Source organism: Capricornis sumatraensis, chromosome 22, assembly GCF_032405125.1.
Source record: "Capricornis sumatraensis isolate serow.1 chromosome 22, serow.2, whole genome shotgun sequence".
Lineage (NCBI taxonomy): Eukaryota > Metazoa > Chordata > Mammalia > Artiodactyla > Bovidae > Capricornis > Capricornis sumatraensis.
In genome coordinates this window covers 51,816,267-51,887,605 of record NC_091090.1, presented here as the reverse complement: position 1 = coordinate 51,887,605, position 71,339 = coordinate 51,816,267, and the positions used below count along the sequence as shown (strand labels likewise).

Genomic DNA, 71,339 nt, shown 5'->3' with positions numbered 1-71,339 from the left:
AGAGTCGGACACAACTTCCGACTCTTCTTGAAGCATATACTTCAATTATTGAAGCATATACTCCAATCATTTTTTAAAAAAAGTCTCCCTCTGAAGCTATTCCTCAAAAAAATAAACAAACAAATAAAATAAAACTGAAAACTCTTTATTGCATGAATGAAACTCAGTAGATGTTTTCCCAAATTTGACGACAGCCCTAAAACTTAACCAATAACAAAATGAGAAGCCACACAATCATTTTTCGCAAACTAGCAATAGTTCAGAAAAACCTGACCAACATCAATCAACAATGCTGGAGGAAAGACTATATTATCTTTCTAGTCTCTTTGTAGAAAAATATGACAAAGTTGCCATCTGAAGAGAGCGAAAGTCACAAAAATCTAGGAGGGACAAGCACTTGTGGAGGAAAAGCAGGTATTAAGAGTTGATTAAAATGTTATTTTTACAAATTTTGCAACGTCTTGCTATTTGTTGACATTTAAAATTTAATGATTTTATTATTTTAATTTAGTGATTTTAAATTTAATGATATATCATTTCTTCTGTCACTTGAATATTCAATGTAAAGATTCATTTTTATGTACAATTTTACTAATTTTTTCTTAAAGAAGACCTGGAACTTGTGAGTTTCATGCTCCACAAAGCCTGGATATATTCCTGTCCTTCTCCAAGTATTTATGAAGTGAGTTGGAAAAGACCTCTAAGCAAATGGACCTGGGAAAGATTTTCTCTACTTGTGCACCCCCAGCGCCCAGCACGCGTTGCTGCTGTGGCTTGGTCACTTGGTTGTGTCAGACTCTTTGTGACCCCAGGGACCGTAGGCCGCCAGGCTCCCCTGTCCATGGGATTCTCCAGGCAAGAATACTGGAGTGGGTTGCCATTTCCTTCTCCGGGGATCTTCCCGACCCAGAGATTGAACCCACGTCTCCTGTGTCTCCTGCATTGGCAGGCAGGTTCTTTACCACTGAGCCACCAAGGAAGCCCCCCCTAGCACATAGTAGGCATTTAATAAAAACGTGTTAAAGGACAAATGAAGAGTGAAGCTATGAGCAAAAACGGTAAGTAATTATCCTAGCCAGAGCGATAGCATCAGGAGGGGAGATGGAACCCACAGAAGGCAGAGCACACCCTGACGCTTGTCACTGGGATGGGGAAGCCACAGGATGGATGTCAGAGGAGAGAGATGACCAGGGCAATGAAACTGGGACAAGTTTATGGAAACGCGGCTCCGAAGCAGAGGGAAGGAGAGAAGGCGGCTGGGGAAGGATGGGTCGGACCAGGGATGCAGGTGGGAACCCACGTGACCTGCTTGAAAGGGGCAAACCAGTTGGTGAGAGCAGGAAGGCTGGACAGGAGAGTCTGAAGGGCAAGCTTGGAGCTGCTTTGGGATAATTAGCCAGGAAAGCCACCCAACCAGAGCTTGGTTCCATCTTGAGGAGAGAAAAGACAGCACACTGGGTCTGTCCTTGGGGAGACATGTGTGCGTGGGGTTCAGAATGCCTCGTCCCCACAGTGGGAGGAGGTCTGGGAAAGAGAGGCCCCCAGCAAGGAGACCAGACCAGAGATGATTCCACCAGCTCAGGAAGCTGGGCGCAGAGTCCAGGGCTGGGGAGACAGGGTGAAAACAGGAAAGGAGGTGCAGGACCGAGACACAGCACAAAAAATAAGGGCTAGTTGGGGGGCAGCGATTTGTCTGTTAACATTTATTGAACGCCTACTATATAGCAGAGGCTTTTTCACGGGCCACTTCATTGACTCCTCAAACTCTCCTGCGATAAGAGAGACTGTCGTGCCCCAGACACAGGTTAGGGAAGCAGGGCTCAGGAAGAGACGACCCTCTGTGCCAGGCAGGCAGGATCCAGGGTGGGCATCTCCGAATCTGTCCTCCTCAGGCTCGTGATCCTTGCAGACCCCAGTGGCCACAGGGAACGGGGAGAGGGCAAGTCAAGAACAGCTTCTGACTTTGCCCCCTGGAGGCTGAAGGCCGTCTGTCAGAGAGCCGGGTGGTGGGGGGCGGGAAGATCCAGGCAGAACCTTCTGGAGGCATGTTTCTACTTGAACAGCTGGAGGACAGCTTCTTTGTCCTTGTTCTCCCAGCCTGACAAGTATTTTGAGCCCTGAGACTTTGAGAGAATCACTCTGCAGCTGTCCCTGACATTTTAAAATCTGTTTCCAGTTTGAATGAAGTGGAATCTTCAATCTTGGATGTGAAAGTTGTTGCAAAAATAATAATAATAATAATAATTGCAGAAAGCAGTTTATTTCAGCTTTTCTTACTTGTTGCAACTGACCTTCTAAATAAAATATGTGATACAGGCAGGCTTCCCTGCCCCCCGTGAGGAAAGTCTGGGGGTCAGATCTAGAGCCAGCCAGGGCTGGGGGGCCCTGTATCTGCCTCCCAGAAATGGCTGTGCTCTGCCTTTCTACCCGTGGCTGGGTCATGGACACAAAGGAGGTTAAGCTGATAAGATGTGAGTACTTGCATGTATGTGTTTTCCAGTTTCTCCAACGGTCTGAAGCTTCATCCTTGGGGAAATTTTCAAAACTGGTGTATTCTCAAGAGAGATTATTTCTGCTGTTTGGGAAAGGAGAAACTATTTATGTATTTCCACAATTTACATTGCAACAAAGACATGTGGATTTATTTGAATATTTCCTGGCAGGGCAGCTTTGACATGCTATACTAATCTGCAAAGACAGCTCATTACAGCTGCATAAAAACATCCCCTGCTTACCCGCGGGGTGGGGGGGGGGGGTGGTGGAAAAAAAACACATTTACAAAAATCAAAAAGGCTGGTCACTTTAAAAGTTGCTCTTGCCATGGAAAATGCAAAAATTAAAGAAACCCAAAATGGTTACATCAGAACAGGAAGTTGACTTAAGACCCTATAGATCTTCTTCATGGTTTGAGGAAATGATATTAAAAGTGAAAGTAATGATCTCCGCTTGCACCAACGAGTTGAACATTACCTTTACATTTTCTTTTTAAATTAATCGAGTGCTATGCAGTTGCTGTGAAAGACACAAATGCAATGGAAACACACTTCTAGCATCTCCTTCCTTCGCTGCCTGTCACAGATTATTGGACCGCCGTGATGTTTGCATATGTAACTTTCAGCATAAGATTCATAGTATATATTCCAAGGATACAGTGTTCACTTCTTGCTCAAACAATGCGAGCTTCTTGACCCTGTCTCCCTAGCTACATCATAAACCTCCTCCGCGTGGAGCGTCCATCGGGGCTATCACATCGTCCTCTTGGGCCTTGGGGCACGAGGAATCAAGGCCAGCACACTGACGCTTATCCTGCTCATTACACTGTGAGTGACCAAGGCCTTTGTCTCTGACCCCAAGTTTCGCATCTTGTGCCCACACCCATGAAGCAGTAACAGGTAAGCCCCTCAGCTTCCAGGGAAGGTAAAATCTGTGACTCTCCACAGTTCTTAACAATTGTTTAAGAAAAAGTCAGTGCATTACAAAGTTTATAACATATGTAGAAGTTAAATGAGTATGATAGAATAAGCCATGAGAGAGATTAAATGGAAATGTATTTACTGCAAATTTTTATGGATGCGTGCTATAACAGAGCAACGCTGTTCTAACAAACATATACCATAAACCAGAAATGCAGGCCATATATGTAACCTTAAATTCTCTAGCTGCCACATTGGAGACATAAAAAAGAGGAAGTTAATGGTAGTGTTTTATTTAACTCAGCATCTTCAAAATACGATCATTTCAACATTCAATCAACATAAAAAAATTCAGTTATGTATTTTACATTCTTTTCTTATACTAATTCTTTGAAAATGAGTGTATATTTAAACCACCAGCATCATCTGTTCATTTTAGCCCCATTTCAGATGCTAACATAGCTACAGACTGACCTATGGGACAGCACAGCTCTAAAACCACCACTGACAACATAAAACAAGGATGGACGGCTGGAAAGTGGATAGAGATAACATGGAATACTAAAGAAATACTGTCTTAACCCAGAAGAAGTCAGGAAAGAAAAAAACAGGCTGAGAGGCGATGGCACAAATGACCCATTTGGATATGGCACACCAATTCTTCACCTCCAGAATGCAGGTAAGGTGAGCACGGACAGGTCGTGTGAAGAATTTTGGTCCTAAATATGCCATTGACAATCTTTGGGGATTTCGACGAGAGACCTCATCCTTCTCAATTTGCATATACTTCTTTATCATGCAGTGTGTCTGTTTATGGCAGCAATAAACGTTACATTTCAGAAAGTGGATTTGGATGTTAGCCCCAGATTTGAGTCTGGACTCTGCCCTCATGTGACTTTGGGCAAATTGCTTAATGGTCCTAAAGTTCAGTTTTTTCTTCTCCATAATGGGTATTAACATATACTATATTATATTATATTATAATATATATTCTATTATATAATGCCTACCTTAAATCCACGTAATACACAGTGTCCATCATTTTAGAAGCCTTCGAGAATATTAAGTTGTTTTATTATTATTATTAAGTCAACTAGGACTGTGAACTATGGGTTAGACACCATTCAAGGCAGCGATGACTCAAGGGTGAATGGCAAAGCCTCCTTCTTCAATAGAGAAGCCAGACATCTACCTGACTGCCTACTAACATGCCTATTATGAGGCTAAAGTAGGAGCCAAGAGAGAAGCATTAAGGTAAAAACACGTGCTCCTTAGTCAGTGTTCATAGTGTGATGTGCAATCTTTTTCTTTGAAAAAATACAGTATCCAGGGAGCCTGGAATAATCATGAATAAAGTTCTGTTCTGGTCATTATTTCAAAAAATTAGCAGACTTTATTCTACAAGTGAATGAGGAGCAAATTATTCTCCTTTAAGACTTCCCTGGTGGCTCAGATGGTAAAGAATCTGCCTGCAAACCAGGAGAACTGGGTTCGATCCCTGGGTCAGGAAGATCCCCTGGAGAAGGAAACGGCAGCCCACTCCAGTATTCTTGCCTGGAGAATTCCATGGACAGAGGAGCCTGGGGGCTACAGTCCATGGGGTCGCAGAGTCAATTACAAATGAGTGACTACCACTTTCACTTAACTTAAAAGAGCAGTTTCTATTTGTTCACTAAGAAGCTCCAATCTTTTGAATCTTACTGTTGGGACCTGGTATTTTATTGCTATTTTTCTTCTCTAGCATCCTTTTACAAAAGTATTGTGGTCACTCATGTATCTGACCTAGCCCCTAGTTTATAAAGTGAGAGTTATTCCGTAGAGAAGATTACCAGGTTTTTGATGCCAAATATACGGAGAAGGCAATGGCACCCCACTCCAGTACTCTTGCCTGGAAAATCCCATGGACGGAGGAGCCTGGAAGGGGTTGCTGAGGGTTGGACACAACTGAACAACTTCACTTTCTCTTTTCACTTTCATGCATTGGAGAAGGAAATGGCAACCCACTCCAGTGTTCTTGCCTGGAGAATCCAAGGGACGGGGGAGCCTGGTGGGCTGCCGTCTATGGGTTCGCACAGAGTCGGACACGACTGAAGCGACTTAGCAGCAGCAGCAGCATATAACAAGCACTTTTTCATACCAACTCAATTTAGTTTTGTTTTCAAGCCTGAAACATGGATTTAGCAAGATTCCTTGAATAGATGAGAGTCTGGGACTTTCAAGGGTCATACAGTGGTTGGTGGTGCGGCCAGAATGTGGATGAAAGCCAGCCTGATTGCACCCACCCCTCGTACATCTTCCTCTCCTGGTGGGTGCTTCGGAGAAGCTGCACAATAGTATTTCCCATTTGTTCAGAGTATGAGGGGTCGGTCACACATCTTCAGTTGCTCTTACCAAATATTCGGAGACTCTCCAAGCGGATCATATGCTCCAAGCTGCAGTAGCAACGGGTGGCAGCAATGGTCTGGGGTCACGAGTTCACTGACAACAGTGGCAGCCAGAACGATACCCGTGAAGCATTCTCCTTTTCCTACGTGACTTTTAAGTTGCGTGTGTGGGTTCTAAGTCGCTTCAGTTGTGTCTGACTCTTTGCAACCTTATGGGCTATAGCCCGCCAGGCTGCTCTGTCCATGGGATTCTGCAGGCAAGAATGCTGGAGTGGGTTGCCATGCCCTCCTCCAGGGATCTTCCCAACCCAGGGATCAAACCCACATCTCTTACGTCTCCTGCATTGCATTGGGTGCAGGTTCTTTGCCACTAGCACCACATGGGAAACCTGATTTCTAGTCTAATCATCTACAATTACAACAAAATTATTCAGGTTAATATAATATCTTATATCAAGAATTCGTATTTGTTTTTCTATATTACAAGCACTAAATATTTCTATGTTTTCTTAACAGTCTGTGTTGTCCTCTGGGTAAACCTAAGTCTTGAACAAATCTCACAGCAGGGTCTTCCTTACCTGCACCAGCTCGTACAACCATTTACCCCAAAGATAAAGAGCACTGGGCAAAAAAGGATGTAGCAGTAAATGTTTGTTGATTGGATTTTCAGGAAGATCTAAGTTCAGTAGCCCCTTACCTTCTGTTTCTCTTGTGCAAATCTGACATCATCATAGAAAAAGAGGCACTAGACACACAGGAGAATTTACAGAGGAATAAACGCACTGACCGATAATAATCGCATCACAAGTGCTTCACTGTTCTAGTGCTGAAATTAATGCAAATAAATTAAAGGTGAAACCAATACTTACCTGCTAAGTCAACGAAAACCATTTAAAAATAATAATGTCTGGTTGTTGAGGGGACTGTTATACTGTTTCTGGAAAACTGTGTGATAGGGTGTATCAAAAGCCTTAAAATCTGGTGATTCTTCACCCTTGCCGTGCCCCTGAAATACTATAAGTCAACCATAATCCAATAGAAAATATACATATTAAGAAAAAAATCTGGTGATTCTTTTCACGAAGCATTTCACTTTTAGGCATTTACCCTGAGGAAATAATCATGGCAGCACAAAAATATAGAAAGAAGAACATTCACTATAGCAGCATCTCCCATTATTTTGCTGTTAACAATAGTCGAAATGTCTAAAATATAAACTGATTAAGTAAATCATGATCAGTCCACGCGGCAGAATACTATACAGTTACTGAAACTCATGTCATGGAAGGGATTGTAAATGATCAGTGTAAATACTGTAGTATGTTACAGCATGTGCAGTTTGTATAGTGTGATTGTGTGTGTGAGTACCAAAAGAACATTTCACAAAATGTCAGTAGTGCTTATCTCTGGATGTTGAGATTATGGGTGATGATTTTTCTTCTTTGTCCAGCAGCTTCCCTGCCCCATCTCCCTGCAGGGGAGGGTTATCTCCAAAGTCTTTCAATTAGGATGTATTAATTTAAGAATGAGAAGAGAAAAAGAAACTGTGATGCATTTTTGAGAAACACTGACATCACACTTTAACTTCTTGGGGAGCCCAGACTCTCAGGCAAGGGCGAGCTCTTGCTTTGCCCTACCTAGGAGATGACTCAACAAATCCAGAAGTGCAGTCTCCAAGGCCAAAAAGATGAGCTTATTGGGTCACACCCATCCTCTGTATTTCATCCATTCAGTCTAAAGTGTTTTACTGAGTACCTGCTCTGTGCTAGGCACTAGGGGTACAACAGTCAGGAGGAGAAGAGGGAAAGAGAAAGGAGAAAGGATGCAAAGGAGGGAGGGAAGAAGAAAGCCTTCTAATGCACTATGAGGGACTCTGACCTCAACGACGTGGTGCCCAGGAGCAGCGCTGTGAGCCAGCCCTCAGGTACACAAGCTTGTTCTGGAGGGAGTTGCCAGGGTTGGCACAGCTTCCTTCAGCGCTCAGGCACTAAGGTGAGAAAGAAGTACAAGCATCCAGTGCAAGTAACAGGACGGGCTGGAGATGCTGGCTCAGGAGGGAGCAGGGTTGCTATAGAGACAGAGAGAGGGCTGGGCCAGCAGGGGTCGGAGCAGAAGAGACCAGACCACAGTTGAATCTTGTGGCCACATTCTGGGGCCCACTGAAGGGCTCTGGATCTGAGAGCATCTGGGGGATCCTAGGAGACACCAAGGAGCCCCATCCTGGGTGGCAGCAGGCAGACTTGAGCAGAAAGAGACCCTCATGCAGTCACAAGGAAATCACCCAGTGATGCACAGACTATTTTTAAGTGACTTCATCTTTGACTCCCTGCCAGGGAGTCTCCGATCTTAAGGTTCAAAAGCTCGAACAAAGGAAAGACCATCTTTTTGAGCATGAAGTGACAACGTGGGGCGGTGGCTTTCCAACACAATTAAATTCTAGGTGAGTAGAGGCCACAGCTGTGAAAAGCACGGTTTTGCCTGGAAAGTACAAAGTGCCTTTTCCCCGCTTTATTCATCAATAACCCTACAATTGGAGCTGACACATCCAAGCTTCAAAGCGAAAACAAAGAGCTCAGTTTGTGAATATTAAGCGGCTTGCTGAGAGATGGTCTGACCCTTAGGTTTCAGCAGCGTCCAGTGGTGACAGAAAAGGGGCCTACCGTTCATTAGACCCCTTCAGGGCTGGGCGGCTCACTGGCCAGCTGAGGGCTCTCTCTTCCGAATTCTCAAGGGCCTGTTTTCCATTTCTAGTGGGGAAGAGACTTCTTCTAATGAGAAGGTATTTATGTCCATCCATTTAGTCACCTGCCATGGGATGCAGGGCCTGGCTTTGGCTGAAAAGAAACGTCTGCAAACCAGATTACTGAGAAACTCTTGAACCTGGCACACAGCACTTCTCCCCGACTCTGCTTTCCTCTAAAAATGTAAAGTATTAATTTTTTAAAATAAAAGGTGGAGTCTCCTGGGGGTGGATCTCTCAGAGGCCCAAGAGGCTGTGGGAAGACTACTGAAGACCCTCGCTGGGTGGCACCAACCCTATGAGACTCACATGTTACCCACACTACAAACAGTAGATGTGAAAATAGTTAAGGAGCAAAACCTCACCGCTCAGCCCTGGAGTGGCGGAGGGTTGGGGCAGGGGGGGGGCACTAAATGGGGTCACTCAGGAGGTAGCACGGCTTCCTGCCATCTGCACGGGCAAGGAGCTGTTGTTCCGGTTGTGCTCAATCCGGAATACGAGAGTGAGAGGAGATCACACCTGTCCCCTCCCTCCGCAGGGTGGCAGAGACCAGGGTCAGCCCACAGAGGAAGGGAGCAAAGTGGCAGCACTCTAGGAGGGGAACTGTCGCCTAGTATCACAAATATCGGAGAGCAGCCACCGTCGAGTGCAGTGGACCATTCCGGAATGCAGAAGACACACTGGCGTGGGAGACAGAGTCCTGAGTAGTCAGAGCTGTTGGCCCGCTGTCGGCACGTGAAGTATATTGATGGCTCACGCTGGCCTGAAGCCCCATCCACGCACCGCAGAAGGGCTGCGTGCGCCCGGGCGTGAACCCCTGTCCTGTCCGCAGTGCGCACACATGCACAGACACACATACACACACGCGCGCACACACACATATGCATTGCTGGAGTGTTTAAGTCTCCACGAAACCTGTGAGGGTCACGGGGTGGCGAGGAAGCCCCTTAGAATCCAGTCCCCGCAGCAAGAACTCCAGCATCCAATCCGTCCTGAGACGACCCTTAGCTCGCCCCGCCTGCCGCCGGCCGCTTGCTCCGCCCCCAGCGGCTCGCCCCGCCTGCCGCCGGCGGCTTGCTCCGCCCCCAGCGGCTCGCCCCGCCTGCCGCCGGCCGCTTGCTCCGCCCCCAGCGGCTCGCCCCGCCTGCTGCTGGCCGCTTGCTCCGCCCCCAGCGGCGGCGTGTCAGCGGCTCCCGCCTGGCTCTCTGCCCCCACTCCCTTCTCTCTCCCTTCCCTCACGCTCTGCAGCAGAGCCTGGCCACCTGCTGTCATCTTACCTTCTCCTGTGGGGCGGTGTCGCCCTCCTCCACTTCCGTCTTTGGACTCCTGCCCTCAGGCTCCCGCTCATCCTTACAGTCTCTCCTGAAACACGAGAGTTTTCTTAAGAGCGCGCACCGACCACCACCCTGATGAGAACATTCTTACCGGGCAAGAAAAGAAAGCCGCCATCGCCAAGCGAGCCTCTGTGGAAAGAAAGCAGCTGGCGACAGGAAGGAAGACGGTTATTTAAAAGAAGAAGGGAAATCTGAACGCTACAGAACAGTGCGGTGACTTCAGCAGGGCGTGGTCAGGGCCTCGAAGTCAACACCAGAGCTTGAGGGTATATTCAGTCACTATTTACATACACATACTATTTATATGCACGTAACTATTTACATGCACATAACAATACATACATGTAACATAGTTGCATACACATAAGGACAGAAGATGAGATGCTTGGATGGCATCACCAACATGATGGACATGAGTTTGAGTAAGCTCCAGGAGCTGGTGATGGACAAGGAGGCCTGGTGTGCTGCAGTCCATGGCGTCGCAAAGAGTCGGACATGACTGAGCAACTGAATCGAACTGAACTGAACCATCTTTCAGGGCTTCCCAGGAGGTGATAGTGGAAAAGAACCCACACCCAGTACAGGAGACATAAGAGACATGGGTTGGATCCCTGGGTTGGAAAGATCCCCTGGAGAAAGAAATGGCAGCCCACTCCAGTATTGCGGCCTGGAGAATCCCATGGACAGAGGAGCCTGGCGGGCTACAGCCTATAGAGTCGCAAAGAGTCGGACGGGATTGAAGCGACTTAGCACACAGGCCCACGATCGTCTTTCAAATAAGGACACAAACTGACCCTAATTTTATTTTATAATTAATATATAATTATTTTAATATACTGAGGAGCAGGACCTTCTCAGTGAATTTTTTGGCTGCCTTCATGAAGCTTCTGGTTAAAGGACTCAACACGCTCTGCTTTGACTGGACCAGGCAAGCAGTAGCTGATGATTTCAGGCAAGCCCTAGTTCTTGGGGAGCAGGACTCCTTAGAGCAAGTGGCTGGCTACTCCTCATCCTTTTACAGATGTGCTCCGTTTTACACAAAGTGTTGCCTGTCATTTAGCACAGAACATTTTGTTAAGAACTTAGATGAGTTTTTAAACAAATTGTACACTCTGCAACAGACCAAGTCCTCTGGTCTAGAGCAGAGCTTCTCACACTGTGGTCCCCAGACCAGCAGCAATGACCTCCCCTGGGCTTGTTAGAAACACAAGCCCTCAGCCCCACTGCAGACCTCTAGGACTGGGAACTTGGTGTGAAGGAGCCCTCCAAGTGAGGCTGACCCCCTCCTAAGTCCAAGAACCACTGTTTCAGACCCACCCCACCTCCAGAGCCTCTCAATAGTCCATGCTGGATATTTCTAGATGCCAAGGTGTGTGCTTAGTCTCTCAGTCGTGTCCAACTCTTTGCAACCCCGTGGACGGTAGCCCATCAGGCTCCTCTGTCCATGGGATTTCCCAGGCAAGAATATTGGAGCGGGTTGCCTTGTCCTTCTCCAGGGGATCTTCCCGACCCAGGGATTGAATCTGCGTTTCCTGCATTGGCAGGCCGATTCTCTACCACTGCGCCACCTGGAAAGCCCCTAGATGTCAAAACAGCCTCTGAATGATGACTCTTTTCATGGCAAGGTCCTTTGATTTACGAAAGTCTGCAGCCCAGTCCTCAGATGAGCTGGCCTCCCTCTTGGGGCTGCTCATGGGGTATCTCTCCTGCCGGCCTCTCCTGGTCCTCCACCTGGTGGGTGGGGCTGCCCTCAGGGGTGGAGGGGCGTGGCCTCAGCTGCTGTTTTCCCTGATTGTTCAGAGCCCTCTCAAAGAGGAGCCCTCAGCGGTCCCTAGAGAAAGGCTCCACATCCCTGTCCTGGAGTCACTGCTGGTCGCAGGCTCCCAGGGCCCACAGCTCTCGCCTTATGCTCTCACCTCAACTCCGTTCACAGCGCGCCGCCCTCCTGCCCACTCAGACCCTGCAGAGCGTAGAAGTTTACCTGCCTCTCCTCTCCTCTGGGGCTCAGATTTCCCCTTGGGTTTCACAAAAAGCCAGTGGTTCTTCAATTTGAACGGGTGTCAGACCCGCCTGATGGGCTTATTAAGACACAGTGCCGGCCCCGCCCAGGAGTTTCCGATTCAGCGGGTTCTCAGCCTGCAGTGGAAGAAATTACATTTCTAACAAGCTCTTGGTGCAAGTTGATGCTGTGGTCTAGGAATCCTACTTTGAACATCTCTGTTGAAAACCAACATCATTGAACCTAGAAAACAAACAACAACAAAAAAAACAGTCCCCAAATGACCACACCCTTTCATATCCCAAGAAATCCAAAGTATCTTTCAATTAAGTCAACTTATTTCACTGGTAATTAAGTTGCACTTACTGTGAAAAAAGAAGTTTTGAAGTTAGTTTAATTCTTCTTTAAGCCAACAGGAGAAATAGTCAATTTACTCAATGTGCTCAGAAAAAAGCTTTTCTTCCCAGGGGAAATAGTGTTCTCTGCAGCTTCTACAATCTGCTGGCCCCAGCCCTGACTCTGGTTCCTTTAAGCTAAGGAGGAGCTGGGGTTGGGCTGGGGACCAGGGGTGAGAAGCTTCACTGTCACAATGCAGGACAACGGAGGATGGGGGACAGGGAGAGAGACTCTCGGCTTTGAATAAGAATCGGGAGGTGACATCCGTAACCCTGCCGCTGACCTGAACCATCAGGCCCCCGGCTTCCTAGGGAAGCCCTGACTTCACCTTTCCCCATCCTTCCCACTAAGCTGAGCCCAGAAACAGAACCCAGCTCACTTCTCAGGGCTCTTGCCTGCATCTCCTCTCCAGAGACCACAGCAGCTGCCCCCAAGGACACAGCCCTGCTCCCCCAGCTGAAGTCTGAATCCCGGAGTGGAAGCCAGAGCGAAGTGCCAACAGGGCAAGAGCCTCATTCCAGACCTCAGAGGTCCTTCTGCAGCCCTCCAAAGGCTAGACCCCACGGGCTGGCCCCAGCCAGACCCCCAGTCCATAACCCACATCAGAGCCCCCTTGGGACAGTATGCCAGTGATGGAAAACACGTAGAGGCCTGTGGTTTTGCTCTCCTGAGTTCACTGTTCTACCTGGGGGTGGGCTTCCAGGGAGGGTGGGTCTGTACTCTGGGCAAGGCTGCACAGAGGGGCCACTTATAAGGAAGGGAGGGCTGTGGGGAGGGCGGGGCTACAAGGAGGGCAGGGTTACAAGGAGGGCGGTTTGCTGCTGCTGCTGCTGCTGCTGCTGCTGCTAAGTCACTTCAGTCGTGTCCAACTCTGTGCAACCCCATAGACGGCAGCCTGGTACAGGCCCAGCCAAAAGGTCACGTGTTACTTGCTGCCCTTTCTCTTTGAGAACAGAAAGTCAAACATCACCCACCCCAGACCTAGACTAGCCTCGCCTGTTGATTCAAGCTCCAAAGGTTCAGGGAACCGCATTCAAAGGCCACTGCTAGCTGCCTTTGGACTTCCCTGGTGGCTCAGTAAAGAATCCGGACACTGCCTGCAATGCAGGAGACCGAGGTTCGATCCCTAGGTGGGGAGGATCCCCTGGAGAAGGAAATGGCAACCCACTCCAGTATTCTTGCCTGGAGAATCCCATGGACAGAGGAACCTGGTGGGTTATCCAAGTCCCTGGGGTCTCAACGAGTTGGACACCGCTTAGAGACTAAATTACTGCCAACTGCCTTTTGCTTCTCACAGTGGTTCCCCAGGAGCATAAAACAGAAGAAGTGAAACTGATCATGTCACCGCTTGATAAGGGAGGAGGAAGCACATGGACGGTGCTGTTTATTGGGCCCTGTTATCGTGCAGGTCACACACAGGGTCTCCGCGCCATGAAAGGGTTCGCAGCTGCCCTTCTCATCTGGACTCTGCTGTCTCCCCGGAGAGCTGGCGGGGAGGCCTGGCCCACGCACACGGCCTGCAGGAACGGGAATCTGCAAGTGCTCTACCAGAGCTGCGGTAAGTGCTTTCTGAACGTCAGTTTCTGTTTACAGGGAAGGCAAGGCCCACACATTGAGATGCTCTTCACTTTATGGGAGTGGAGGAAGGGCAGGGAGACAGGGAATGAATGGGTAGGTGTGGACCACGGGAAGCCCTGGGCAGGAGAAGCGGTCTGGCGGGAGAGAGCTGGAGAGCATGACCAGAGGGCTGGAAAACCACAGTGACTCTAGATCAGAAGGGAAAGAAGATCTGCCTGCAATGCGGAAGACCTGGGTTCGATCCCCGGGTCAGAGAAGAGAGGTGGCTGCCCACTCCAGTCTTTTTGCCTGGAGAATTCCGTGGACAGAGCGTCCTTGCGGGCTACCATGCATAAGATCACTAACCTCACAGAGCCCAAAATAGAGCAGACTGTCCAGTGAGTCTACCAAGTCATGAAACCTCGCCAGTTCAGGATCAGGAAGAGAAGCTTCCATCAGTTCAGTTCAGTCGCTCAGCCGTGTCCAACTCTGCGGCCCCATGGACAGAAGCACACTAGGCTTTCCTGTCCATCACCAACTCCCGGAGCTTTCTCAAACTCATGTCCACCGAGTCGGTGATGCCATCATGGTGAAGCTTCCATGACCTCCCCCGATTGCTCACCCGGGGCACCTCTCCAGATTACGTTGTTTGCGAGTTGAGTGAAAAGATCGTTTATGACAAAGGAGAAGATTCATATCCTTCTGAAGATGCTGCCAGAACTCCTCTCACAGCAGCAGCATCATTTATTCATTCAACAAACACTTATCAGGCTGCTGCCAATGCCATGGTTTTCTCTAGCTCTGGACATGATAAGAGGGAATGAGCCAAGGCGGTTACCCCACCAGGCAAGCGTGGACACCAACCAGTGCTGCAGCCTAGTGAACAGAGTGCAGGGAGCTGCTGTGGTCGGATCTGAGCGGAGTCTTGGGGGTATGTTTGTTTTCTGGGGCCATCAAAACACCACGGACTGAGGGGCTTTGACAGTAGAGGCTGCAAGTCTTGCAAGACCAGGGTGCCAGCAGGACTCATTTCTCCTGGGCCTGCAGGTGGCCTCCTTCTCCTCCTGTCTTCACCTGCTCTTTGTTCTGTGCCCACATGTTGCTTGTGTGTCTGTGTCCATTCTCACGAGGACATCAGTCATATCGGATTACAGCCCACCCATTCAGGAAGATCCCCTGGAGGAGGAAGTGGCAACCCACTCCAGGAGTCTTGCCTGGGAAATCCCATGGACAGGGGAGCCTGGCAGGCTACAGTCCATGGGGTTGCAAGGAACTGGACAGGACTGGGTGGCTAAGCACATATACACACGTTCAGTTCATAAAGGGGGCCTGAGCAGGGAGAAATGAGCCCAGTCTCAGGATCGCATGTTGAATGATGAGAGGGACTGGCTCACGACGTCATGACCTTGTGAAACATGACATCTTGGTGGTAGACAGGGGGCAAAATGCTGCTCAGACTACAGGGGGTGGAAAGCAGATGCCCTTTAAGTATCCAAGCTGGCCCCACAATATGCCAAGGAGGGGCATCAATGTTACACTGAGCAGAAGCTGGGCCCTATGACTGGCACCCAAGGAGCTGCCTCACAGATGTCCAGACTTGACTCTTTTAAAAAGAGGGAACATAGAAGATTGAAATACACACACACACACACACACACACACGCACACAAATTTTGTTTACTGTAGAAGAGAAGGAAAGGCTGGGTGCTGGAAGTGTTCATCGCCTTCCTCTTGCTCTTCCCTTGGGGATGGGATGCTTTCTGCTGGCATCTGTTCATTTTCAGGGCAGGATGCGAAGCAAAAGTTGAGATGAATGCACCACTCGGGATTTGTTTTTCCAGTTCACCCTCCCATAAACGGTTGCCATGGCTGGTCCACCCCTCAGACCAGCCTGCAGCCTGCATCCAAGCCTGGCAACCACCTTTCCCACCGCTGCCAGGAGCAGATGCTCCAGGGAAACGGATCGTGTCGCCACTGCCTGGGGAGCACCCCTCCCTCTGAAGGGGCGGGTGCTCTGTGAAATCAGTGAGTGCTGGTCACAGCCTTGCTCTAAGCACTCAGTGGAAGGAACGGGGGAGACACAGTTCTAGTCCAAGAGCGGCGGGAGGAGGAGCCAAGCAACAGGGTAAATGCCCCGTGGGAAGGGCTGGACTAGAGACGGTGTCCTGCACCGGGGATGTGCTGATGGCTGGAGAGGGTGAGGCTGAGTCTAAGCCACCAGGGAACCTGTCCTCAAGCTTGAGTTCAACCATGTAGGATGATGAGAATAGTGATTACAGCATCTCATGTTCATAAGGGGTACATGTGTTAGGTGTCACACTAAGTACTTTCTAAGCGTTATTTTTATTTACAGATGTGTAAACTGAGGGTGCATGCTAAGTCACTTCAGTTGTGTCTGACTCTTTGCCACCCCATGGACTGTAGCCCGCCAGGCTCCTATGTCCATGGGATTCTGCAGGCAAGAATACAGGAGGGGGTTGCCATGCCCTCCTCCGGGGGATCTTCCAACCCAGGGATCGAACCCAGGTCTCCCGCATTGCAGGCAGATTCTTTACCATCTGAGCCACCAGGGAAGCCTGAGAATACTGCAGTGGGCTGCCATCCCCTCCTCTGGGGGATCTCCCAGGACCAGGGATGAAACCCTGCGTCAGATATGATGAGCAGTGAAACAACAACAAACTGAGGGTGAGTGACATCAGATAACTTTTCTGAGGCCACCAGGCATTACGTAAATACCTGTGGAGTTAAAATGCATTGATTCCAGGCCCACTCTGAATCAACTGGCATCTAGAATGTTGTCAGAAGGCAAATGGCATAGGGGTGGGAGCGGGAAGGAGCATTTAGGCTGAGGACCGTGTGAGTGAAGGCTGGGGAGCAGGTCCAGCCTCGGGGGCTGGGGAAGGGCTGGGACACAGCGAAGGGTGAGCGATTAGGTGGGAAGGGTGGGCAGAGTCCAGGGGTGATGGGTGCCTTTAATGTGTCAGTGTGACCAGGGCCTGCGATGCCCAGATGGCTGGTTAAACATCATGTCCGGGGTGTCTCTAAGATGTTTCCAGAGGAGATGAGCGCTGGCGCGGTGGACTGAGGAAAGCAGATGGTCCTCCCGGTGCGGGCGGGCAGCTCCCAACCTGTGAGGCCAGACGTCCGCACAAAGGCGGGGGCAGGGAGCACTCACTCTCTGCCTGACTGTGAGGCTGGGGTGCCCATCGCCCACTTGCAGTGCCCCCACCCCGGGTCTCAGGCCTTCGGGCCACACCACCGGCCTTCCTGGGGCTCCCGCTCACAGACGGCAGACTCTGAACGTCTCAGGCTCCACCATCGCACGAGCCTACACCGTGTAACAAGTCTCTTTCTAGGACAGATACAGGCATGTGTCGTGATCACCAACAGGTCATGACCTGTGTGGGGGATGGAAAAGAATCTCCAGGCAGGATGAAAGGAGAATAAAGTTTATTAGAGTGGGAGACACTCTTAGAACAGCGGGCTGGCTCCAGGGAGAGCCAACCCTTTCAAGAGCTAGTAGCCAATGTTTATAGCCTCTAAAAGAGAAAAAATTCCTACTGGGAGGGTGGCATTAGGTGATGGGTTACGATGCTATAAGGTGGCTAACAGGGTAGAAATTTTACCTAATATGGAGTCAGGGAACTGGCCACTGGCCTGAGGCTCATGGTAGCAGTTGCTATGGGTTTGGTCAGTTCCAGAGATGTTTGTCTTGTGACCTTGGTGCAGGATTCCACACAGAGGGCATAGGTTCAATCCCTGGTCTGGGAACTAAGATCCTCTATAATGCATGGTGCAGCAAAAGAAAAAAAAATCAATAATCCAGGAAGGAATTGCTGGGAGCCTACATTAGCATCATTTCAACATCCTTAATGTCAGAGGGAGGCTTTGGTGTACGCCGGGGTCAGCAGAGAGGAAAGTGGTGTCCTGGGAGCTCCTCCAGAGATGGGTCTCCCTCCCATCTTGCCAGCCATTGAGCTGTGGGGGACCAAATGGCTGCACGCCCTCCCTGATGGAGATGCCCCCTCAGCTGCTGCATTCGCTGCAGGACAGCCTCTCAAGGCGCCCCACCAGTGAGGCACGTAAAGACTGTGTGCTGTGATGCTGTGTCCAGGTCTGGGCTTTAGACGGCCTTGGGCACAGGGGGCTCCTGGAATCCCAGTACAGGTGTGCTCACATCACGATCATCCATGGATGTGGCAGAATCAGCAGTCCAGGATTCGCTGTCTTCCGGGTTTAGCGCTTCCTTTCCCCCTTCTCTGCCCGTTTTATAATCTCAGGGGGAAGGGGAGATCATAGGCTAGAAACTGTTCTGAACAATATAAAAATCCTCAAGGTGAAAGAAGGAACTTCACAAGCAGTTACTGGGCGCCGGGCTTAGACCAGGAAGTGAGCAGAAATGTCTGAAAAAGCAGAAGTCCTGCTCCATCCAAATGGTGGTGCTGCCACAGAGAAGGGAGTGACAGTCTTTACAAAAGCGAAAGGGGGGATTAAAGCAGTCGGGGGCCTTTCTTCTGTTAAATCCTAGGGCAGTTTCCAGGGCTAGAAAAAACCCAGGGGCCCCACCTCGCATACCTGCCCAAACATCCACCAGTGCGGTTATATCTGCTTCTGTCACAGAAAGACGGAGGTGGGTCACGAGAGTGCAGGTGATGAGAAGATGAACTAGAGATTGGGGGAAGCAGAGCCGGGAGGGGAATCATGAAGCCAGCACGTGGGGGCAGGGAGGTCAGGAAACTTACAACAGGGGAGGCCGCGTGAGGCCTAAGAGCTTGGGGTCTGGGGTCTGCAAACCTCACTCCAGCCCCTGGGCAATCCTGTTTCCTCTCGGTGATAGTCGAGGGTATGTGAGTTTCTTGCGGTGGTGGTAACAAGGTACCACTTGACGGTTAGCGGCTTTAAAGGATTCTTAAATCCTGAAGCATTTTGGAGGCCAGGAGTCCAAATTCAGTTTTGCTGGGTCCAAGGAGACCCTCCCTCGAACTCCCCAGGGGAGGAGACTTTCCTCGCCTCTTCCAGCGTCTGCGTCCCTGGCTCACAGCCCCTTCCTGCATTTCCAAAGCCAGCAGCACAGCGCCTGGCCTCTGCGGTCACATCCCTTCCTTCTTCCGTGTCCTGTCCCCCTCAGCCTCCCTCTTGGGAGGCCCCCTGAGATTAGGATGATCTCAGTCTCGGGATCCTTAGCTTCGTCACTTCTGCACAGTCCTCTGTGCCACCTGAGGGGACACTCACAGATCCTGGGGACGGAGACATGGATCTTTGGGAACCATTCTCCAGCCCACTGCACTGGGGATAAGAATCTTATCAGCATCTCAGGGCTGTGTGAGAATCAAGTGAAATGTGTTGAGCATATACTAAGCGCTCAGTAAATCTTTGCTGCTGGCAACTTGTGAGATACTTCACAGCTACTAGGGATATATTTGACTACAAGCTTCCTAGAAGTTGGGACTTCCCTGGTGGTTCAGACAGTCAAGAATCTGCCTGCAATATGGGAGACCTGGGTTCAATCCCTAGGTCAGAAAGATCCCCAGGATAATGGAATGGCAACCCACTTCAGTATTCTTGCCTGGGAAATCCCATGGACAGAAGATTCTGGAAGGCTACAGTCCATGGGGTTGCAAGGAGCTGGACACACTGAGCAACTAACATTACACCGTTTACAAAATCAAATCAGTTTTTAAGGAGATGTCCAGCTTTTCCTGACCCTGGGATAAGCCGTGAGGAACTTCTCCCGAGTGTAGATGTTACCCTGGACAGCATTTCCACAGGCAAAGCCACAGTGACTCACGCCTGGTGCCCCTCAGTGTGGACCAAGGGCTCATCACCAAAATGCAGCTGGGAATGATTTTGCAAAGGGCTGCAGTGGAACCTTCTCTGAGTGTGCACTTGCAGGTCTGGGGTGCTCAAGGGGAAGTTGGGTGCCCATAGGAATGAGTGAGTTGCATGTGGTCCAGGACTCATTCCATCCAAAAAAGTCACTGTGGCCATTGCTGCTGTTACTGCTGTGATGGGGTTTTGGTAAGAGTTGGAGAGCAGTTGTATTTTCTGACAACAGCCTTGAGTGTAGATCCTAGTGTTGTCACTTAACATGCCTTGACATCAACCAAGCAAAGAGGAGGATCAGAAAAAGTAAGAGACGTGCACACTGGTGGGGAACAGGTGCTCCCCTCCAAACCTCAACCCCAAACAACGGTTCTGGAGAGGAGGTTAGCTGAAAGAAAAGGGCCACCCACCCAGGAACTGTGTGCCATCTGGCTGGGTGTTGGTTCCTTCTCTGGGAAGCCTCGTGATGCTCCAGGACTTCCCTCTAGGATGTAGAGCAGCCGAGTGAGCATCTCGGGAGCCCTCTGCAGCCTTCCAGGGACCAAGCGCGTCCATCTGGGATCTGGGTGCAGCCACGAGGGGCATTCCTGAGCAGCAGGCAAAGGGCAAGCTGGCATTGTGAGGGACATGCCTCCCTGCAAGGGACCCAACAAGACTAAACTGTGCCTTGGCGTCTTCTTGAGAGTCTGTGCCAGTTTCCTCCACCAAGCCTCTCCACCTCTGGAACAGAACGAGGCCGGGGGGTTGGGGGGGCGGTGGCGGCGGTAACCAGCCAATGGCCGGGAGGAGGAAGAAAAAGATCCGGGGCCCATAAGGCACTGCTTCCAAGACTCCAGTTCAGTTTCAGTTCAGTCGCTCAGTCGAGTCTGACTCTTTGTGACCCCATGAATTGCAGCACGCCAGGCCTCCCTGTCCATCACCAACTCCTGGAGTTCACTGAAACTCACATCCACCGAGTTGGTGATGCCATCCAGCCATCTCATCCTCTGTCATCCCCTTCTCCTCCTGCTCCCAGTCCCTCCCAGTGTCAGAATCTTTTCCAATGAGTCAACTCTTCGCATGAGGTGGCCAAAGTACTGGCGTTTCAGCTTTAGCATCATTCCTTCCAAAGAACACCCAGGACGGATCTCCTTTAGAATGGACTGGTTGCATCTCCTTGCAGTCCAAGGGACTCTCAAGAGTCTTCTCCAACACCACAGCTCAAAAGCATCAATTCTTCCGCACTCAACTTTCTTCATAGTCCAACTCTCACATCCATACATGACCACTGGAAAAACCATAGCCTTGACTAGACAGACCTTTGTTGGCAAAGTAATGTCTCTGCTTTTCAATATGCTATCTAGGTTGGTCATAACTTTCCTTCCAAAGAGTAAGCATCTTTTAATTTCATGGTTGCAATCACTATCTGCAGTGATTTTGAAGCCCAGAAAAATAATGTCTGACACTGATTCCACTGTTTCCACTGGTCCCCATGAAGTGATGGGACTGGATGCCATGATCTTCATTTTCTGAATGTTGAGCGTTCAGCCAACTTTTTCACTCTCCACTTTCACTTTCATCAAGAGGCTTCTTAGTTCCTCTTCACTTTCTGCCGTAAGGGTGGTGTCATCTGCATATCTGAGGTTATTGATATTTCTCCCGGCAATCTTGATTCTAGCTTGTGCTTCTTCCAGCCCAGCATTTCTCATGATGTACTCTGCATCTAAGTTCAATAAGCAGGGTGACAATATACAAGGTGACAATTGACGTACTCCTTTTCATATTTGGAACCAGTCTGTTGTTCCATGTCTAGTTCTAACTCTTGCTTCCTGACCAAGCCTCCAGGGGGGGGTTAACCCTGCTGCCGGGAGCACAATGCGGTCAGTTCGGGTTCACCCGGCTGCCGGGGGGCCACAGTGAGGTCAGCCGACTCCCCTGAGTGAGGCCTGGCGTCGCTCCTCTGGCCGGATGGGCGTTGTGTGAGCCCCAGGAGAAATCTGGAGGAGCACGATCAGGTTCACCCTTAGCATCCTTTCCCGTAGCTGGGGCCTTTCTATTCGGGGGGCCTCTGTGTCTTTCAGTGTTCAATTCTATTAAGAGGTTTTCCTGGTGGCTCAGTCAATAAAGAATCCACCTGCAGTGAAAGAGATGAGGGTTTGATCCCTGGGTCAGGAAGATCCCCTAGAGAAGAAAATGGCAAACCACTCCAGTATTCTTGCCTGGAGAATTCCATGGAGAGAGGAGCCTGGCCACAGTGTTTGAGGTCACAAGAGTTCCACACAGTTGTAGCAACTAAGCCGCCACCATGTTCTATTAAAATATCCCTTTAAACAATTAAACTTTATTTGCATAATTAATAAACCAAAGCTTTGTAAATTTAAAAAATTGGTTTTCTCACAGGGATGCATCCATGGGTTGCAAACTTACTAGTAGAATTGTTTTAAGCAGGTAAACAAATACAACAGATTTCCTTAAATGCTTTAAAATCTTCAAAATCAGACAAACGCAGGTTATCACAGTGATTGTTCACTTACTAGGACCCTTTTCTTAAACTAGTGTCAAGCTATTCGTTGTTCAGTCGCTCAGTCATGTCCAGCTCTTTGCAACCCTGTGGACTGCAGCACACCCAGCTTCCCTGTCCTTCACCATCTCCCAGAGCTTCCTCAAACTCATGTCTATTGAGTCTGTGATGCCATCCAACCATCTCTACTGTGCATTTTACTTAATCATCTCTACACTGATATTTATTCTTCCTTGTATTCTTACTTTTTTTGGAGTTATAGCAATAAAAGTGTAAAAGTGTTAGTTACTCAGTTATGTCCAACTCTTTGCGACCCCATGGACTGTAAGCCCGCTAGGCTCCCCATCCATGGAATTCTCCAGGCTTGAATACTGGAACGGGTAGCCAATCTTTTCTCCAGGGGATCTTCACCACCCAGGGATCGAACCCAGGTCTCCCACATTGCAGGTAGATTCTTTACCATCTGAGCCACGAGGGAAGCCCAATTATAGCAATACCTAGGTCAGTATTTTCCTAGGGTATGTTCCAGACCAAACATAAAGCCTATCATTCAGACTAGCCAGGACAAAGGTTTTAAGTTACCAATTAATTGATTCTGGGCCTGGTGGCTGGCCAGCAAGTTGACGTCTCTGCACTTGAACTTGACCTATTACATCCTGAAGACCTTTCAGCCCCTTCCTGTCTCAGGGTTCCCTGTGTCCTGCTGCTTTTCAGCCGCTGATGTATATTTCTCTGGGTCATTGTGAAGTCACCATAGCATCATTATGCATCGACCTGGCCTGTCAGCATTGCTGGAAACATACACCCACCACCCTAATGTCAGAAAACACAGTGAGGGGATCATTTAGCAGCCACGATGGATTTTATCTTCTGCACAGCTGAGGCTCACCTTAACATATTTAGCAAACTTATTCTCTTAGAACATAGCACTGGGTTATCTTTTTACCTTGTGTTTGCTGATGCTGGTTTGACTCTCGTCCAGCTTTCAATCCAGTTTTTATATAAGACCACTTAAACTGATCAATCCTTCTGTTCTAATTTTTTCCAAGCCCTTGTGTTCATATATATATTTATACACGTTATATTTTTTTTCATGTATTTTTTTCCTGGCTTATTCATGATGCTTTGTCTTCACTCCTACCTACTTACAAAGATAGAAACAAACCCCGCGGTTCTCTCTAGCCTATCCAAACTGGTGGAAACGTTCTGGATCCCCAAAGAACTAAGAACAAGGCTTCATGCCCATCCAGTGTGTGTGATGTGATACAGCTTCCTTCTCGTCCTTGCTCAGGCTGCCTCGCCCAGACAGGCCTGCGAAGTGACTCTGAAAGACAGAATCCCCAGAGATGTCGTCTTCAGGAGCCCCACACAGCGGGCACTGCCTTTCTTCCTGGTCCCAGAATCAGCCTGGTGTCACCCCAGTCCGCAGAAGGGAGCAAGTCCCTGGTGGCCCCCTCCCACCTGCCCCCTCCCGGTCAGAGATGGCATTACAGTCACCCACCCGCCTCATCGGCGAGCAGTGTTTTTGCAGCTCCAAGGCCAGCACAGAGGACTTGTTCTCGGCGACTGCGGTCTGCAGAGGCTGTGTAGCTGCAGGCGGAGTGGAAGGAGGCTCGCTCCAGCCTGGGCGGGGTTCCTAGAGCAGCTGCCAGGTTCAGCTGAGGCATCCGTCCATGATGGGGGCTTGTGGCCATCTACTGTGGTCCTGGATGTTACTTGGCCTTGAAAGGAGCCTGGCAGCCAGGGTCTGTTGACAACCTATTTCTCCACAAGCCTGGTGCTCTGCAGGCAGTTGGGGAGGAGTCAGCATCCTTCCACCCCCACCTCCACGCCCCCAGCAGGCGATGGGACAGACAGGAAACCTTTTAGAGAACTGGGAAATGTTCTGGCCAGACAGAACCCCAGGGCTTCATTCCAAGTGTCTCCTCATCCAGAAGAGGAAACTCGGAACTAGGGAAGCAGCGAGTCCTGACCACAAGCCGCGGCTGCCGCTCCGTCCCTGGGCTCTTCCGGGCAGCCCTGCCTCCTGTCTCCTGCGTGAATGCCACGGTGTGAACGAACCCGATCTCAGATCAAGGATGCCACCTACACTGCGACCAGACCCTCTCCTTCCTACTCACACCCCCGATCCTCTTTCTAGGCAGGCCTTCTCTGAAAGTGATGTGCCCACATCCCTTCCTGCCAGGCCCGGGGAAAACAAGACCCTCTGTGTCTGCAAGACCTAAGTGGGCTCATTTTACAATACTGAGAGGACTGTTTAGTTCCATAAAGGTTCTAGCATGGCCAACTGTACATAGAAGTGACATGGTTCCACAGAACAGTGGAAAGCTTGTTTAGGCGGAAAGCTGCCGCCTTCTGTGGTATGAGCCCCATCAAGGGTTCTAGCAGTACTTAGGAAACAGATGACCATCGCAGAGGACAATGATGAAACTAGGACAGGTGACTCGGACCCCTGAAGCCCCACAGCTTGATGCCAGCAGCCGGCTTCCTCTGGTCCTTTCTCCATGTGTACAAAAGCTTGCTGAGAGCAGCCAGCTTCTGCCATCAAGGAAAATGCCCAAGTCCCACCTGCCTCCCCCCGGATCCTCAGGCTCAGGCCTAGATCCTGGATGGTGCCTATTCTGGAAGCACAGCACTGGAGCTCTGGTTCTCTGGCATCTAAATTCCAGTCTGACTGGCACAGAGCTTCTGGAATCCAAGCCTGATGGAGAGTGGACAGGAAGATCTTCTTCCAGGGTGCACAGCTTTTCTGCCTCACAGTTAGCTTCAGTTTTAACTAAACGAAAGAGCAATTCTTGTGAAGGTGAATATGCACATTTCAAAAAAATCCCCGAGGAGGACAGAGCACTGCCAGTGACTCCTGGTTTATTTGAAGCAGCGGCTGAGCAGCAAGTATCGTGTCCAGTGGTGTCTGAGGTTTTAGAGCCAGTTGCCAAAACAAGGAGCAGGAGGCGCCTGTGCAAATGCTGCTGATTCCCAGGGTCTCAGGGACGCCGCCTTCCTGGGAGAGCAGACCTTCAGGAAGGCAGTGAGGGAGAAGCCAGAGAGCGGAGACCACTGTTCCCTTCCTCCCTGACTCGTCATCGCCTTACCTCTCACCCGCTCCAGAGCCCGAGTCAGATGCTCAAACACCTTCATGGAAAAGGCAGGTTGTGAAGGAAGGGAGTCAGTTGTAACACACAATAAAAGTTGCAAGGACTAGAGCTTCTCATCTCAAGAAGGAAACTACTGTTCCTCTCCATTTGATTGCCAGGAGGGATTTGGAGACCTAAGACATCCAACCTTCTCCTTTTTTGAAAGAAAATCTCCTAATCTAGAAGCACCGCCTCCTGATTTATGAACATGGCAACTAGCCTAAGTGTTCTTTAACATTGTGAAGGGCAACGAAACAGTTCTGAAAGCTAGGGGTAAATCAGGCTCTAGCAATTTACAGCCTCTGCTGTAGAGAGAGGAGATGTTAGTCTGGTCACACCATTTTTTTTTTTTTTTTTTTGATACCTAGTCCTGAAGGCCTCCCCTTCCTGGATGCAGAACATCTCAAAAAAAAAAAGCATCTTACTGTCCAGTTTTACCATCACTATCCTCTATGTCTAAGTGATATCACCACGGGAATCCCCAAGAATTACAAATATGTAAGTTACAAATATGTATGTGTGTGCTCAGGCATGTCCGACTCTTTCGCAACTCTGTAGACTATAGCCCGCCAGGCTCATCTGTCTGTGGGGTTTCCCAGGCAAGAATATGGAAGTGGGTTGTCATTTCCTTCTCTGGGGGATCTTCCCAACCCAGGGATTAGACCCGCGTTTCTTGCGTCTCCTGCATTGGCAGGCAGATCCTTTACCCCTAGTGCAAAGCCCCCAAGGTAAGAAATCCACTTACTGAATTTGGAGTGTTCTTGCTAGCCCAAGAATTGAGTGTTCAAGCATGTCCAGGTCATGCTATTTCCATTAGCACCCCAACACCTGACATTGCTAGTTAGATTTTGATTCAAATCTGTTGAACTGTTTCTTGCTACCTACAGTCATCACTAAAATGTGTATTTCTATTAAAAAAGGCAAGAAAGCAGGAGGCCTGAATCTGAAGGACTCTGAAGATAAAACTGTTTCTTTGCTTTTATCTTTGAGTCCACATTTAACACCATATATGGTGTCAATAGTCTTTACAAATCAGAGGAGTAGGTTTAAGTTATAGGGTTTCCTGAGAAATGACCAGTGACACAAGGAATCAAGTGCAAATTTATTTGAGAAATGATTCTTGGGAGAACCAAAAGAGAGTGAAGAAGTGAGTCAGGGAAGAAAAGGAAGCCGATGCAGGTGGCCACTGTGGGCAGCTAAAGCCCAGTCCTTCTGGGGCTCCGGGGAGACCCGTGAGACGTGCCTCGGGGTGGTCAGATCTGAAGGGAGAGGGAGCTGGAGTGTTGGTCTGCCAGCTGCTGTGTGCTGTGGTGGCTCAGGGCACGTCGCTTCTCCAGCGCGTCTGGCTTGACTGTGTACGGAACAAACTCCCTCCCACACCCAGAGAAAGCCCTCAGGCAGAGCCATGGAATTTTCAGGAAGACTTTGGAGAGAATAAATGCTCTGCTACAGTGTCCTTGCGCACTGAAACCCCTCCCATACACAAAAGCATCCGTAAATGGGACACTGGTGAGAGAGGCCAAGACAGCCCATAAAAAATGACCAGCGCATCCTGGAACGGGCACGCTGCGGCCTCCACAGGATGGAAAACTGTCTTGCTATAAAATCTGTGGGTAAAATGTGACACATATCTTTCTACATACACAGCTGAGCTTGCCTGAAAGAACGGGAGCTCTCTGGGAGCCAAAACGGAGAGAAAGCACAGACACAGAGTGGAAAGAGGGCGCCAAGGTTGTGTCTGGCTCAGGCCCTGTGTCGGTCTCCATGAGCCAGAACACGGCTTCAGCAGCTGTGTGTGCGTCTGGTAACCACGGCCTGTGCTGTGCAAAGTGGGAATTGATCCCATCGTGAAGCCAAGACCTGCCAAGAGTGATAGCCCCAATAAACAGTGATGAGAAACAAAGAACGTTTTCGGTCTCTGTGTGGCCTCTGGAGGAAATAACTCTTCTTCGAGAACCAGGAGCTCCAGACCTGATATCAACACAGTTTTGAGGCTCAAGTGTATAGTCCCTTCATGATCCAGGAAATCCCAAATCTAGAAATCACATTAAAGCGGGCCTTACCTGGGAATACCTGAGACATGTTGGCAGAAGAAAACGTCCGTTTTCTCCAGAGGAACACCTACTCTCAATTTAACTTTCACACGATTTCTGAAGATTCGGCTTACAATCCAAAATTTAAAACCACAGAGAAATAAACCACCATAAGGGAAAGGCAGCAGAAAAACAAAACGCAGAATTCTACCCCTGAATACATCAGATTTGGAAAATGTGAGATACAGACTGTAAAAGAGAGAACACGTGATTTGTTTGAAGAAGTGAAAGAGAATCTAAAACATGAGAGAGGAAAAAACAAAACGTCCAAAAAAATCTGAAATATTTTAAAAAGAATCAAACAGAAGCCCTTGAAATATTTAATTGTTGAAATAAAAAGCCTCATGGCTAGGTTAGAACACAGATTTAAAAATAGCTTGGAGAGAGGGATCTTCCCTGGTGGTCCCGTGGCTAAGATTCTGTGATGCCAGCGCAGGTTTGATCTCTGGTCAGGGAACTAGGTCCTGAAGGCCACAGCTATGAGTCACCTGCCGCAACTTAAAAAAAAAAGAGAGAGAGAGAGAATCCTGCTTGTCGAAACAAAGACCCCGTGTGTTGCTAACTTAGAACTAATGAACTGGACAAAAGAGCTGGAGATATTATTCAAAATGCATCACAGAGAAATAAAGAGATAGCAGCTTCAGCTACCAAACAAAATAGAAAAAACAGGAAAAAGGCAATTTCTGAAGAAAAATACTGGAATTTTCTAGAATTAATGAAAGACCTAGACCGCCAAATTCACTGCACGCAAATTCCATGTGGGATTCATAAAAAGAATACCACAAGTAGACCCACTGGAATACAATCACAAGTTAACAAAGGGAAAACAATTATTGGTGTAAGGAGAAAGAAAAATCACATAGCAAGAAATTTTTATTTAGAGTGATAGCAGATTTTAATATAGCAACATCAGTATACTCAGAAGAGAAAACAGCAATCAACCTTGACTTCTGTATTTAGGTAACTACCATGCCAAAACTAGAGGGAATTAGAGACTTTTTGAACAAACAAAATCTAGAGTCTGCCACTAAAAAACTCTCAGTAATGAAACTTTCAGTAATGAAACTTTCTAAACTTTACTTCAGAAAGAAGTAAAATGATCCCAGAAATGAGTTCTGAATTGCAAGATGGACTGGGGCTAAAGAACTGATCAATTTAAATAAGCAATGAATGTAAGGATGATCAAAATATCTAATTTGAAATAAGAATGCATTTGTTTCCTGTTGTTGCATAATAAATTACCCTAAAATATAGCAGCTTAAAACAACAAACATTATCTCACAGTTTTTAATGGCTGATTACATACATATATATAATCACAACTTGTTTATCCCTCCATCCACCAGTGGACATTTAAGATGTCTCCATGTCTGGACTATTGTAAGTGATGCTGCAATGAACAGGGTGGAACAGATCGCTTTTCCAAGTTAGCGTTTGTGTTTCCTTCGGATGTACTCCCAGAAGCAGAATTGCTAAATCGTATGGTAGTTCTATTTTTAATTTTTTGAGGGTCTGCCAGCTTGCATTATGAAAATCAGCTCCCTGTTCTTTAAAGAAATGCACCTAAAATACTGATCGACAGTGAGCATCCCATTGAAGGGTGAAACGTTGGAAGCACTCTCTTTAAAACCAAGAATCGGGCAAACGAGAGTGCCCACCACCACCGCTTCTGTTCACTGTGGTGCTGAAGGCCGTCACCAGCACAGCAAATACAGCGTCTAAGGGTCTGAAGAGAGGATACCAAATAGTATTGCAGGCATGCTGCAAGACAGCATCGAAACGTCTAACCTAAAATGTATGGAATTAATGACAGTTGAAGCAGCAGTTTATTTTGAAATCAATGTATTGCATTATTCCAAGAGGTAGCCAGTATGTGCAGCTGTGGTGAATTCACTTTCACGGCTGTAGAACATATCATGTGTGCATAGACCACAATTACACACGTTCTCCTTCCAATAGATATTTAGGTTGCTTCCAGGTTTTCACAGTTACAAACTATTGTGAGCATCTATTATTTATGTCTCCTTATCTCAGAAAAAAACTTTTTAGCCCAGGACTTTTCTTTCCATTTTTCCGAGCCTTAAGGCTGGGCAAAGGTAGCAGCATTTCTCTAGTTTCACCAGTTTTGTCTGGTAATGTTTCCATACAGTAACGGTTTTTAAATGCTATGTTCTGAAAACACACGAGCAGATGGCAAGAAAAGGCTGAACGATATCCAAATGGTTCCAGCGATGGCGTGAAGGAGACGGGTAAGGTGTTGAGTCAGGCCTGCCTGAAACTTTACTTTCATCAGCTCACAGGCGGCCCTGAACTTGTGTGCATCCCAGTGGGAGTAAGGAGGCTGTGGTTATTCAGCAGGTGCACGGCTCTCATTTATCAGTCTGAAGTCAGCTTTCCCATCTTATTTTTCATTTCAATTTGCCATCTTCCAACAGAATTCTTTTCATATTTTTAGCAAAAGTATTTTTAATCCTCTAAACAGGAAGAAAATATAATAGCATTGTGTTGGTCCAGGAAGCAGAGAAATGATTCCTCTTCTCAATTAAGAATTTATTTTGCTGGCAGAGGGTCCAAACCAAAGGCAGCTGGTTCTTCTCTCCTCTGGCATCTGGCAGTGAGTGCTTGCAGACCTGGGTCATTCATGCCGCAAGATCCTACTCCTGGGTGGTCCATGCCCTGCAGACGAGAAACTTCTCCCTCTCTCCCGTCAGGGAGAGCTCTAGTGCAGGGTTGAAATGTCCAGCAGACTCCTTCTGGCTTCATCGCATAAAGTGAGAGGTGCAGCGGGGGAAAGTGGTTTACAGTTCTAAGAATGAGGAATTCTGTTTCCCTGATCAGTACAAGACATCCTGGTAGAAACTCCTGTTAGGTAACCTCTCCACCTTGTCAGGAGAAGATTCTTGAGAGTCCTTTGGGCAGCAAGGAGGTCAAATCAATCAATCCTAAGGGAAATCAACCCTGAATGATTGGAAGGACTGATGCTGAAGTTGAAGCTCCAATACTTTGGCCACCTGATGTGAAGAACTGACTCTTTAGAAGACCCTGATGCTGGGAAAGACTGAAGGCAGGAGAAGGGGATGGCAGAGGATGAGATGTTTAGATAGCATCACTGACTCAAATGGGCATGAATCTGAGCAAACTCAGGGAGATAGTGAAGGACAGGGAAGCCTGGCGTGCAGCAGTCCATGGGGTCGCCGAGAGCAGGACACGACTGAGCAACTGAACAACATCAGACACCTCCTCAGGGAAGCTCCGTGGTCTCTTTAGGAAGAGTCAGCTGCATGTCCTGGAGATGCTGGAGATACTGTGTCTCTAATTCTCGGATAAAGGATGAGCCTGTGGTCCCCCTTGAACACTTCCTTCCTCACTCCAGGGCCGTCGTGGGACACTCATGCTCATTCTAAATCAGGGTGGCCGGGCTCAGAAACAGCGTCACTCTCCGTCCCCTTTGCTGAATGCTAACCGTGAAGACGAAGGTCTCTACACGAGTTATGCACTGAATGTGTCTCCTCCGAAGTCATATGCTGAGGCTCTAAACCCCGATGTGACGGGGGGTGGGGGGGGGATGTGTGTTCTCAGTCGTGTCTGCCTCTCTGCAACCCCATGGACTGTAGCCTGCCAGGCTCGTCTGTCCGTGGGATTTTCCCAGGCAAGAATACTGGAGCGGGCTGCCATTTCTTCCTCCAGAGGATCTGCCCCACCCATGTCTTCTGCACTGGCAGGTGGATTCTTTATCACTGTGTGACTGAGGGAGCCCGTAAGGTGATGGTATTTGGCGGTAACTCGGGTTAGATGAGGTCAGGAGAGTGGGGACCCATGATGGGATTAGTGTCCTTCTAAGAGGAAGAGAGCAGAGTGGATGCCCTCTCTGCCTCTGCTGGGTGAGGACACACGGAGAAGTCTGCAAACCTGGAAGAGGGCTCCCACCAGGCACCAAATCAGCTGGCGTCCTGACCTTGGACTCCCAGCCCCCAGAACTTTGAGAAATAAGCATTTGTTTGCCATTTCAGCCACGCAGCCTGTGGGATTTTGTTATGACAGCCCGTCAGACTGAGACAGACCATCAGCTCCGTCAGCAGTCTTGCTTCTCAGGGAAAGTGTAAATTGATGTTTCGTCGTGTGGCTCGGCTGGGGGATTGGAGGGAGCGGTGGACAATTTCTTACCAAGTGGGGGAGAGCAGTATTCGAGGGAGAAGAAATATTTAATAAATTGATCTCATGCTAGAAGCACAGGAGAAATGAGTCTTAAGAATTCTGCCGGCCTCCGTGTGACAGAGTGTGGCCAAAGCCGCCTTAGGGGTCTTGAAGACAGCGATGGGAAGGAGACAGGCGAGGCTGAGCAAGGAAACCCCCATCGCGGCCGGCCACCCAAGCCACCCTCCCCGACACCCGTTAACAGCAATGAGCCACTGCTGCACGCCCAACTCACGGCTTCCAGGATTCGACCTTCCTGGGAACAGTCATCTCATGTCAGGGGGGGAGTTTGGCCTGAACCTGGAAGGTTGAGGGGGCATAGAAGTTGTCGACCCCATATTGACCACAAGCCCCTCTCCTGATTTCTCCCAGGGAACAAGCTTCTCCCAGGAGAACCTGCCTACCATGCTGGAGGGAATGTAAAATGCACAGCCACTCTGGGAAACAGGCTGTTTCTTGTAAAACTGGACATATGCTTTCCATAGAACCCAGGAACCTCAGTCCTGGGTATGTATCCCAGAGAAATGCAGACTATGTTCACACAAAAACCTGTGTGTGAAAGATCACGACAGCTTTCTTCGTAACGGCCCCAAACTGGACAGACGTCCTTCCACATGAAGGACAGGTACGAAGCTAGGCTGTGAAATATCCACACTGCAGAAAAACAGCTCCTGAGATACACAGCCACCTGAATGGGTCTTCAGGGCCACTTGGAGAAAGAAAAAATCCAACCTTAAAAGGTTGCATATGTGTTGATCATTTTATAATGTCTAAAAATATTGAATCACTATGATGTATGCAGAAAACTAATATAATACAATATTGTAAGTCCACTATACTCGACTGAAAATAAATGTGTACATATTTTTATATCTTAATATATCTATGACAAGTTAAGAAGAACACTTACATACTGCATGGTTCCACATATGTAACTTTCTCAAGATGACAGAATTATGTTGCTGAAGCAGTGATTTGTGGTTGCTGGGGTGGGAAAGGGGAGCTGGAGTCAGGAGTGATTGTCAAGGTGCAGAATGAGGAAGGTTCTTCATGTCTGTGTCTTGACTGTAGTGGTGGAAGTTGAAGCTATGAATAGCAACCCCACCACTAAGACTGACTTTAACTTGCAAAGGGATCAGGCCAGATAATGTGGGGCGAGTGTATGGCAGACATGGCTTGCACGCAAAAGACCGTGTGACTCTATGTTGACTATAAAATAAGAGATTCAGAGTACACGTGTATCTTTTATTGAGTTTACGTTTTGGCCGTGTAATGTCATAACTAGGTGATGGAAGCATTATACTCCAGGTGAAAGCGGAAGCCTTTTCGGGTTCGCCTGTGTGTCCCCAAGGCCGTGTATCAGGTCCTCAGTAAAATGAAGGCGGAGTTGAGCTGCATTCCTCAGCTGCTAATGTGCACTGTCCGTGGTGAGACAAGTTCACTTTGCTTGTACTCTCATGGTGAGATTTTATGTGGCACCGTGATACCCCCAGGTCTTCCCAGGTGGCACTAATCGTAAAGAATCCGCCTGCCAATGCAGGAGACACAAGAGATGCGGGTTCGGTCCCTGAAGTGGGAGGATCCCCTGGAGGAGGAAATGGCAACCCACTTCAGTATTCTTACCTGGGAAATCCCATGGACAGAGGAGCCTGGTGGGCCCCAGTCCATTGGGCCACAGAGTTGGACACGACTGAGTAGCTGAGCTCAATGTACGTGATACGCCCAAGGTAACACACAATAAAACTGCGTTTAGCGTTTGTCGTCCACCTGCTCTTGGGATGCAAAAGATCAATCATAAGAGCTTCAAATGGGTCGTTACTTCCCTTGAGACATTTGGCAAGGTGTTTTCGATGAAAGTTCATCTTCATTGCTTTTTAATCTCTTTTTGGCCTCAAGTGTTTATAACATAAAAAAACACCTCCTCCTAAGCTCTTGGAAGTCAGACTCCGGTTATCCCTGGGGAATGGAATTCAGAGGCCAAAAGAGAGTGCAGATTCACACCCTTTATCTGTCAGTAATGAGTTCCAAAGAATCTCGTTTCTTTTGCAGTTAGAAGTAAACAAGATAAAGGATATGGAATTTTGAACTTGGCAGCCAAAACCTACCTTCACACTCAAAAATTCGTTCGCCCAGCTTCCAGGTGGGCTGCGGGACGGAGGCGTCCTTGCCCTCAGTGTTACAAGCGGCAGCTGCTCCGCTTGTAACTGTGACGGTGTTCATTGCGTTTCATTGTGTCTGTGATTAGGAACCATGTTTAAGCATTTTTGAACACCCAGTCTATGTATCCAGGCTTCCCTGGTGGCTCAGATGGTTAAGAGTCTTCCTGCAACGTGGAAGACCCGGGTTCAGTCCCTGGATCAAGAAGATCTCCTGGAGAAGGGAATGGCTACCCACTCTAGTATTCTTGCCTAGAGGATTATATGGACAGAGGATCCTGGCAGGCTACGCAGACCATGGGGTCATAAAGAGTCGGACATGACTGAGTGACTAACATTTTCACACTTTCACTTTTCTACATAACCATGCTGAAGAAACGAAAATCCAGATCACATACCCGTCTTTGGCTGTGTGAGTCAATTCCCAATGAAATGCTGACCAAGGAGACTGGAATGGGGGCAGAACTGCTATTATTTGAAATACAATGGCCCATCGGGGAGCTTTGCCACGCTATTCTACAGTAATAAGATTTGACAGGTGGGGAAAAAGGAGAGACCAGGAAATAACAGAACAACTAGCTAGGATGCATTTACCACCTCGTAAGTCATTTCTTTCTCTTCAAAGGCAGGTAAAGAGGATGGGGTAAGGGGGAAAGGAACACATCACAGCACGTCAAGGACAGAAAAGAGGAAATTAATTTTGTGTTGCCATGGTAACGGATTTCCAGCCACGGCATCTCACGGAAGCCTTCCCGTCATCTTTTTTTTTTTTTCTCTTTTCCAAGGATCCACAATGACCCTTGAATGTTATCATAGGAATCACACAAGAAAATTAAAACACCCCGTCAAAACACAGCCATATAAGAAGGCAGACTCAGATCCATGCACAACCAGGCGTGTATGGTGAACAGAGCACAAGCTTGCAAAACTAGTAACCACCTAACCTAAAGAGAGAAGTCAGACGCAAGATCTGTTTATTTTGTTTTATTTGCAGAAGAATTCTGAAATTAGCAGAGGTCCGTCTGCTAATATTTGGCCTGAGACTAGATTTTCATCCACACTCAGAAACTCCATCCTAACCGCCAAAGCAAATACCTCTGTTATGATGATAATAAAGTTAATATGTGCTAACACCTTTCCGAAGACTCTTCCAAGTGCAGGGGAAATTAGTCACTGGCTTCAAAACTCAGGCTTCCCAAGTGACTGCTGGCACCCACCAGAGCTGACATGAGAGTCCAGCTTCCCTCCTGCTCTCATTCAACGGCTTGACCTTGCCCCTTTTCCTTGTATTTATCCAACCAGCTGAGATATGTGGTTTGTGGACTTGTCCACTGTGATCAAACCAGTCCATCCTAAAGGAAATCGACCCTGAATATTCACTGGAAGGACTGATGCTAAAGCTGAAGCTCCGATATTTTGGCCACCTGATGCCAAGAGCCGACTCTTTGGAAAAGACCCTGATGCTGGGGAACATTGAAGGCAAAAGGAGAAGGTGACGACAGAGGTTTAGATGGTTGGGTGGCGTCACCGACTCAATGGACATGAGTTTGAGCAAACTCTGGGTGGAAGATGGTGAAAGATAGGGAAGCCTGGTGTGCTGCAGGCAACTGGGTCACAAAGAGTCAGACATGACTTAGCGACTGAACCGCAGCAACAGGCAGAGCTATGAAATTTGGAGAATGGGACCAGCAGCATGAGGCTTGTCCCCTCCTGTGCCCCTCAAACCGCCCAACCAGCAGCACAGAGGCTTCAGGGAGCAGAGTGACTGCCGTGGACTCGAGCACTTGGGGACACGCATGCGCCTGAGACATATCAGCGGGGAGCCCAGCCCGGTGCACCCATCTGGCCCCATCGGGCCCCACCGACCTCAGAGAGGAATCGCACTTCCCGAGGCTGTGCCACTGGGTTTTGTTTTCTTGCCCTGGTTCCAGCTGAGAGCCCAACGCAGGCCAGAAACGCCCCAGGCCAGCCCATCCTCTCCCGGATGACCGCCAGAGTCCAGCCCCTCCCGGGAGAGCACAGGCCATCAGCAGACCTTAAGGCCCCAGAATGGCCCTGGAGCTGAGCTGTGTAAAGCCCCTGCACACGCTAAGCCGCACCTGTCTTCCTAAGTCTCTTCCACTCCAACGAAGGAGCACGAACCAGTTCCGGGATGCGTGTGACGAGCACGAACCAGTTCCGGGATGCGTGTGACCAGCCCTGCCCTTAGCGAGAAGGCAGATGCTCCTGGCTGCTTCCCCAGCTGCTCCCTCACCCTTCTCCCCGGGGATTTGGTGTCTGCTGCTTGGAGGAGGCTGCCTTCCAGGCACACCTGTCCCCCCGGGCGTGGGGGCACGGAGCAGCTTAGGGGGCGTTACAGTCACCCACGGTAACTGCTGCCCTCTCTCGGGCGGACGCCGTACAGGAGGACCGAGCAGACAGAATAGACGGGGAGCTTAGAGGCTAAGGAAAAAACAAATTCGATAAGAGATCGTATGTCTCACCCTGAAGTTTCTCGTCTTTTCTCGGCTCATTCGCTGCTGTACAGTGAAGTGTCAGGAAGAAATAGTTATCTCTGCCCTTGAAGCCCAGGAACACCACTCATCAACTCCCCAGTTTTATTCTTTCAGAAGATCCAAATTCAGATAATCCCATTTTTATGTGGTCAAAATTACCCAGGGCAAGTGTCCGAGGAAAAACCCCCCACCTTGGTCTCCAGTCAACTCTCACACCATATTAAGGAGACCTGCTTTAAAAATGCAGCCCACTTTCTTCATTTTGGTAGCTGATTCTGTAGACGTTTGTCTGGCAACTGAGAAAGCAATTCTTCAAAGCAGTGGGTCCTCACCAGGTGAGTTCATTCCCAAGAGGATATTTAGTAAAATCCGTAACCTTTTTTTGTTGAACTTGGGGCTGGGATGCTACTGGGGTCTAGTAGGTTAGAGGTGTAGCTAATATCCTACAGCGCACAGGAGTAAAAAAAAAAAAAAGAAGGATTTTCCTCAGAAAGGATTTCTGACCCAAAACGTCCATAGTGACAAAGTTGAGAAATCTGGCTTTCAAGTTCTCAATAAGTTTACTGTATATAATCCCTATTATTCATTCAACAAACTACTACTTGGAACCTAGTATAATCTTTTTCTTACGAATGTCTTTGTTTTCGTATTTAATTTATTTTGTTTTTTGGCCATGCCAAGTGGCGTGTGGGATATTAGTTCCCTGACCAGGAACTGAACCCGTGCACCCAGCAGTGGAAGCAAGAAGCTTTAGCCACTGGACACCAGGGGAGTCCCACACAGTATAATCTTAGCACGTGATGCTGGGCTCTGCGGCTGGGCAGCTTGCCTTGAAGCATCTAGTAGAGGAAAGGCAGAGGTTTACAAGAAAATGAAAAATATTTTTTACAGAGCATGCTAAGTGCCCGAGTGAAAATATCAGTCAATAGAGGAAAGGCCATAAGTGTGTGAGGGTGGGCTTGGGGGACAGGGGAACAGATGTTATTTTCCCTGAGCCAACTGCAAACTGCATGCTCACTCTAAAGTATAAAATTTATTCTCAAAAAAAAATTAAATAAAATTCACTCTCAAATATAAAATTGAAATAACTGGTAGGAAAGATCACCAAAGCCCTAAGCACTTTTTAAGCAGTCTATCTTTCTGTTTTATAGTCACATCCTCAGAGAGAAGCAACCCGCTGCTTTCTTTGTGACTTTGTTCCTTATTAAAATGATTTTCTTCACAATAGTATTTTTCCAGGACCAGGGAGATGTTTTATATCCTTCTTCTGGCCTCACTTTATTCTCTCCAGCTATGCCTTTAAAATATTGATCAACACAGTGTGATTCTGTGCCTGATAATTAGCTAATCGACACATGCTTATCCCCTTTTATCTTTCTTCAAATCGCAACTTAAATTTGTTCACAATCTTGAGGACGCACTTTTCTAAGCCTCTGTTGGTCTGCCTCTTTTCTAATACCGAGGGCCAAACATGTAGCAGGAAAAACTGTCTCTTAAGCCCTGCTCCCATATTCCAAACTGAAATAAATGCCAGGAGGGCACAAACATGCTGATGAACAAGTAAAATGGGCATCAGAGAAAATGGCTTATCCCTCCAGGAAATTAGTGACCAGATCATAGGAGTTTCATCAAATAAAAGTGCAGCTAGATTAGATTTGCAGGGCTGAATAGCCTAGTGATCATTTCCACGGCGTATACCACAGACAATTATGCGTCTTCCAGGTCAGCAGTGTGGATGATTAAACTGTCTGGAATGCTCCCACCAACAAATGTGAGCTCATAGCTAAGATGAAATTGAAACCAGTTATGAAATAGAACTGCCAGATGCCACAGGCCCGCACACAGAGTATCCCAGGCATCGCACTAATCAGGTCATTAACATCCACCTTCAAGGCTCTGCTTTTGTGCATGCCTCTATGCAGTAGTGGGTGGCAACTTTTTATCTGTTTGTTTTTAAGTCTGAGTTTGAATCCTGACTCTGCCATTTTCTAGGTCTTAAACCTGGATAAGTCAACACCGCCTCTCTGAGTCTTAATTTTCCCATCTGTGAAATGAGGATGACCAGGCCTGTCTCTCAAGATTCTCATTCATTCCATCAGTCCAGGTCCAGTCAGAAATTCAGAAATCCCATCAGTTATTTCAACAGAAATTTTAGTACAGGCTATTGGTTAAGCAGTTGTTCAGTTTAGTTCAGTTGTTCAGTCATGTCTGACTCCTTGCGACCCCATAGACTGCTGCCCACCAGGCCTCCCTGTCCATCACCAACTCCCAGAGTCTACTCAAACTCATGTCCATTGAGTCAGTGATGGCATCCAACCATCTCATCCTCTGTTGCCCTCTTCTCCTCCTGCCCTCAATCTTTCCCAGCATCAAGGTCTTTTCAAATGAGTTAGCTCTTCACATCAGGTGGCCAAATTATTGGAGTTTCAGCTTCCGCATCAGTCCTTCCAATGAATATTCAGGACTAATCTCCTTTAGGTTGGACTGGTTGGATCTCCTTGCAGTCCAAGGGACTCTCTAGAGTCTTCTCCAACACCACAGTTCAAAGGCATCAGTTCTTTGGCGCTCAGCTTTCTTTATAGTCCAGCTCTCATAAGCAGTTGTTAGAGAACCAGAAAAGCAAAAAAAAAAAAAAAACCACCAATGAGGAAGAAGCTACCCTCCAAGGGCCGTGAGCAGAGGACAGAGGTGAACGTTGTTAGAATGTAGAAGTTTGACAGCAGAGCCCTTGAAGGGCTGAGATGCAGGCAGCCTAGGAAGGGTGCCACCCTCTGAGTTACCATCGCCACAGAAGCTTTGGGGCCGGCAGAGCTGAGCCCCCGCTGGTTCTAGGAAGGTACAAAAGAGAGCTGGACTCTGGAACCAGCTGCCGCTGCCAGGCAATAGGCCTTCAGCTGGGGACACACTCGAGCATCAGCAGGAGTGGAAGGAGAAGTCCTTCTCCCGCTCAGCCTGCCTCTTTCTGGCGCATCTCTGGCAGGTGTCAAAGTAGAAATGTGAATGCAAAGAGCCCCCAGCTTCTCACAGCAGAGCCCCTGAAGGCTAATTTGAAGCTGAGAGGAAATAGCTTAATACATAACCCATTCGTCCATGCATTGTGCGCATTTTTGCAGTGCTTACTTCGTGTTTGACCTCAAGGCTCTGCGCTAGGCGCGGAGAATTAGGTGGAAACCCGGCGAAGTGCATGGCTCAGCGATTCCTGTAACGCAGACCCTCGCTTAAAATCAGCTGTCTCCTCTGGGGCCCAGAGGGAAACATAAGGGAAAAGGAAATGGAAAACAACACGAAAGAAAGAAAACTCTGGCTCCTGCCCTTCGGGAGGTCTGCGTTTAGGTTAATTATCATACACATGCTTGTACGCCTTAAACAGTACTTGAGACACAACTGTTTGAAGAGCTCAGAGAAGCAGAAGAATATATGGGGGACTGTCAGGAAAATCTGGAGCAGGGTGTGGCAACCCACTCCAGGATTCTTGCCTGGAGAACCCTACGCGCAGAAGAGCTGGGTGGGCTACGGTCCATGGGGTCGCAGAGTCAGACAAGGCTGATGCGACTTAGCACGGCACAGGGACACCTTCACCAGAAAAAAAGTGGGAATGAGCAACTTTAGTTTGTAGACAATGGCCTGAACCGGTAAGACCAGGAGACTCAGGAGAAAGTGCCTGGAGCTTGCTGGAAAACTTGCCACCAAGACCTCTGAGAATGGAGCATGGACTCTGATGTGGGAAACGGAACTTGGGGCCAGCAGAACATTTCTTGATTCTCTCTAACGAGCCACTGGGACGTTCGGAATGAGCAGAAATTATACGTAAAAAATGTTGTTTTTGTAGCTTTTCTATTTAACACAATATCTTTCAGATAGTGGAATATTTGGAAACAATTGCTGTGTTGAATGGGATGGGGTGGGATGGAGTGATAAAGGCAGGTCTTAACTTTGAAAAGCTGCACCTATTTTCTCTTGTTTGAAATATAATACGACATGCTTTGTGAAGTATTTCAGGCAATCAATTTTAAGGACAAAAGTTCAGGAAATAAAAGCAAGCAATAATCAGAGTTTTAACAAGTAAAGATAGAACCTACCCAGGATTTTTCTGGTGGTTCGGTGGTTAAGATTCTGCACTTCCACTGCAGGGGCCGCAAGTTCGAGCCCTGGTTGGGGAACTAAGATCTCATGTGCTGAGTGGTACAACCAAAAAGTTAGAAAAAAAAGATGAAACCCACCCATCAGGACCCTGCGCTCATTTCTCAGCCTGAGACCTGCCATCAGAGTGAACACGGCATCCAGTTTGCAGAGACGGGGAGGGGCGGTTGAAAGCATCATGGACTTTGGCGAGAAGAGTGCTGGGCAATGGGCTGCCAAGTCCATTTCAGTGGCTCACGTGGAAGAAAGGCACAGGATGGGTGTGAGTCTTGAGCGTGTGCTTGCACACCGTGTGGTGTCCTCACGTCTAACCCGCCGCTTTCTTCTTGGCAGACCCATTGCAAGATTTTGGCTTTTCTGTCGACCAGTGTTCCAGACAATTAAAACCAAATATCAATGTCAGATTTGGAATGGTTCTGAGTAAGTAAACATTATTGACATAATATAAAACATGACACAACCTCTCTGTGGCCCAGACACCCAGTTATTCGTATTTACCGCAGTGGCTGAGCCGCTGCACCCCGTCATTCTCTGGAATTAACTATTTCCATTTCCATTTCTCTCTCTGGGTAATATCCAGATAGAGCAGAACTCTCATTTAAGGCTGTTGTGAAAAGAGACCCTAGACACTCATTTGGATGCTATAAGCACCTGGAATCAGTATATCCAACAACAACAAAAAAAAATATTTTGAGCCTAAGTATCAATGTTTGCTCAAAAGAAGGCTTTTTTGCTTAGTTGTCTCAGCCACAAACAAGTCTGGTACCAGCAGCACAGTTTATCTTTGCATTATTTCATTCCACAAATAACTCATCTAAGCTCCTAAACCCGGACACGGGCAAAGACGTGAGTTTATCTTCTCCCTCCACCAAGTCAACGAGCCAGAATGCTTTCAGATTGTTTATTTTTATTTTTACGTGGCCATGTCATCACAGTTGGTCATCACATTGCTATAGCTGCTAGACTCTCTCCTTTCTCACAGCTTCCTCAAAACCAGAGCAGAAGGATTTAATAAATTGAGCACGTGGACTCTTTCCAGAGAAATGGAGGGAACATTCCCGGACGCCGAGCACGCGCAGGCATCTTGGCATTTCCAGACCTTGCACAGTGTCTGGGCTCCAGGAATGCTGTAGGGAGAAAAAGAGGACTAGAAGGAAGGGAGTGAGCGGAATCTAAACAGGGAGGAAAGGAAAAAAAGGTAGAGTCGGGAGCCGGCCATGCAGAGCGGCCAGAAGCTTCCTGTGTGATAATGGGCATCAGCGGCGGGGGTTGCAGGCTGGACCGCAGCCCACCACTCTTGAGGGAGGCACCTGGGACCACGTAGCTGAGAAGCTGTAGGAGCTAGGTCCCCGGGTTCCACAGCATCAGGGCACGGGTGCAGGTCAGCTAGCTGCTCCAGGCAGGTGAAATCTGTGAAAGGGCTGTCTTTCATCCGCAGACTTGTCCCAGTCGCATTGCCCAAACGCTGTTTCACCAAAACAGAAAGCTGTTTGCCATAAGGCACAGACTTCTGGCGATGAAAGGTCCTTCAGCTCAGGCTTTTACGACTTCTGAGCACTCTGATGCTCAGCGAAACCCACACTAATAGGGAAGCTGGTCTCCTCTTTGCCCCCAGGAGAGGACATCGAGCAGCTGTTTCTGGACGTCGCGCTCTTCAGTAAAGGATTGTCCATCCTGAACTTCTCCTACCCCATCTGCGAAGTGGGTCTGCCCAAGTTTTCTTTCTGTGGAAGAAGGAAAGGAGGTAGGTGTCAGGCCAGCTGACGGACGGCTGGGACCCAGAGAGAGGTGGACAGGAGCCTGCGGCCACGGTCACGATATCCAGACCAGCGTCTAGCGTCCCCCTCCCCTGTGGATGAGCTTAGCCTCATGGATCATCACATGTTGTATGAAAATGACCACACGGCCCATCCCACAGGACCTGCCTTACAGGGCGAGTGTGGACATCAAATGAAATGCATTTATCGGGTGTTTGCAAAGAGAAAATTGTTGTTAGTGTTAGCAGTGGCACCTTGTGAAAAATAACCAGTACAGTAAGTAAGCTACATGAAAACATTAGATATGGACTTAATTTTAAAGGCATTGCAAAGCTTGGAGGTAAGATAAACATGACCCCGACACCTTTTGCAAGCTGATGAGTCCTTTATTCAAAGAAATAATTGCTCCCTGGTTCATCTTTTGTGTCAGTCCGATCTTACCTATGGCAAGTGTTTGTCCAAAGGGGGAATATATCATAATCAGATGAATTTCAATACACAGCAGAGAAGATCCCCTGAGAGCTGTTTTTCAGGTCTGACATGACATCGCCCAGGAGGCAGGTGTCATTCCTAACAGCAGCTGGAATTGTAGGGCTTCCACGACAAAGTTCACTGATCTCACACCTGCAAGTAAGACAAAGTGGGAAGCTTAGTGGGCGCTGGGGCTGGGCACCCCCCCCCACCCTCCCTTTCGCAAACGTGGGCATTTCCTGTCTGTCCTGGTTCACGCTGAACACGTGAGCCTGGCCATTCCCCAAGATTATTGATTGCAAAGGCCTCTCGGTCTCACTGTCTCTAGCTGTTCACAGTCAGTCCTAACAGCTCTATCTAGGTCAGCAATTCACATTTCATCAGCCAGAGTTCCGCTGCCTCACTGTCTCTATTTCTAAGTGCTGCTCTTTGTGGGTCTAAGAAACAAAGGAAATTGCCTAGATTTGGAAAAAGTACCCGGAACACTTTCTGCAAAATGCCTTATACCTCACACAGCTGTAGTAGAAACAAGACAAAACACCTTCCAGGCAGAGGCCACCTTGACGCGTCCCGCCGGTGACCCACGCCAAGGACCGGCCAGCCTCTGTCAGCAGCCCCGCAGCCCCACCTGGGGCCTCCCTTTGCGACTGTCCTGCATTCACGGCACACGTTAGTAACAAATGCAGTCCCAGGGACTGAGCCGCTGATTTCTGCTCTGAAAGAAGGGGAGCAAGTGGCTGTGTCTGAGGCCTTAATTTTAAAATACATCTTCTCTGGGGTAGCGTTCCCTACCTGTCTGCACATCCATGATTTCTGGGCCATTGTAGACCTCCAATAGTGGCCCTGTGGTGTAACGGTTAGCACTCTGGACTTTGAATCCAGCAGTCTCAGTGGGACCTACTTATCTCTGGGCTTCCCAGGTGGCTCAGCAGTAAAGAATCCACCTGCCAGTGCAGGAGAACAAGGAGATGCAGATTCGATCTCTGGGTCAGGAAGATGCCTCGGAGAAGGGCATGGCAACCCACTCCAGTCTTCTCACCTGGGAAACCTCATGGACAGAGGAGCCTGGCGGGCTACTGTCCATGGAGTCGCAAAGAGTCGGACCCGACTGAGCGACTAAACAACATCAAGACTTCCTGCGTCTCGAAGCTGCTTTGCTTCTTCGGGCTTTCATCCTGCGGGTCCCCGGGCCTTTGCTCTGAGTCTCCTCCCACACAGGGTGGGAAGCCAGGCTCACACAGAACCGGACCTTTGCCGTCCCTTATGGCTATGTGACTTCAGGCAGAATTACTCAGTGTGTCTGAGCCTCAGTTTCCACATAGAGACCTCATGGGATTCTTAGTAAGGATAAATTGGACAATTATACAAAGTCCTTAGGACAGAGTCTGGCACACAGGACTCAGTAAGTGATAAATGGCAGCAACTGCCAGCAGGTGATGAGGGATTTCTCAAGCAAGGGCTCTGAGCCCCTGAAGTCATCAATCTCAGAGTGGAAGTCTGCATTTTAACAAGGCCTGGAGAGGCGGCAGAGCCTCGGGGGCTTAGAAGTTTAAGACCTTTTTTCCTTGGAGGGTAGCAGGAACCTGACTCAGGTCCAGGTTGTATATCCTCTGCTGGCTGAGAGAGCAGAGCCCCCGCAGCCCCCTTCCACCTCTGGGGAGAGACCCCCGCCTGCAGTTCTCATGAAACTGGAATTTGGAAGCACCAGCAGCTCAGCCTTCAGCCTTTCTTCTCGTCATGTTTGGTTCTTTGCATACTTCAAGCAGCTGTGGGTTTCCTTCTTGCAGTGACTGGGCAGCTGCCGCTGCTGCAAGTTCATGAAGAATCAACAAAAACAGTGGTTTATTACTGCATTAGCAGGAAACACCCTCCCTTGAACTGCAAAAAATAAAAATAGAAACAATGATCACCTTAGACTTTTTTTTTACTAAGAGAAGGAAAGGAAGGAAGGAAGGAAAGAAGAAAGAGAAAGACATATTGCCTATTAAGGAATTCTGTAGCCCTGGGAGCTTCCCTCCATCCTCAGAATTAAGCCTCTTGTAAATGAGCCAAGAATGTATTGAACTTGTCCTTTGAAATCCATCAGTTCTTTTTGTTGAGCCCAAAATATTGAGATTAATAGTGACATAGGACCTAGGTCCGGATAGTCAAAGCTATGGGTTTTTCTAGTAGTTATGTACGAATGTGAGAGTTGGACCATAAAGAATCTGAGCATCAAAGAATTGATGCTTTCAAATTGGGGTGCTAGAGAAGAGTCTTGAGAGTCCCTTGAACTGCAAGGAGATGAAACCAGTCCATCCTAAAGGAGATCAGTCCTGAATATTCATTGGAAGGACGGATGCTGAAGTTGAAGCTCCAATACTTTGGCCACCTGATGCGAAGAACTGACTTCTTGGAAAAGACCCTGATGCTGGGAAGGACTGAAGGCAGGAGGAAAAGGGGATGACAGAGGATGCGATGGTTGGATGGCATCACCGACTCATTGAACATGAACTTGAGTAAACTCTGGGAGACAGTGAAGGATGGGGAAGCCTGGCATACTGCAGTCCATGGGTTGGCAGAGAGTCAGACATGACTTAGAAACTGAAGAGCAACAAAGGGCCAAAGTGTTTTTAATTCTCTAAGGTAATACGGGATCCTTTACAAATTCTCAGCCTGTTGTGGAGTTTCATTAACTCTAATTGAAGTGAAGTCAGTCAGTCATGTCTGACTCTTTGCGACCCCATGGACTGTAGCCTACAAGGCTCCTCTGTCCACGGAATTCTCCAGGCAAGAGTACTGGAGGGGGTTGCCATCTCCTTCTCCAGGGGATCCTCCTGACCCAGGGATCGAACCCGGGTCTCCTGCATTACAGGCAGATGCTTTACCGTGTGAGCCACCAGGGAAGCCAGTACTCACAATTCTGTGTAATCATCATGTAGGGAGCTATTTGAGACGGCGGACTGGCAGCTCTCCTGTGGACCCCGTGAGTTGCTGGTGTTTGCATTTTAACAAACGTCCTGAGAGCTCTGATGTGCACGAACACCTGAGACCCCCAATCTGAGGAAGACCACCCTCTGTGCCGTCTGTTTCCTGACTTTCAGTCACACTGCCCTTCCCTGCAGCTGCCCCAGGTCTCTGAAGATCAGCTCAGTTTCTTCCTTTCTTCCCATCACCATTTTCTTTGGTTCTCCTTCTGGCAATGCAATAAGCCCACCGATTCACAAGCTGTATTTTGAGAGTTATATTAAGTGTTTATCCACAGAAATCCAAAAATAGGTTGGTAAGGGAAAAAAATAAATAAATCCTCCTTCCCTTCTTGCTGCCAGAAGTTATGCTCTTACAGAGAAAACCTGGGCAGCAAAGGCAGAAAGCTCTTGTAGGAGGAAGGAAGTTGGAGGAAATCATTTCACCTCCTGGGCCATCCACAGCTCCATTGGTGGCCCTGTCCAGTCCAGGAGCCACCGGTCACGTGTGGCCCCTGATGATCAGAAACAGGGCCCATCCAAGTGAGGTGGGCTCGGAGTGCAGAGTTTGCAACAAATTTTGAAGACTTTGTACAAAACATAGATTGAAAAAAAATTTTTTTAATCTCACTGATGCTTTCTACATTGATAATCTCTTGAAATTATACTCCTTTTTAAAAATTTTGTTGAAAAAATCTTTCAAGCAGAGATGATTCACAAAACTTCAAGATAAAATTATTAATGGCATATTTTAATTCATGCATGTTTTACTTTCAATATGGTCATAAAAGGTGCCATTTTTGAAAAGGATTTTGAAAGCCTTGATCAGTTTTTTCAAGTTTAACTTAACTTTGATATGCATGTCATTGTCTTATAGGCATCATCGGGGTTTTTTCCCCCTTTAATTGTTAGCTGGTCTCACTCTGCCAGATAAATATTCATTGTCAATGGCTTTAAGTTCTTTAACACTTTTTTGCCTTTAGAGACCTAGATTTTTTTTTTTAATTAAATTCAAAATTTGTATTTTGTATGCAATGTATTCATTATATTTTCTATTGCCAAAAAAAAAAAATGTTTTTGTTGAAGTCTAGCTGCTTTATAATGCTGTGTTAGTCTCTGCCGTACAGCAAAGTGGATGAGCTACGCACGTATACACATCCCCTCTTTTTCGGATTTTCTTCCCATTTAAGCCGCCACGGAAAGCGGAGCAGAGTTCCCTGTGCTCCGCAGTAGGTTCTCATTCATTCTCTGTTTTAGACATAATATCCATAGTGCACGTATGTCAACGCCAGTCTCTCAGTTCGTCGTCCCACCCTCTTTTCCCTCCTTGGTGGCCGTTCATTTGTTCTCTACGTCTGTGCCTTTATTCCTGCTTTGCAAATAGGCTCATTGAAATTATAATAATTTCAATATCGGGGTTAATATGCATGCATTATTAAATTAATTTCACTTGTTTCTTTTTCCTTTTTAAAAATAATGCAAATTACAAATGTGGCTCACATTATATTTCCAGTAGATAGTGCTGACCTAAAACCGCAATGTCCAATACGATAGCCACTCGTCACGGGGGGGCTATTGAAATCACTTACATTTAAATTAAATTAAACACTTAGCCACACTAGCTACCTTTCAAGTTCTCAATGGCCACATGTCGGTGGCGGCTGCTTTATCTAGTGATGCCAATACAAGGTAGTCATGCTTTTGTGGAATGTTGTACTAAGCATCACTGACCTGGTAGGCTCTGTATCACTCTGCATTTTTCTTAACCACCTGTCCTGAGTTTGGTTGGAATTTGTGTTGGAAATTTCACTGTCTAGCCCAGGTACTTTCTCTTTTGTTGAATACCTAGAGTATGCGGGTGTCATGGTTCCAAAGAGGTCTTTGCTGGAGCCCAAGAATCTGCCTGCAATGCAGGAGGCCTGGGTTCGACCCCTGGATTGGGAAGATCCCCTGGAGAAGGGAAGGGCTACCCACTCCAGTATTCTGGCCTGGAGAATTCCAAGGACTGTATAGTCCATGGAGTTGCAAAGAGTCAGACACGACTGAGCTACTTTCACTTCACTTCACTTCAAATATATGTAAGCCACCACTCTTGGCCCTTCTCAGGCCGACCACCCAGTCTCCTCTCTGAACCTGAGATCAGTGTATCAGTGCCCTACTGCTGCTGTGACCCTAGCTTGCCACACAAAGGTGTTCTCTTACAATTCTGAACACCAGAAGCCTGAAACCAGAGTCAGGAGGGCTGTTTCCTTCGGGAGAATTCCAAGGATGGATAAAGGTCCATTTCCTTGAGGTTTTTAGTTTCTGGAGGCTGCTGGCTTTCCTTGACTTATAGCCACATCCCTCCTCCCTGATTCCATCCTCACATCCCCTTCTTCTGCTGCTCTTCCCCAGCTTATGGGGACCCTTGTAGTTACGCTGGACTCACCCAGACAATCCAAGATAATCTCCCATCTCAAAATCCTTAATATGACATCTCGAAATCCTAATTTTGCATCTGCAAAATCCCCTTCGCCTTGTAAAGTATCTACGGGCTCGAAAAATCAGGGCATGGACATCTTGTAGGGGAAGGGCTGGGCCTTAGCAGCCTGTACAGCCTCCAAACGGAGAACCGGCACAGCTTGTCTGACCTGTGCATACTATGACCTCGTGAAGAGGCCATGTAATTGTGCATCATCAGAAGAAAACTCAAACTCTGTATGTTTCCAATGAAAAGGCCCTTCAAGAAGTTCTGACAACTTCGCCAGTGATACAGCTACTCATGTAGCTGGGGTGAGATGTGAGTTTCTCTGTTCAGTTCAGTTCAGTCACTCAGTCGTGTCCGACTCTTTGCGACCCCATGAATCGCAGCACGCCAGGGCTCCCTGTCCATCACCAACTCCTGGAGTTCACTCAGACTCACGTCCATTGAGTCGGTGATGCCATCCAGCCATCTCATCCTCTGTCGTCCCCTTCTCCTCCTGCCCCTAATCCCTCCCAGCATCAGAGTCTTTTCCAATGAGTCAACTCTTCGCATCAGGTGGGCAAAGTATTGGAGTTTCAGATTTAGCATCAGTCCTTCCAAAGAACACCCAGGACTGATCTCCTTTAGGATGGACTGGTTGGATCTCCCCACAGTCCAAGGGACTCTCAAGAGTCTTCTCCAACACCACAGTTCAAAAGCATCAATTCTTTGGCACTCAGCTTTCTTCACAGTCCAACTCTCACACCCATACATGACCACTGGAAAAACCATAGCCTTGACTAGACAGACCTTTGCTGGCAAAGTAATGTCTCTGTGTTTGAATATGCTATCTATGTTGGTCATAACTTTCCTTCCAAGGAGTGAAAGTGAAAGTGAAGACGCTCAGTCGTGTCCGACTCTTTGCAACCCCATGGACTGTAGCCTATCAAGCTCCTCTGTCCATGGGATTTTCCAGGCAGTAGTACTGGAGTGGATTGCCATTTCCTTCTCCAGAGGATCTTCCCCACCCAGGGATTGAACCCGGCTCTCCCGCATTGTAGACAGACGCTTTACCGTCTGAGCCACGAAGGAAGTCTCTCTCTTACTTCCAAAGAGCAAGCATCTTTTAATTTCATGGCCACAGTCACCATCTGCAGTGATTTTGGAGTTTCTCTGTTAGGGGATCCTATTACTGCTCAGAAAAGGTTTGCCTTGCCTTTCTGGACTGTTCCTGTTGCCCTTTCCCAGACCCCATAAAGCTCCCACCAGCCAGGTCCCCTGCCCAGAGGAGAAACTATCTGGCTAGAAGTGGGGGACACAACCCATGTGTCTGTCGGAACCATTCTTGGCAGAGAAAGAGGCTAAGATTGTCAACGAGTCCTTATAGGAGTTTGTCACTGAGACGAGGCCCGCGTGATATTAGGGCAGAAAGACCAGGATAACAAGCACATCTCTGAATGCCTGGAGAAGGGGCTTGGTGGGACTCTACTCAGCCCTAGAAGGCTGCTCATTTCATGGTTTTATAAACACCCCATTGCCAGTGCACAGTGAATGTGTCTAAGTTTAAATAACATTAGATCACTCTCTTAGTGAAAGGGCAGCCGTCTGGTCCACGACTCTTTGGGAGCTGTTATTTCCACATTTAAAAATCCATTTCCTCTCTAAAAAGACACTGTGTGCCAATCACACAAATATCTGGGCCCCCCCAAAAAAAGCCAGTTGGCAGAAACGACTTCAAGTATTCAGAAGCAGGAGGGTGAAAATTTTAATATACTCTGTATTAAAAACTGATCAAGATTCCCAAAGAAGGAGAGAAAGAAGTGGGTGCAGATACACCGCGGCTCTTTTTATAGCCCTGGAGTGTGAGGATGTTAATTAAAGGAATCTCAGAACCCGAGATGATCTGGAAAAGGAAGGAGCAAGGATTTAATTTTAGGTGTTGTTTCATCAGGTTTAAAAAAAAAAAAGTTTCACGAGTTACTTGCAGCAATTCTCAGGAACTTGATGGGCCCACAGAAAAGCTCCAGTTGAAACTGCAAAGTGAATTCATGGCAATCTCTCACTCTGCAAAGGTTGCTCATAGTGAAGCACAAATCAGCAGATCTCGGAGCATTAAATGAGCGTAACAAAGTGCTAGATAGCATTTGTTTGGTATGCTTCAAAAAACAGCCCTCATCCATTTTTTAAAATGGAAGCTAAAAAAAGAAAAAAAAAAGACACCAGTAGAACTTATCAGTTGTTCACACTGGCTCAGGAAGAAGGTTCCCAAACCCAGCCTTGGTGCGTTTCTCCGCATCCCCCCGGAACCTTCGCGTCCCTCTTCTTCACATTGGGAAGTAAGGGGAGAAACGTGCTGGAAAGACCTGCTGGCTCCCCCTTCCCGGGGCCCCGCTCTCCGCGAGCTCACACACGGGCTCCTGGCCCCTCCGCGCCCTGCGGGAGATGCCTTCCTACTTCTGTGCTGCCCGTGCGGGTGCTGAGTCACGGGGAAGTTGAGCAACTCGTCCACCAACACTTAGTGAGGAGGAGAGCTGGGCCCTGCCTCCAAGGCCCAGCCATTTGCACTGTGTCACCTTAAAACACCAAATAGAAGTGGGTATAAAACGCGTCCGAGGGAATCCAAGCAGAATCCAGCCACACCTGCCGGGGAGGGGCACACTCACTGGTGTGCTGGGACTCTGCTCCTCCGTGAGCTGGGGCCCGTTCCCTGAGGGACTCTAAGTGGTTCGTGGTCCTAGCAGCCATGGTTCTTGAGCTGCAGGCAGCAGAAACCTGCTCCTGCCGTCAGCAGCAAAGGGATTTTCTTGAAAGGCTACTGAGAAGTCGCAGAATCCGCGAGAAGCCTTGGGGAGATCTTGTCATGCAAACGTCCCACACCAACCATTGTCTCAAACACAGCATCTCCGTTTGTAACTTTAGCAAATCTTCCCAAACGTCGTTATCAGTGCTTTATATGGATTAACTCTCTTCATTCCTCGCAACTCTGTTGCTGTCCTTACTATACCCGTCTTAAAAACGAGGGCGCTGAGCCCAAAGGGATCGTAACTGTCCAAGGTGGACCAGTTGCGGGAAGTTGTCTTAGGAGTTAACCTTGAGCATCCCAGGGCCAGCCTACCCTCTGAACCCTCATTCTGCCTGGCTCTCTCATGCCCTGCCTGTCTCTGGCTCCCTGCTACAGCCTGGATTCTGTCTTACTCAGGGATTTATGTAACACAGTCAGAGACCTTTTGCTTCCATCACTGGATCCCCAGGGCACAATAAGCACAGATAATAGAGCGAGTCAATTCTGTTTTCGATGATTGAATGACGTGATGTGCGTTTTGTCTGTTTTTCCAGAGCAGATTTATTATGCCGGCCCTCTCAATAACCCTGGATTTGAAATTCCCGAGGTAAGGGTTTGGTTTGCTGTTTTGTTTTGTTCCTTAATTATTGTATTGAGCAGTTTCTTAAAGAAGGAGGTGGGTTGGGGGGAGACAGCAGAGGAGGAGGAGAGGAAATTAAACTGAAACCTTTAAGTTTTCGCATCGCCTTTCACTGAGAAGACCCTTTCTGGGTGAAGCTGTTACTTCACCATGAGCACTTGCTAATTAAAGCTTGATGCACGGGTTTTGGCGTTTGGGTGTTTAACATTTTTGTCCAGCGGGACCCTGGGGCACCCTTTGTGGAGGCAGCGCCCCTAGGGAGGGGCTCTAGGGCCCTGTCCTGCTGGAGGACTCTGCCCAGGGCCCTCCGCGTGGCCAGACTGTTAGAGGCGAGGCAGGCAGCCACAGGTGGGCTGGCCGTTCAGAGAAGGGAAGAGAGACAGCCCAGAAAGCACTAAGCTCCCCGGTTACTGTGCTTGCTCAGTACTCACAAGCTCCCACCCCGTAAATAAAATGTCCACGCCTTGCACCTTCACTGTTTTTCCAACAATTCCTTTTTATTTAAAATACCATTACTTTATGAAACAGCTGAACTCCAGCGACTCGGACATAGTGGTCCATTCTCAATAGATACTCCTGAGAGCATCCTTCAGAAAAACGTCAAGAGAATCGCAGAAATGTAATCGGCTTCATTTTTTGGTTTTCAATTTCATCCTTTTCATCTTCCAAAGCCTGAGTGTGACTCTAGAAGAGGACCTCCTTCTCCATAAAGAATCTCTTGAACTTGTTTCATCCCCCGGGGCGTGTTCCCTTTCTGTCCCAGCCTCTGCATTCCTCCGCTTCAAGCCGCCAAGTCTCCAGACCACCTCGGTCTTTCTCCAGCGATGCTCTGGCAGCTGGGGCAGGTCCGGCTTTCCAGAGTCTTCTCCTCAAGCCTTTCAGGGTAACATGCAAGTTGTGCAAACTCTCTTCCCTTCTAGGATGTGAGACCAAATTTCTCCCACAAAGTTTTTGCTTTAAATCTTTGCTATTTGAATTCTTTTTCTTTCTCCATTTTTTCCTGCAGATCCTTCCCATGCACCCCCAATTCATCAACTCGAAATTTGCAGGCAATTAATTTTTGTTTTGCATTATTGATTTAAAAAAAAGCAGTTACTCTTAGCAACTGCAATGAAATAGAGAGAAAGAACTTAAAAGCCATAGGATTGCTTTGAAAGAAATGAAGCCCAGATGTAACGAGGTTTATTGCATCCACGTAGGCTACATGGGTGAATGCATTACCCACATCCATGGCCCACTAACAGTGTTCCTTGAGATGTTGCCCAGTGTGAGACTAAGACACTGGTTAGGTTGCCTGCCCCCGCCTGCCTGTTCAAGCATCCACAGAAGCCCTCTATGCGGTCCTCCTACCTCTTCAAGACTTTCTGGGCCCGTGGAGCAGGAACCCGGTCAGTCCTGACCCCCGAGCCAGGCCTGCAGGGGACAGAACCAGAGCGGACACGTGTGACCCATCATGTGAGCCGCAAAGGCAGCTGGAGGCCTTAATTCCAACCTGGGCTCCCTTGCTGGCCCAAGATCAGCCCAGCCCACCCAGACACCCCTGGCCGGCCGCCAGCCTGCAGGCTGCAGAGACGCTGCTCCCTAACGTGGGACAGAAATGGTGTGCAGACTTTTGGTTTTAGAAGACCTTCCCCAGGTCCTCCTCCTCCCACCAAACCCCCCCTCCCCCCCCGAGGTGGGCTCTGTGCTAATTCCACCCCTGCTCGACTGAAAACTTCCCACCCAGCCGCCAGTCTTCAGTGTGCCGGTGTTATTTTCTTTTTATCACAACCAGTCCTTGGCCCCACTGAAGTCCCGCCTGCAGCGGGCATCTGTCTGTGGCGGCTGCTTTCTGCCTTAGAGACTCTATGAGCCTCCAGTTTGGCTGCCAACTTGCAGGTATGGCCTGAACCGTTTAAGTGCCAAGGGTGCAACTACAGTCTTCTACCTGGCAAATCCAAAAAGCGGAAAGGCCCCTGGTCTGTGCCTCATCCCTTCTTCCTGCCCGCAGATGGGCACAGCTGCCTGAACACCTCCACCCCTTAGAGCAGAGTGTGTATTAATATATCTTGTGATTCAGAAATCCCGAACCCCTTCCTTCAAACACTGCATCTTTCGTTAGGCTTCTGAAGCATGGATGAAAGATTCAGTTGGGTTACAATAATTTTGTGTGGCGTGTTCTTAAAGGCACAGGAACAGTGAAAAGTAGATGATGGTGATGACGATGATGATAGTGAGGAGGAAATCCACTCAGGTGCCTGTGTGAGCTGGTCTTTATGCAGACCTAATTCTCTGACTTTTACACCGTGACTGAAACCCCTAACACTGCTTCTGAAGTCATAGCTGCTGCTATTTGAGCAGACCTCGGGAGCCTAGACCGTCATAGCGTCTTTAAGGTGAAGGGTGCCTAAGGTTGCCTTCAGCAGCCCTCACACCCCAGACCCCATCAGTGCTGGGGAACCCACTCGCTCCTGGGCCTCTGTTAATTGCTAGAAAGTTCTTCTGTCTTAGCCTGAGACCAGTCATGTACCATCCATCCTGTGGTCTGATCTGGCCCTGCCCTCCAGGCTGATACAGATTAAACACCATCCCTTTCTTGGATGGGGGCTTCCCTGGTGGCTCAGATGGTAAAGAATCTGCCTGCAGGGCAGGAGACCTGGATTTGATCCCTGGGTTGGGAAGATTACTGGAGAAAAGAAAGGCAGCTCACTCCAGAATTTTTGCCTGGAGAATCCCCATGGACAGAGGAGCCTGGTGGGCTTTAGGCCATGGGATTGCAAAGAGTTGGACACAACTGAGCAACTAATACACACTTTCCCTTGGGTGACTGGCTCCTCAGAGATGGGCCAGGAGTTCCAGGAGCTTCCTCCACCCTCCACCACGCAGAGCCTTTCTCCTCGGGACAGAGTGTCCTCAGCCGCTGGCTGTGAGGCGGGCAGGGCTTCGGCCACAAGCGCTGCAGATGTGGCTCCTGCCCGGGGCCTCTCTGCTGTGCCACACACAGCCTGGCCGGCCTTTCCTGACCGCAGGCAGAGGGGCTCCTCTGTGGCTGGCCGTGGCCAGAAAGGATCCCGAAAGGCAGGAACACATTCTCGAGTGGCGCGATCGGGTTCCGTGCCATTGAGTTTTGCCCCTAGCTGTCTCCTCCGTCTCCGCACACAGCACTCCACCTTTCCTGTTGCTCAGGCCAGCATCCCTGGGGTCAGCCTTCACCCCTCTCTTCCCCACCCACGTGGGTCTCCTCGGCAAACCATCTCGGCTCTTCTTTGCAAATCCAGCCAGGACGCCCACCTCTCCCCCGACTGCCCCAGCTGCTCCGAACCGTCCCCACCTCTTACCTGGTCCACCGCTTCCTCCGCATCTCCTCCCATCTCCTTCCAACGAGGGACCCTGCCGACAGCCACGTCGGGACAGGCCACCCCCCGGAGTGGAGGCCGGCGCCACCCGCCACGGGCCGTCCCCTGCCTCCTCCCCTCTCCTCCTACGGGCCTCTCCTGGGAGTCCCGTCTGCCTCCTCAAATGCGGGGCCCCCAGCCTCCAGGGGAATGGCGAGCTCCTGCACTTCCTTCAAGTCTTGGCCCTGAGGTCACCTGCTCAGGGGGCCTGCCTTGAGCACCCCAGCCCCACCACCCCATCGGTCCGCTCCCCGTGGGAGCACCGTCTGGAGCACCAGCATCTCAGGCTTAGCCAGCCATCCTGGGGGCCCTCTGCTCTCTGGGCCAGCCTGGGGGCCCGTGGGGAGGGCATGGTTCCTCCTGCTGACCTAACCCCCAGGGTCGAGAGCAGAGGCTACACGTGACGGGCTCAGTGAGCGCCCGCTGCCAGGCGATGGCTCTGCGGGTCTCACAGCTGCTGCTTCCCCGTGCCCCTCAGGGAGACTACCAGGTCCTGCTGGAGCTCTACAACCAAGACCACGCCACTGTGGCCTGCGCCAATGCCACCGTCCTCTATTCCTGAGCATCTCGAAGTGCGGTCAGCTGTCTTGTGGTGACAGCAGCTCCTCCCACGAACCCTGCTGAGAGGGAGGACCAGTGGACCACAGAGCAAGCCTCCTGGAAGGTGCCAGCACTGTCAGCCGCAAGACCAAAGGTCCCCATACTCCATGGATGCAGTGAAGGCCCCGGAGTATCCGCCTCCCAGGAGTTCCTGGGGGTCAACCCAGCAGTCTTGAGGGACCGTCCCTCATCCCTAAGTGCTCTCATGACAAAGCTCACCTCTTTCCAGCTCCTGGGAGCCCAGGATCAAATAAAGAAACTGGCCCAAAAGGAGTGCCTCGTGGTTTGTTTAAGAATCCTGACATGGGCCTGTAGCTATAGCGTGAGCCCCTCTGCACACAGAGCCACGGGCTGCCACAGCGTAAGTGATCCTGAGAGATGCAGGAAGGTGACGGCACACCTGCAAGGGCGGACCTGGGGATGAGCCGTCCCTTCTTCTGGGAAGCGCCACACTCTGGACATGAGGCCCAGAAGCTGGTGAAACCTCACGTGCAGACATCACAGTCTCCACTGAACTAACCTCTTGATAACTTCATCCCGGAGTGTGGCTGTCCTGGCCCCAGCCCACCTCGGCTCTCCTGAGTGTGCTCCTTAATTCACCCCCCGAGTCACTGCTGGCCACTCACATACCAGGCCCTCTGCTCAGCACTTAGGCTACTCCAGGGGGTAAAAGACAGCTTGTCTCTGCCCTCATGGAGCCTGCAGGCCCCCGAAATTAAAAATTCACTTCTCCCACAGTCGTGCACATGCAGAGCCGCCTCCTTCAATGCCCCCCATAAACAACGAGGCTGCCTGCTGTTGCCAGAGCCCATGGGGGGCCCCACTGTCTCCTGTCCCTGGATGTGCAGAATCCCCCGGGGGCCCTGCCCTCCTTCCACACCCTCCTGCTCCCCTGCTTCTGTTTCCAGCACCTGCCCGGGCCCACGTCTGTTCCTCTTGCTCCTGCGAAGGGGTGGAGCTGGGACACTGGGGTTGACCGTGTGTTTACACGTCTTTTACATCCATAAAGGTGCCACTGTGCTAGCGATGAAAAGAGGAGAGAAATGCATAGTTTTCAAATGTCCGTTGCTATTAATTACCGTCTGTCCGTAGTTGAACTACCCGGAATAGCAGGCCATAAATGCCTGGTGACTCAAAACCTTAAACCCAGCATCTGAGGTTTCCTGGGTTGTGGGGAGACAAAATTACAGCAGTGTTCTTGCTGACGCCGAAAACGCTCCAGGGCAAAGGCTCGCTGTGGCCATGCCCAGCTCGGGGGCAAAGCTCAGGGCACACATGTGGCCGGGGGCGGGGGGAACAGGTGTGGATCCAGACGGCAGACTGCACTGCTGGTCCCTCTCCATTCCTCCCAGCCAGACATTCCCCGTTCCCTTTCCAGAAACAACCCCACATCCAGCAGGGGCCCTGGGTGGAGTCCGAGAATTCACAGGTTCCACAGACGGCTTAGGACAGCTGTCGCCGCCTTCCAAAGACAGGGACAGGAAGAAGAAGCAGAGCACATCTCATCTGCCGCTATTCAGCTGCTCCTTTTTCTATTCTTTGCTCTCTTCTTAAAATTCATTGACTCTGTGTGCGTGTGTGTGTGTGTGTGTGTGTGTGTGTGTGTGAAAGAGAGAGAGAGAGGGAGAGGAAGAGGGAGAGAGCGCGAGCCAGAGAGGCAGGGAGAGAAAGAAAGAGTTTTCGAGGCTGTAGGTTTAGTTAAACAGAGACTTACACACACACGTGGGCTGACCCTGCCTTGGCTGAGCACACAGGAGTTCACAGCAGTTGCACTAAGGGTGTGATTTGAGGAAGAAAAAGTGTTTCTCATCCCCCAGATATATCTGCCCTTACATTTCACTGAGTTTCACTCCTGCAAGTTGAGAAAGTTTTTCCCTGTTTATGACTCTCCTATTAAAAAGTACAAACCGTTCTGGTAGGAGAAATGCCAGAATAATTATCATAACTCAGGCAGAGCATCATAACGAGGGTGAAGCTTGGAGTTGCCAACACAGGAAGCGGGAGGTATTAGTGGGCAGGTGGGCAACCCAGGGCAAGCTCTTAGGTTGGTCACCCATGTGTGCCCAGGGGGCAGGTTTGGGGGTGGGGGAGGGGCCCTGCCAAAGAACTTAATTACTTCTTATCAATGATTTGCCACTGTTTCAAAATCACCAAGTATTCTAAAAATTTCTCTTAAATAAACTTCTCTGGAAAAAAAAAAAAAAGTCCCTGATTTAAGATTATGCTAGGATGCCTCCAAATCAAGGGACTCAAGTGGAAATAATCGCGCTCCAGTCATTTTGATGTCTGTAGGCCCTTCCTTATATTTTAAGGGCACTTGTGTGTGTGTGTGTGTGTGTGTGTGTGTGTGTGTGCGCGCGTGTGTGTGTGTGTGTGTGCGTGTGTGTTATTTTTAAGGAAACTTTGGTGCCCACGGAGAGCTCCCACAGGCGAGGTTCAGGCAGAAAGCTGAAGATCCATTGGGTCAGTGTGATCGCCCCGCTTGGAATGTTTGCAAGGAACGGAGACCAGCTCCATCTGGTTACATGCAGGGGCTCAGCACTCACTGCTGAGGTCATGCGGTTCAGGCTTCAGCCACGGTTCTCTAGAAAGCTTCACGCGGTAATCAGCATGCCACCTCTATTTCTCTGCAGTTCTTTTACCTCTGGCCTCCCTGAGTATCAGCTTCACCCTCCGACAGCCCTTCCTATAATAGTAAATAGTTTCACACTTGTCCAAAGTAAGGAAGAGGGGGGCCTTTCTCCCTGCACCCGGCATTCACTCTGAGCGCAATGCTTTGGATCACGTGACCACTCCTGGCCAATCACCTTGCCCCGGTGCTGATTGGCTTGCCTGTGTCACATGACCCACCCCGAGAGCTGGATTGGCTTTAGTCCCGCTGGAACCACACCATCCCCTAAGCGGACACTGGGGAGGCTAGAGAGCGTACCGAGAGCAAGGAGTTGTGGAAGAAGCGTCTAGAATTGGGCCATCTTTTCAGCTGTTAACTGGGCGAGGGCCTCAGTTTCTCAAAGCCTTTGTTCATGTGCACACATCAACAGTAATAATACCTGCCTTACTCACAGAAATACCTTGAGAGTGAATGAAAGAACCGTGCCAGGCGTGTAGTTCAATGAATGTGAATTGTTATTCTGTTCAGGAGGTGCATGAGTCAGTTCAGAATGCTATGATAAAAATACCATAAGCTGGGTGCCTTACAGACAACAGACATTTACTTCTCACATTTTTCTCATTTATTTCTGGAGCTCAGAAAGACCAAGACCAAGCTGCTGGTAAATTCGATGTCTGGTGAGAGCCCGCTTCCTGGACCACAGACAGCTGTCCTTCTGGTGTGCCCTCATGACAAGATGGGTGCTGGAGCGCTCCTGAGTCCCTTTTTATAGAAGCATGAATCATGTCATCACCTCCCAAAGACCCACCCGCTAACAGCACCATGATGGAGGTTAGGATTTTAACCTATGAACTTAGGGGAGACATAGACATTCAGTCCAAAGCAGATGGGTAATCACCTTGGAGCTGAAGGCCTGTTGCCTAATTTCCCTTCGACATCGTCGGGTGCAAACTGTCTTTGAGCCTTGACCTCACCCGGGAGCCCACATTCCTTTTACGTCCTGACATGGTTCTTTGGCACCTTGATGGCTTCTAAGTGTGGCTGGTTTAAGTCAATCTGGGTTAGGGACATGTTCGCTGAACTACATAAACCCTGAGAAGAGTTTAAGGGAAACATTCAGGGACAAGTTTCCCCTGAAACAGAAACTTTCCAGGCCAAAAAAAAAAAGGCCTAGGAAAAAAAATGCATGTAATTTTTAATTAAACTTGTTTCCTGTTTAAAAAAGAAAGAAAAGATATGCATTGGGGATGTGAAGAACTAAATGTAACATCTGCAAATGTAACAATTACGTCTGCCTCCAGAAAAAGCCACCCAAAATAGCTAGTGAGAGGATGGAAAAGGCCACGTGCTGATTTTAACCCGGACTTGTTAAGGAGGGAAAGCATCCCATCTCAGCGGCTCAATGTCAGGTTTGAATCAGCTACAGTTTTCCCAGCCAGCCTCCTCAGGCAAGTTTCTCTGTCTGGTTCCCCCATCATTTGCTCTGGGCAAGCAGGGATTCCGGGGGAACTGGGAATTAGCCACTTAACATCTAGTTTGTAAATAACTTCAGTTGTTCCATTGGAACCGAAGCCCTCAGCTGCCTTCAAATGTACCAACCTGATTTTTTTCTTTTCCCTAAACCCAGATTTCCTTTAAAAGGTAGGACAACACCAAATTCTTTCTTTCAGTTTCTTGGTCCCTCACTCTTGAAAAAAAGAATATTTGCATTGATGTTATTTCAGCTGAAAACAATAATTTCTTCCTCCAGCTGATGTTTTTATGGATTCCTTGAAACTCAGCCAAGGATGCAAAGAAGGAAAAAGTCCATGCCACACAAGCTCATATCATTTTATTATGGTTTTCCCTCCTTTTCTTCTACTCAGAAATGGTTGGAGAAAACTGGAGAGGGGGCCAGAGAATATTATTGAAATAATCAAAGAGTTACAGCAAGGATTCCACATCAGTTCAGTTCAGTTGCTCAGTCATGTCTGACTCTTTGTGACCCCATGGACTGCAGCACGCCAGGCCTTCCTGTCCGTCATTATCTCCCGGAGCTTGGTCAAACTCATGTCCATTGAGTCGGTGATGGCATCCAACCATCTCATCCCCGGTCGTCCCCTTCTCCTCCTGCCTTCAATCTTTCCCAGCATCAGAGTCTTTTCAAATGAGTCAGCTCTTTGCATCAGGAATCAAGAATTCCACATAAAGGTAGACTAAAAAGGTAAAATACGTGGTATAGAAAAATAACGTTTGAGAAGGCAGAACAGCCGCAGTAGTAATGATGCCAGTTTAAAAGCTAACAATTTTTTGAGCACTTGCTATGTTTTGGCATTGTGCTAGGGACTTTGTGTTCAGTTACTCAACGTTGTCTGACTCTTTGAGGCCCCATGGGCTATAGCCTGCCAGGCTCCTCTGTCCAAGGGATTTTTCCAGGAAATACTGGAGTGGGTTGCCATTTCCTACTCCAGGGGATCTTCCCCACCCAGGGATCAAACACAAGTGTCTTGGGTCTCCTGCATTGGGAAACAGATTCTTTACCATTGTGCCACCAGGGGAGTCCAGCCTCCGTCTCGATCCTTAGTCTCATTGAGCCCATGGGGGATGATCCAATGGCCCACTTTATAGAAGAGGAAGTCAGGGTTAGTGAAGTGAAGAAGCAGAGCCCTGTGTCTTCAGGGATCAGTGGGACCGCAGCGGCCTTGGCGCCCCGACAGGAGCAGTGGGGCCCTCGGGGTGCTCGGTGTCCATCAGCTCCTTCCTGCGCTTACTCCTCCAGCCAGACGCAGTAACACCCCGAGTCACACCTTTCCCTAGAAAAGGGTCACGTGCTTGTAGCCTCTCCTCCTGTCTTAGTTCGTTTTGCTGCTGGAGCAAAAACACCATGGAATGGGCAGCTTAGGAGCAACAGAAACACCCCTTTTCACATTTCTGGAAGCTGCAAGTCCAGGGTGTCTGGGGACGGCCCTCCTGGCTCCTGGTTCTAGGCCGATAGCTGTCTTCCCACTGCGTCCTGAGTGCTGGAAGTGGGGAGAGGGCTCCCTGTGGCCTCTTTGATGAGCGCTCCACACCCACCCAAGGAGAGTCCAGCCCCTTGACCCCACCATTCTCCAGAGCCCTCACCTGGCAGCACCATCACAGGGGTGGGGTCTGTTTCAACCTCTGAGGTTTTGAGGGATGCAAACGTTCAGACCTCACACCTGCTTTCTATTTTTCCTTTTCTCACCTCATTTTGGGTCATGAAATGGAAGAAACTGAAAGACAGCTTAACGATGAAACTCCCCTATTGAAAATGAATTATCCCAACCACCAAAAAGAAAGAAGAGTTATGCAATGCGATAGAAGCAGTAATTGTCACTTTGACAGCAATCGTTACAATATATGGCTGTATTATTTAATACCTTGCACATCTTCAACATACACATTGTTGTAGGTCAATATATTTGATTAAAAAAAATAAGTGAAGGAGTAAACCACCCGTGGTCACCCGTCCACGTCTGCCCTCTCAGTGACGGCCCTCTCCACCACCCTGGGCGACTCACGTCTGGTCTGCTGTCATTAACAGAGAAAGGTGCTTTCACTCTTGCCTCGTTCCCTGTCCACAGGTTTTCATCATTGCGCTGGATTTTCCCTTTGTTGCCTCCAAAGGTACCAGACTATTTGTTTGTCTGAGTTGCGTTTTTTCCCTTCCCTTTCACATACCCTGAGGGCTGTCTGTCTGCAGCTGTTTGCTTCTTGTTCAATTTTTTAATTGGATCTCACTGTTCAATTTTTTACGTGTTTTGACTTCAATATTTCACAGTCACGCTCAGGCTGTAGAACCCTGGACTTGGAGAAGAGCCCCTAAGGTCACCCCTGGGAGGGAGTCACACCTCCCCCACTCAGGGGGCTGGCTCCCAGATGCTGGAGAAACCGCCCTAAAAATCAGAACCTGAGACTCAGCACAGCTGTGGAAGGAAGCCGATCCTCCCTGGAGCAAAGGGCACCGCGTCGTCTCTTCTGGATATTTCGGGGTGGATGTCGTGGTGTGGGCTCTGCCTTGTGGGCGAGCTTCCGAGGACAGAGGCAGAGGGGAAGGGGCCTGGGGCCCCACGCCCCCACGCAGCCCTGCAGACATGCATCGAGCCTCAGGGAGAGAGAACGCCTGCGGGAGTCTGGCCAGTAGCTGACGCGCCGGGCACTCAGGGTCTCCAGGGCCTCCAGGCCCTCCGTGGCATGTTGTGGGGTCCGCACAATAACAGGGTACAGGCATTGGAGGGTAGAATACCGCACGGCATCTCCACGAACTAGAGGGCCGAGCACCAAGCAGGGCGGGGAGAGCCAGGCCTGGGCACGGCGCCACATGCCCCCAGGACACTCGAGGCCAGCGATGCTCAGCCTTCTTGCACCCCAAGAGCCTGGGTCTGGGCCTGGGGGAGGCGCCTGAGAATGAGACAGGGAAGAACTGCGCTTCTGCTGACAGAGGCCCCAGAAATAACCAGTGGGGGGGCGGGAGGAGAGTCTGCAGAGATCCCTTCACATGCAAGTCAAGGGCTCCATCAGTGACGTTTAATTCAGCTCTCGTCGTCAGAACGTCTTCACTGGAACCCACAAACGTATGCCTGAGACGGTCCAGCTTTACCAGTGGGTGGGGTTCCCTTCTGGAGAGCCCCTCCCCCAGGACTGGAATCCCGTTTCCTCCCCGTGTGCTCCCTCCTCAGCTCCTTCAGTTTCCCTGCAGACACGTGGGGGTCCATTTGGACCTCCCTGGAACCTCAGCGCTAGCCCCGTTCTGTTGTTTTCCCGTCTCCCTGATGACAGGAAGGATGCTCTGCTCTCACCCTGGACTCCCTCCCTCAGCCCCTCCCAACAAGAACACTGGACTCTCGTCTGTTTACGGCCTGGACCACACACATCCCCAGTCCCTACAGCCCCTCTGTTCACCTTACTCCCAGAGGAAACTTCTGGTGGGGTGTATAGCAGAAGAAACTCCAAACCCAGGGTAATTCACAACGTTGTTGTTGTTCCGTCACTAAGTTGTGTCCAATTCTTTGCCAACCCACGGACTGCAGTATGTCTGGCTTCCCTGTCCTTCACCATCTCCCGGAGCTCACTCAGACTCATGTCCATCGAGTTGGTGATGCCATCCAATCATCTCATCCTCTGTCGCCCCCTTCTCCTCCTGCCCTCAATCTTTCCCAGCATCAGGGTCTTTTCCAACAAGTTCGCCCTTTGTATCAGGTGGCCAAAGTATTGTTTCAGCTTCGGTTCTCCAGTGAATATTCAGGACTGATTTCCTTTAAGACTGACTGGTTTGATCTCCTTGCAGTCCAAGGGACTCTCAAGCGTCTTCTCCAACACCACAGTTCAAAAGCATCAATTCTTTGTTGCTCAGCCTTCTTTATGGTCCAACACTCACATCTGTGCATAACTAGTGGAAAAACCACAGCTTTGACTATATGGACCTTTGCTGGCAAAGTGATGTCTCTGCTTTTTAATTCGCTGTCTAGGTTTGTCAGAGCTTTCCTTCCAAGGAGCAAGCCTCTTTTTACAATGCATTACAACATGTTAGATCTTTACTATGTATAGGACAAGAGTGAACTGCGTAGGGGACAATGTCCTACCTACACAGACAATATTTATGAGTTATTAGCTAACCACTCAGAGAAATCGTGTCCTCTTCTCTCTCTGCTGCTGCTGCTGCTAAGGCCTTTCAGTCGTGTCCAACTCTGTGCAACCGCATAGATGGCAGCCCCCGAGGTTCCCCCATCCCTGGGATTCTCCAGGCAAGAACACTGGAGTGGGTTGCCATTTCCTTCTCCAATGCATGAAAGTGAAAAGCGAAAGTGAAGTCGCTCAATCGTGTCCGACTCTTAGTGACCCTAAGCAGCCTACCAGATTCCTCCGTCCATGGGATTCTCCAGGCAAGAGTCCTGGAGTGGGGTGCCATTGCCTTCTCCGCCCTCCCCTCCTATCACGGCACTGATCCCTCTGGGCCACGATCACCCTCTGGGCCACGATCACCTGTTTGTCTCTGTCTTCCTCACTTCACTGGGACCACCTTGCAGGCAGGCTCTATGTTCCATCTGGTTTCTAACAGAGGGCCTGGCCCTGGGTGAATGTTGACCATCACCTGTGGGGTTGAATTGTATCCATAGCAGCAGCGACCCCAGAGTGGGCTTCCTACCCCTCCACTGCCACCCTCTTGGTTGAGGTCCTTGATAACCACCTGCTGTGTGGTTTCCTGTCAAAAATATGCTCCACCCTGGGGCTTGGTCTCCCCTGGAGGATCCCGGTGTGCCCTCTCCAGACCCCCCCTTATCTGAGCCCACCGATTTTCAGCTTGTCTTCAGACTCACGGGGCAGAGAGCTGGTCCCTGTGAGGACCGCCCTTTAACCTCCAATGTCATCTGTGGAATTAAACCACGCCAGAGTCCACAGTGCCCTGGGATTAGACTTCCCCCTCTGCACCTCTGCCCCCTTTGTCTGAATCACCACCAGTACTGACCGTGTGGACCACCATTTCCCAGCTCACTTTCTCCACCCCGCCCCAACTGTCTGCCTACACACACACCATCCCGGAGAAATCTGACGTGGAAGCCATCCATGCTATTTAGATTTTCTAGAAGCCGTATTTCAAAACACGGAGACAAGGGCTTCCCCGGGGGTAAAGAATCCACCTGCCAAAGCAGAAGATGGGTTCAGCCCCTCATCTGGGAAGATTCCACGCGTCTCAGAGCTCCCTAGCCCGAGCACAGTTGTTGAGCCTGGGAGAGCCCAGGGCCTGCAACCACTGAGCCCACGTGCCCGAGAGCCCGCGTCTGCGGCAAGAGAAGCCGAGCATCATGACCCCACTCCCTGCAGCTAGAGAAAGGGCACGCAGCAGCCAAGACACGCAGCAGCCAAGACCCACCGCAGCCAATCACAAATAAGCAAACAAAATTAAAAAGGAAAAAAGAAACCGGTAAAATCAATTTCAATAATATGTTTTGTTTGACACAGTATGGCCAAAACGTCATCATTTCAACATGCAATCAGTAGTTTTAAAAAATTATCTGGGCCACATCTGAGATTCTTGTTTTCGTACTAAGACGTCGCGATCCAGTCTGCGCTCTCCACTGTCAGCGTGCTTCACTGTGGACTAGCCTCGTCTCGCTCGGTTGCCTAGTGGCTACAGGTGGCCAGTGACTGCCGCCCTGGACAGCACAGGACGGGTGGCAGGCAGTATTAGTGATAATAGGGGAGACGATGTCCCTGCTGCTTGCCCAGGACTCGACTGAGCCTCTGAGACTTTTCATGCATATCAAGTTTAATCTTCACAGCAGTCCCACAAGCTAGAGACTGTTGTTAACCCCATGGTACAAGTGAGGAAACCGTCTCAGAGATTAAGAGACTGTACTTACCACTCGTCTCCACTGCCCCCTGACCTGTGGAACACTTAGTAAGCACGGGATTTGCTAAGTCTTAGAAGTCACATATCAAAAATGCATGGTTAAAGATGCTATGGATGATATAGCCAAAAAGAAGTTTTGATGAGCAAATCCATGTTTTGAAAGTCATCAGAGAGGACAGCCGTATACTTCCAAAAGCTACCTCCTTGTGCCATGGCCAAAAAAATAGATGAAAACACGAAAAAGGGTGGCCTTTACTATGTTCTTAGGCTTTGAAAGCTTCAAAAAGAATTAGCTGAGAGAAAGTTCATTTTCAACAATTTTGACAGATGATTAAAATCAAGCTGGTTTCCTTTTGGTCCCCTCATTGAGCAAACTATGTCAGCCTCTGGGGCCAGTGTTCTTAGCCGGGCACACAGTTGGGGGTGAGGGTAGCTGCTTTCTCATGTGCTGTTTTCAAAGACTTCTCCGGGCTGGGCATCTGTGGCTTCCTTCTCGTGCCCTTGAGAACCAAGAGAGATGACTTCTTAGCAACAGAAGGGGAGACCTGTCCCCACCCTCAACAGATGGAACAAAGATCACCTCCCAGCAGTAGTCTTGGGTAATTACACCTTTCTTTGTGCCATGGTTTACCCTCTGGGAAATATTTACCTCTTTAACCTTCAGACTTCACTAATTGAAAAGAACCTGTGGAATGTAGGAGGATTAAGTTCCATTTCAAGGAACAGAAAATCAAGTAGTGATTTACACAAGTTAGAAGTTCAATTCTCTCCTCCAAGAACCCAGGCAGTCTGTGATTAGCAGGGCTTGAGTTTGTCTTATTTTGAGGCTTTATCACCCTCCTCAGATGGCTTCTGTCTCGTGGACCAAAATGCTGTGCAGATCCAGTCATCTCATCACATTCCAGCCAGCAAAAGAGGTGAAAGGGCAGGGAAGGAATAAGCCTTCTCTTAAGGACTCTTCCTGAAAGCTGTATATACAGCTTACACAGATGCCACACTGACCAGAGCCCAACACAAGGCCATCAAAGCTTCCAGGGAGGACGAAGAAAGTGATCTTTGATCTGGTGTGTCTGCAGCAGCTTGCGAATGTGTCTCTCAGACTTCTGACTGCAGGGAGTACAGTCGTTTGAGGTCCCCAGCTGTTGTGTTCCAAAATCCTTCACCGCATTTGCAGGGAGGTCATGCTTCCTGCAAGCTGCCCCAGCCTGAGTGCATCAGTAACACTAAGACAGCCCTTTCCTGCAAGTCGTACAACTTCTCTGAGGGGAGCATCAGCTAGAGGACTGTGTGAATTACCTCTTTCCACGTAACAAATTAGGTCTTCCCCTGACGGCTTTGGTGGTAAAGAATCTGCCTGCAATGCAGGAGATGCGGGAGACCTGAGTTTGATCGCTGGGTCCGGAAAATCTCCTGGAGGAAGGCATGGAAATCCACTCCAGTATTCTTGCCTGGAGAATCCCATGGACAGAGGAGCCTGGCAGGCTACGGTCCATGAGGCCAAGAGTTGGACTGGAGGACTTGGCACGCACGCAGGAAGTCCACACTCTGCAGTTCACAAACGTGGCCAGGAGGTGGCAGTCGTGACCAATGAGAAAATCCTGCCACTCTGCCCCTATCAGCTTGTTCATTGCCTGTGGATGCTTCCTGGACCTAATCTGATTCTTATGAAAGCGATTTCCTTCTTACAAAAACATCAGGCCCAAACAGAAACTAACCTCATCCTGCAGATAAAGACTGTTTGTGCCTCACAAGCTCTCTTAGCTCTAGCCAGACCCTCAGTAAGTACTTTCCCAGCACCAAGAGGCTGGCACGTCGTGGGAAGCCGGGTGGGCGCAGGCCTCTCCCTGAAGCCCCACCGTCTTATCAGAAGGGGTCCAAGGCGGGCAGGCTCCGCAGACTACCAGACTGATCCCAGCCCCGGGAAGGCCGAGCAGCTGGAGGATTCTGCAGGAAATCACAAGAAGCCAGGCGGCTGTTGTGTTGAGGTCACGGAGCTGAGTCATTCACACCATGTGCTTTCCCAGCAGCAACGCCCACGTGCTGTCCTCATGCAAACACGGGTCCAGTGGTCTTTCCCGAGAGGTGATCACTGAATCGGCATCATCGCCACCTCTCTAGCTACAGATCTAGGCCGGCTGCTCAGACAGTGAAGGGTTCTGGGCGGATTGGGAAAGCCGCTTAAGGAGTCCAGACCTGATCCGGTGGCTGCCAGTTGAAGATTTCCAGCCGGAGAGGGCAGATGGAGCAGAACACAGTTCCACGTGTGCTGCATGGGGGTGAAAGTATTTACCGCAGGGGCTGCTGTGAGAGTGGAACGAGAAGACAGATAAGTCCTTAGGACGGTGCCTGAGCTAGAACACGTGCTCAGTAAGCTGGGCGCCACAGGCCGAGGCAACCTGGGACGTGGTCACCAAGCAGAGCAAGCTCACCAGCAGGTGCTGATCCAGCCCTGGGGCTCATCCCATGCGTGCACAATTCTACAGACTCTGCGCAGGTGCATGCACACACACACATACACACCTGCCTGCGTGCACACACACACCTGCACACTGAGGCACAGAGGGCCCCTGCTCCTTCACACACCCCCAGCTCTGCTCTGAGCTGACTCCCTGCCTCCTACATGGTGCCTGCAGGGCTCCCTTTTCCGTCCGCATGGGTCTGCGTCTGGAGGGCCCACCTGGGGGTCAGCCCCCTGGGGTTCTGCCCACTTCAGTGCCCCTGACTCCTGCCACCATCCAGGGCTGACCTGAGCAGGCCTGCCCTGCTCTGCGGCCAGAGTCGAGTCACCTGCTGCCTGATAGAAATGTTTGCTTGCGGGATCAGACACCTTGAGGCCAAGCCCAGGCTCTGCACGTACTGGAACCGCCAGGAAGGGCAGGTGTCCTGTGAGGTTAGGAAGAAGGTGGCCCCTCACGGGAGCCTCGCAAGAAGAAGCCCCGCTGATAAACACTGTGTTCCACCTGCCAGCCCAGGCAGGGGCCTGTCCCTTGGAGGAGAACCCGGGGTGCGGCAGGGCCTGCTTTTTCCCGCCCGGCATCCGCAGAGAAGCTTAGCATGTAGAGCTCACCATGCAGAGTTCAGCCTTCACCTCGGTCGAGTCCAGATGCCTTCCCGTGACAAACAGGGTGGGCAGCAAACGGGTCGGCTTGCCCTGTCCACACTGCCAAAGCTCTGAAGAGCGGTCTCCCGGGACCAGGGGCCGCTGCCAGGCCCAGACCTCCTAGTGCAGCTGGACTCCTGTGACGGAACTTGTGAGCCCCCGCCTGCCACTTCCTATGCACTGAATGTGGTTCTGAAAGCTGGTTTGAAATGGGTTTCCCCATCAAGACAAGGGGTCTTGGACTGCGTGTGTGTAGGACTCCCTAAAGAAGATCAAACCCTTTCTAGGCCTCGTGTGGATTCCAAAGGTCAGGTAAAGCCTAACAAGTTTCCGGGGACCAGACCAAGATCAGAGTTGGGGGAGAATTGACAAGAGAGCTCAGGGAATGCAGAGGACGCTGAAGGGGGGAAGGTACCCAGATGCCCAGGGAGGTGAGGAAGAATCCTGAAGCCACTTAGGACTTCAGATCTGCCTCGAGGACAATGGGGCTCCATCTGGAGGCTCTCCCACTTGGAGCCCCCTGACCAGAGCGAAGCCCTTCTCCCCTCAAGGCTGGAAGGTGGGTGCAAACTCCGCAGGGAGGAGCATGCACTTAGGAGGGAGGACCTGGGCTCCCCGACGGTGGGCGAGGGGGTGGACCCTGATGCCTCAGCTTCAGAACTGGGGGCAGAGGAGGGGGAGCAGTTGTTTGTTCAAAAGGCCAACACCCTGCCAGATCCGAAGTCGGGGGCTTGTTTTAGTTCGGGCGACAGGTGTGCACTAGGGGAGCCTGCATTTTGCTTCCTTGGAGATTCCGTCTCCTCCCAGCCTGGAAATTTCCATCAGCCCAGACCCAGCACCAGTGGGGCAGTGCCAGAACTGAGAGAATGGAGCACAGCAGAAAGAAGGGTCTGTTTTCTGGGAGGCGTTTGTTGTTTCTCCACGTGGGACAAAACCAAAGTCCATCGTCCTTCAGGCCCGAATAGATTGATTTCTCTGTGTGTCCTGCATGGAACTCGGGGCCTGCGGGAAGTCATTTAAAGTTGAAATATTTTCATGATATCATAGCGTTTTTCTAAAAGGAAAGATAGTGCGAATAAATACACCTGCTGCACCCATGGTAAGTTTAGGTTTTTTTTTTCTATTTAACTATATTAGTGAACAAACCCAAAGGCACTCAAGGACACATGTATCTCTAACTAACGGTCAGTCAGTGCAGGAACAGACAGGCCAGGCTTTTTGAACTGAAACCTTTTTATCGAAGCCACATTGACTTTGCACAAATAACGGTTCATTCTTCAAAGTGCATGTTTTATAATACAAACATTTTAATTTTTCTCTACATGTATTTTATTTGTTAATGTCATCTATTTATATATGTATAAATATTTAAATATAAATATATAAATATAAATCTATTTTTATATTTTTCATTTATTTAATTAAGACAAAAGCCGGGATTAACAAAATTAAACTAAAAATACACTCAGAAACATAGTCTTACGGTATCAGAACCTATTCTCTCAAAAGCAAGAAAGTTCCATAGCTAAATTACAAAAACTTGGTAGGCTTCCATGAGATTTTGAAAATAATTTCATGGCAAGATGGCTCACATGTTTTTCCATGAATAGATTAGAAACAGATTGATAACAATTGAAACAGAAAACATAAATGCTGCCATATTTCACGGACTGTGTGTCTCCACCAGCGTAAGACACACGGTTATTTAAATGAAGCACCACGCACGAGAAAATGCTGACGGCTCATTGCGTGTGGCACAGTGCTGACTCAGCACTTGGAATGTTTATTTTAAACTTGTTAAAAGGACTCTTGGACCTATTTGAACACAGAAAAGCTTTAAACCATGTATCACTCTTCTACATGCACAGAAAGGAAATGGAGGCTAAATAAGTAGGTTTAGCTTCGCAGGTGGCTCAGTGGTAAAGACCCTGCCTGCCCATGCGGGAGACATTAAGAACTGCAGGTTTGATCCCTGGGTCGGGAAGATCCCCTGGAGGAGGGCATGGGAACCCACTCCAGGATTCTTGCCTGGAGAATCCCGTGCACAGAGGAGCCCGGCGGGCTGCAGTCCACAGGGTCAGGACTGAGTGACGGAACATACACGCACACATGCCAGCACGACTCAAGTCTGCAGAGAGATGAGCTCTGCCCTGTCCTTGGCAGCCACGGCTGGAGTCAGACCGTTCCCCGCGATGGCAAGTCCAGTCACGGGCAGACGGCAGCGATGACGCAGCTGATCCCGAGCCGGCGCTCAGAACGGCGCGCCCCTCCCGTTCCCAGGCTTGCCTCCCGCAGCATCCTCCCGGCCACGCCAGGCGAGCGCCCCGGCACAGGACGTGCCAAAACCAACCTCTGCCTTCCAGGAACCTCACAGACCTCCTTCCCTGCTGAGACTCGGTTCCAGTCAAAGGTGGGGCTCGGCTGCAGCGGGCAGGAAGCCCAAAAGGTAATCTGAAACTCAGCACCGACTGTCAGTCACGGCCCTGGGAGCTCGGGGAATCCCTTTGCCTTGGTTTCCCGTCCCCATAATGAGAGCGGTCAGTGTGTCTGTAGGGCTAAGAATTTGCAAAACATGACCGCTTTGTACCCTCTGGTGGTGGAACACAGAGGGATTGCTCAGTACCACTAAGGCACGATTATGGGTGACCCTCCAGCTTGACCATTCAGTAAACAATGTCCTATATTCCCACAGGTGTATATACAGAGAGAGAGAGAACAGCCCTGTCTCTCAATCTCTCTTCCCTGTTCCTGTGTGTGTGCAGTTTATTTCCCCCTCTGCTTCTGGAAACAGCAGTCCTCCCCACAGCACCCCATCACCCCATCCCATCTCATTCCTGTCTGCGGTAGGAAAGGTGAAGCCCCAGGGGTCCGGTCCAGCAGGTTAGAAGACCCCATCGGCCCCAGCCT

The 71,339-nt window shown here is 49.3% G+C and overlaps 1 protein-coding gene across 1 annotated transcript; it reads left to right on the top strand.

The window, feature by feature from the left end:
* Positions 1-13,697: 13,697 nt before the first annotated feature.
* On the top strand, positions 13,698-55,332 carry LY86 (lymphocyte antigen 86). Its single transcript, XM_068994035.1, has 5 exons — positions 13,698-13,824; positions 40,692-40,778; positions 41,974-42,102; positions 51,311-51,363; positions 55,249-55,332. The coding sequence occupies exons 1-5, from the start codon at positions 13,698-13,700 to the stop codon at positions 55,330-55,332; spliced, it is 480 nt and encodes a 159-aa protein (XP_068850136.1).
* Positions 55,333-71,339: the final 16,007 nt, after the last annotated feature.

What these genes read in the sequence shown, in the direction of transcription:
- LY86 (XM_068994035.1), top strand. Translation starts at nt 13,698, where the DNA reads ATGAAAGGGTTCGCAGCTGCCCTTCTCATCTGGACTCTGCTGTCTCCC. An exon ending in CAGATTTGGAATGGTTCTGA is followed by an intron (nt 40,779 to 41,973) that starts GTAAGTAAACAT and finishes CTTTGCCCCCAG; the next exon opens with GAGAGGACATCGAGCAGCTG. An exon ending in CTGGATTTGAAATTCCCGAG is followed by an intron (nt 51,364 to 55,248) that starts GTAAGGGTTTGG and finishes CGTGCCCCTCAG; the next exon opens with GGAGACTACCAGGTCCTGCT.